At 42.6% G+C, this 71,331-nt stretch overlaps 3 protein-coding genes across 5 annotated transcripts in view; 1 reads left to right on the top strand and 2 right to left on the bottom strand.

Moving 5' to 3' along the window:
* The first annotated feature begins 425 nt into the window (after positions 1-425).
* Positions 426-23,237, top strand: KIF3A (kinesin family member 3A). Its single transcript, XM_025204073.1, has 19 exons — positions 426-476; positions 2,048-2,330; positions 3,725-3,869; positions 4,117-4,207; positions 4,665-4,770; positions 5,776-5,915; positions 6,501-6,698; positions 7,152-7,326; positions 8,396-8,497; positions 10,832-10,903; positions 12,755-12,763; positions 13,463-13,619; positions 15,033-15,213; positions 15,541-15,651; positions 15,745-15,870; positions 16,258-16,311; positions 17,024-17,092; positions 18,195-18,319; positions 19,425-23,237. The coding sequence occupies exons 1-19, from the start codon at positions 426-428 to the stop codon at positions 19,471-19,473; spliced, it is 2,244 nt and encodes a 747-aa protein (XP_025059858.1). The 3' UTR covers positions 19,474-23,237.
* Positions 23,238-26,298: 3,061 nt separating this feature from the next.
* Positions 26,299-30,711, bottom strand: IL4 (interleukin 4). The gene is made up of 4 exons (XM_006023567.1): positions 30,568-30,711; positions 30,243-30,290; positions 26,929-27,051; positions 26,299-26,403 (listed from the first exon to the last, which is right to left on the bottom strand). Exons 1-4 carry the CDS (start codon positions 30,709-30,711, stop codon positions 26,299-26,301), a joined length of 420 nt encoding a protein of 139 aa, XP_006023629.1.
* Positions 30,712-60,188: 29,477 nt separating this feature from the next.
* RAD50 (RAD50 double strand break repair protein) overlaps positions 60,189-71,331 on the bottom strand; it is a 35,669-nt gene continuing 24,526 nt past the window's right edge. For 2 of the 3 annotated variants that reach the window (XM_025204069.1, XM_006023560.3), the window contains exons 21-26: positions 71,132-71,259; positions 69,481-69,705; positions 65,256-65,341; positions 64,706-64,848; positions 63,009-63,142; positions 60,189-60,579 (exon numbers count right to left, since the gene is read on the bottom strand). In XM_025204069.1, coding sequence (XP_025059854.1) covers positions 60,393-60,579; positions 63,009-63,142; positions 64,706-64,848; positions 65,256-65,341; positions 69,481-69,705; positions 71,132-71,259 — 903 coding nt within the window. In that variant the 3' untranslated portion in view covers positions 60,189-60,392. Of the gene's footprint in view, positions 60,580-63,008; positions 63,143-64,705; positions 64,849-65,255; positions 65,342-68,958; positions 69,055-69,480; positions 69,706-71,131; positions 71,260-71,331 lie in introns of those variants that run through there. The other variant, XM_025204070.1, reaches the window with a different exon arrangement.

Here is a 71,331-nt window from a genome sequence, read left to right on the forward strand (position 1 = left end):
GGTCGCGACCCAAACGAGGGGCGCGGGGCAATGCCGCACACACAAGACGAGCCGCACCATGTGCGCCTCCACCCTGGCCGCCCCGCCGCCGCCCTCTGCTCCCGGGGCAGGTTGCGGGGGAAAAATGTTGGGAACCACTGGTCTTGGTTCCCAAACTCTTGACAGATTGCGCGCCGCCCATTTAAAATGGTACGACCTTAGGTAACACCGGCAAATGTTTTCAGTTCAGTCTTAAGTACCACCGGCAAATTTTTGTCTTATAAAGTAATTATAATAAATCTGTGAAGGCGTACCATTGACAGGTTGTCTGTGGCCCGCTGGTGGTAACCGTACCACAGATTTGGACCTGTTGGTCTAGGCCTTCCTGGACCTAAGCAGTACAGTTGTACAGAGTGCCTTGTAAGGCAGTGGAAAAAGTGAGCGCTATGACGGGTATGGTGGGCGAACCAGGTGCATCCTTTTCCCTGAAAGGAAAAGTAACCAAAACTGAGTAGGATTGGAGAACCTTATCTAAAATGATGAGGTAAGAGACCTGACGGCTGGGCGGTTTGGGAGGAGAACGTTACAGAAGCAATGGACAAGCAAAGAAACAGCGTTTTGTCGTGCTGTTACTCTGGGGAGACGGACGGCAGTCGTGGACTTCTGCCCGAACGGCTGGGAAGCCAGAAATGAACATCCCACACACCCAGCGGAGGACCCGAGGCCGGTACCACTGAAGGTCACTGCTGTAATATCTAAAGGAGCCACGTGCCAGGTCATATTACAGGGAGGAAACTTGTAATAGTGCTTAGGGGTTACTATTAAAGTTTACTTGATACCAAATTGGACAAGGGGCCGTGTCAATCCTTGGGGGTCTCCGCTAAAAGGAATCCTGTTGGTAACGGTGACTCTTTTGCTCTCAGTATAGACCAGCCCCCAGGTGGCTCCACAAAAATGTTGGGGAAAGGGGTTAAGCCTTGTAGAGGTGTGCAGCAGAGGGTAGCTGAAACAGAGGAAATGTTGGCCATAGTGACTCACTGGGTTTGGACCCGTTTCAGTCACGTTCTCTTCTGCAGAGGCGCGCCAAGAATAGTGCACCCGCCCTCCAACAGGATGAGCACAGATGTATGTTTCGTATCTGTGGGCAGTGGGAGCTCATCTACCAAAGCAAAACATTGTGTTTCTGTGCTGTACCATGGCCTAAGGTCTGATAGAGGAAATCAGGCTACTGACAGCTGATAGGTGGTATTAGGAGACTGTCCTTTGCCAATCTCCTGGTGTACTTGCTTAGAAAAAGTCAGCAGCTAAGTAGCCACTAACATGAAGCAGTGACTCTTTAAGTCCTGACTGGTTTGTTGTTTGTTTTAAGAGGGGTGGTAGATCACTGTGCTTGGAAATTTGGCCATCGAATTGAGTAAATGTTGACAGAGGATTCATATTCATAGTTCCTGTAAGAAAAGAAGCATGTGTCATGTCTATATAGGACATAGTACCCCCAAGGTGTTCTTCAGCTTACCCTTGAAATAGAGCTGAATAAAGACCCTGTGTGGACTCTTGTGAATACTCAAACTCAGAAGCAGCTGTCTTTTTTTATGACTGATTTGATTTTAGTGAACATTTATTTAAATGCGCAAGCGTTACTGAGAGACATAGCTGCAACACATAGTTTTGATCAGAGAGAAAAAAAGGTTTAACAGACTATCTAGTTGTAAGGTTTTCAGGTTATGGTGATGATTTACTTATGCCATCCAACAGCAGACCGAAACTACCAACAATACCAGGGTAACTTAGTGATACAATACAAATATCTCCAAGTGTGAAGGTATTTTCAACAAACAGTTTGGCAACAGTCTGCAAACAAAGAATCATATGAAGGCATTTTAAAGAGGATTTGGTGTGGCTGCAAAATTCTCAACTATAGCAGTCTGATTTTGAACAGTTACTGAACAGAACAAGTTCCTGCTCCTGTAAAGACTTATATGAAATGGGACCGGTCAATGTGTGTGTTCATATGCTTCTGGAAGTCTTGTACTGTAACACATACAATGCATGTTCTTTATGTACACAGATCAACAAACCTGAGAAGCTGGACAAGCCTGAGAGCTGTGATAATGTCAAGGTTGTTGTCCGATGCAGACCTTTAAATGAACGTGAGAAAGCAATGGGCTACAAGATGGCAGTTAACGTGGATGAGATGAGGGGAACGATCACTGTTCATAAAACGGACTCTTCCAATGAACCTCCAAAGACGTTTACATTTGATACAGTTTTTGGACCAGAGAGTAAACAGCTTGATGTCTATAATTTAACTGCAAGGCCAATTATTGACTCTGTTCTGGAAGGATATAATGGTAAGTCCCTCATGTTATAAATGTAAGGATCTTACCATCAAAATCCTGCTCATCTTGATTGGAGTTCATTTGCCAAAGACTCTGGGCACTAAGTCCATGTTATTCAAAGCATTATCCATAGTCACTTTTTACTTGAAACGGAATGCTTGTGAAGGGTATTCGCAGTTTCAGTTTTGAGTGGTTACACTTACTTGTAACTGGTAATGGATAACAATTTATTATTTTTAAGCCCCAGGTGTTGCCAAAGTTAGTGGGCCATTTTTTTCCAACTTGCAAAGCATGTGAATTTTTATCTACTGTTACCAACATTCTTGAGTCCTCCTCTTTTCATGTGCAGCCCTACAAAAATAGTTTGCCATCCAGAGGTAATAGGGGAAAATGTGTTGGTAAGCAAGTAAGTTCCTGCTTTCGGAGGGACTGTTACAAGCAGTAATTAGTTGCAAGGCAATTTAAAGGAGGTGCAAAATATACCCTAACAGAATATAACTTGCTCTTGATGTGAACCTTGAGCTCCCTAAACAATAAGTGTGGATTAATGAGAGAGACCTACTTAAACCGAAATTAAGAGCTGGTTTAAGCCATAGGGTTTTGATTGCTGCAGCAGAGCCTTAGCACTGAGGTAGAAGCCAAGTATATTCTGTGGTGCTTGAGTCCCTGATTGAGTCTGCAGGTGGCACTTTGAAGTGATGATGTAGACCAGTCTGAGACTGGCTTGGAAAATTTGCCTCCTGCTTGGAGAAGAGGTTGATATTCGTAGCAAACTGATTCAGTTATGGCAGGCAGCGTGCTCTTGCTACTCATGGAGTAATGGCCCTGAGGGAGTTTGAGACCACCCCATAGCCATTTTAAAAGATACTTGTGTTTCTCCATATGCTTATTTTTACCAGATAGTTTATATTTCAGACTACATATAGATCTTTGTGTAGGATACACATCTCAAGGGACAAAGGCCAAAATAGCAATTAGCCATCTCAGTTGTTGTTTTGAACAATCTGGTGCCTAAGCATGAGCAAATTCAAAAAAACGACAAATTGGTCATTTTTCAGTTGCCTCATGACTTGCTAATGGAAGGCATTATTGATCAGGCTGTTTGCATGAGATGTTCTAAGTGTTCTTGCACTTAATAGACATGACACACCAGTTGCGAGTAACCTTTGCGTACAATTTTATTCTTGGGTGGTGCTGTTGTTTCTCAAGCACCTTGCAAATTGGACAAGCAACAGTTCAACCCTGTTTGCAAAGACTGCACAACATTTGCACTTCCTCTAGGCCTGTGAAAAAAGCTGGAGAATTTCTAGCTACTCATTGATAATGGTTTTGGTGGAACCAAAGAATGGTTAAGAACTGCCCCGTTTGGCATTTGATTCATCATGAATATTCCTTTTGCACTGCAGGCACCATTTTTGCATATGGGCAGACTGGAACAGGCAAAACTTTTACCATGGAGGGTGTCCGAGCAGTTCCTGAACTTAGAGGAATCATTCCCAATTCATTTGCCCATATATTTGGTCACATTGCAAAGGCAGAGGGGGACACAAGGTAAACAAACTCTCTTCTTTTGTCTCACCCCATCCGTGTCTTTTTTATGGATATCTTCAGTGGAATCCTACCTTATTAAAGTTTGTAAAAATTTAGCTATTGACTTCATTTGGGGCTGGATTTTAGTTGGTGCTTAAGTAATCCTTGTCTGTAAAGCAGTAAGGTTCTGCTGGCACCCTGCAAGTTTCTTTGCACTCTGAGATCAAATCTGTGACAAGTAACGAATACTTGACCTTTTTACTCTTAGATTTTTGGTCCGAGTGTCTTACTTGGAAATTTACAACGAGGAGGTGCGTGACCTGCGAATGGGCAGGCTTGCATCCTTAAGAACAACTGGTGTCTGATAACAGGCCTTGGATGGGAAGGAGTGCAAAATTTCTGGTTTTCTTAGCGTGTTTCACTAGACCAGGTGCCTCCCCTTTAAAGAGGCTAATCCTTGACTTTGACATTTCCCTAATATTTCTCCATCTGGCAAACTGCCTTGTAAGAGCTTTTGGCTCCCATTAAGGTGGTGCTCACTTAGTTTCCTCTCTGAAGGTCCCTTGACAGTCCCCCTGAGGATTTGAGGATTTCACTTAAGGCCCTCCACTTGACTTGCCTTGACAATGCTGGCAGTGAGAAGCTGCCCTAGGCAGGACTTTTGATCTGTTATTATGTGTGGGTCAGACAAAGCATGTGCTTCACATGAGTTCTGTTCTACACTGCTAGACCAGAAGTGCACTATTGTGCTCTGCCCTGATGACTAAACAATATGCAGTTTCTGGAAATGCCCTGTCTAATCTGTCTGCCTTATAGGTTAAAGAGAGACCTGATGTGGGAGTTTACATCAAAGACCTTTCAGCTTATGTTGTCAATAATGCAGATGATATGGACAGAATCATGACGCTAGGCCACAAAAACCGTAAGTAGCACTATGGCTCTGAGGGTTTTGCTCATTGGGCTAAAGCAGTCTGGTGTAGCCTGGTAGATTGCTACCTACACAACTGCTTTTTAGACCTTAGTACAGTCTTTCATTTCTAGTGTTGCAGAACTTTAGGACTGGCCATGTCATCTCAGTAGTCAGGAAGGGTTGTCTCTTCAGTAACTCCTTTCATACAGGAGCAATCAAAGGGGACTGGATATACCCTTGTTCATCTTTCTCAGCTGAAAAGATTGTCTCCCTGTGGGGGCTGGAGAGTGTGTACAGCAAGATGGGCTCCTCACAGATCTTGAGTTCATCTCTTCTTTCTCTTCACCCTATTTAGTGTATGGGCTTTGTAATGTTACATGCTGGTTCTCTAAGCAATCAGACTTCCATTTTTTACATGGAGAATATGAATGCTTTTGAAAGAAAATGGAGATTAAAGCAGCCTGTTCCTACTGTAGGGAGAAAATATAAGTACTTCCAAAACTGACTGCAAATCCGTCAGCAAAGATGAATGGTCTTAACATAAGGAGGGCTGAGCATTGTCCAGCTTAGACTCTTCATCTTTGATGTAATTGAATCTTCTAAAGTAAATGAAGGAGAATTGGGACTTTCTGGCACTTTTCAGGGTTAATCCTTGGAAGGTGTGTGGAGGGCTACAGCAAGAAGTTGGACATTTGCTAGTCTGTTACGTGCCAGCCATCTAGGCTAAACAGGAGTGCTGCTATTGCAAACCACAAGAAAAAAAAAACCCTTGGCTATATGATATGAGCGTTGTTTAAAAATCAGTGAGGGGTGGAGACTATTATCATGGTAATGAGTGTTGAAACTGGGTGTTAATTCCTACTCAGAAATGATTATTCCATTCTAAATACATCTAGTTTACAGAATCTCTGAAATTGCTAAATTATAACAACTGCTTTGTAACTGCTTTTTCTCAGGTTAAGGATTATGTTAAGCTGTGTATCATTGTTAGTTCTGACTTGTTTGGTCCCTTAAAAGGTTCTGTTGGTGCCACTAACATGAACGAGCACAGCTCCCGCTCCCATGCTATCTTCACTATTACCATTGAGTGCAGCGAGAAAGGGGTCGATGGAAATATGCACGTTCGCATGGGCAAGTTGCACCTGGTAGATCTTGCTGTAAGTAGCTATGTACAGAGCTAACAAAATGCTAGTTGGGGGATGGCTGTTGCTTTAGTACTCAAGGTCTGTGCGTAGACATTGAACAATATGGGCCAAAGGCCCTCTGTCTTACAGTAAAAAACTGGAGTGAGTAAGTGACTTGTATAGAATCCTCCCTGCTTTAAACTTGCTCTCCTGACCACATCACCATTCTGGCAAAACTTTTCAGTTAAAACCAAGCCTTGGGCAGGAGAAACTTTCCCAGTAGATGGGAGGGGGAAGGGATGCAATAATCTAATGTGCTGCTGCTGCTACTAGTGCCTTTAGATGGTTCCATTAAATTCACTTTAACACCATCATGTTGCTTTTCCCTCTCAGCCACCAATAGGCAACACAAATTTATTATTTTTAGAAACGTACCTTGGATGGACTTTAACTACATCTTGTCTGTCTGAGTTAATATCTTTGTATGTGGAAAGGATGTGTTGTCTTCCAGTTACAGTGCTTTGCTGGGTACTGGATATTGCTACCTAAAAGTCTAACAATTCCATTATTATTAGCTTGCCTTCATTCCCTATGTATTTCTGGGTTTGCTTTTTTTAGGGGTCAGAAAGACAAGCAAAAACTGGAGCTACAGGGCAACGACTGAAGGAAGCTACAAAAATTAACCTGTCGCTTTCTACTCTGGGAAATGTCATTTCTGCACTGGTGGATGGCAAGAGTACTCATGTTCCCTACCGTAACTCTAAACTGACTCGACTTCTGCAGGACTCCCTGGGGGGGAACTCAAAGACCATGATGGTAAGGATGATGCCTCCCAAAAGCCAGTGTCCTAGGCGTCTAGTTTGTATTTTTAAGGGCAAATAGAAGTAAAATTCTCACTGGACTAGTCTTACATTGGTATTTTCTTCCTTATATCAGGACTGTTCTCTTTCATAGAAATGCCTTGTGCAAGCCGTAGCCACCTGTACAGTTGTAAATAAAATTGTCATCGCTTTATGGATGAAGCTAGAGGTGCAGTCCAGGAGTACACATGGACATGGTGTTTAAATGTTTGTACATCCAAAGTCAGGATTTAGCTTGGGCTGTGAAGGCAGGAGCCTTCCTGGTGAGGAAAAATGCAGTGAGGGTTTTGCAGAACTGGACACAAGTTCATGTTTCAAATTCCATGTTCTCTTCCTAGTTTGTAGTTCAGGCTTTTTGCATGTTGTTTAACACCAGACACCAAATAACTCCTGTTTTTTTGCATATCAGTGTGCAAACATTGGTCCAGCAGACTACAATTACGATGAGACTATCAGTACGCTCCGATATGCCAATCGTGCCAAGAACATCAAAAATAAGGCCAGAATTAATGAAGATCCCAAGGATGCCCTGCTCCGTCAGTTCCAAAAGGAAATAGAAGAGCTCAAAAAAAAACTGGAGGAAGGTAAGCACTTCCTTGTGTGTGATGCTGCACTTTGTATTCCTGGGTAATTACAGTTCTGTGTAAAGCGGGCATTGTTGCACATGTTCCAGGTGTCCTGTAATAGCTCAAGCCCCTGTAAGACTTTTGTTGTTCATAAGTAGAAGGAAATACAGTGGGAGATCTCCCATACCCAAAGAACAATACAGTTCTACAGTACAGTGCTAAATGTTGAACTAGACCAGTGCTGCCCAATGTTCTGGCCCCAATGGCCAGATCAGTGGTGCGGGGTCAGTCCACAGGCACTGTCAGGCCAGTATGAGATTGAATCTGTCGCATACTGTTAAATCCATTGCACACCTGCGTTCAGCTGTAGGTTGGATCTGACCCCAGTTGCAGCCTGATTCTGTGTGATGGATCCAACTGTGCACCAGCCTTACCCTGCCCACCCAGATCCAGCCATGCACCAGCATTATCTCATGCTCAGTCCCATGTTGTCCTGGTTAATATCTGTAGTGTGAAAACATAATGGTGAGCATGTTAGCCACTTTCTCTGCACCTACGTGCTTAGAGGAAATGTTTTGTGTTTGCGCTTAGCAGTCGCATTTGGAATGGATTTTGTTTGCAAAAGTTTCTCAAGTAGAAACTATGGAGAATTACAAAAATGTAGCTTGTATTTTTGGTATCCAGGGCCTTGCCTGCATGCTGATAGTTGGGAAAGTTAAGGCACATCAACTAACTTGCAAGTCAACATGTGTATATTGAACCTGTTGAACTCCTGTGTGGATGCTGTTATTTAGAAGTAAAATGGCCTAGAATGGCATTGCCTTAATCTAAATGCAATGCATGGTCATGTTACTCTTGAAAGAGGCCCCCCCACAGTAAAATGAACATGTTTAATTTATGCCTGTTGGCTTCACACCACTGAGTGATTGACTTTTAAGTTACCCAAGTCCCTCGGAGATCCCTAGTAACTTCCACATCTGAATCACTGCTCTATTGTCAACATCCTGCTAGCTTCCAGTAAAACTGAAGACAGTGGTGTGGTGTGCCATGGAAGTGTACGCATTCAAAGCATAATCTTGCATTTCAGGGGAAGAAATCTCTGGCTCTGATATCAGTGATTCTGAAGAGGAGGATGAAGACGATGAGGGGGAGATTGGAGAGGATGGGGAAAAACGAAGAAAACGAAGGGGTAGGGTGTTTTAACTGTTTCTCTGCTTTTTGTTCTTTTTGGCTCATCTAGTGGTTGGATTCAGGAACCAGTATGGATTCACCTGGAATTCAGTATGGATTCAACAGGGACTGTAGTAAAGTTCTGGTGCCCGCTGCAATTATCATGCCTGTTTTAGAAACAAAGCTGTTTGAAGTAGCCGTTCCCAATGGCCTGCTCTAATTGTATAGAGTGTCTGCTTCCACTTGGGTAGTTTGCTTGTGGTATCTTTCTCTGATATGGTGGTTTTTTGGTCCCAGCGGGTGGCTGCATATGGCTTGTGCACAGGTATCTGAATTTAGACAGGACGCACACACCAGAATTTCCCTTAACTCTCAGAATTGTGAGGGAAATCTGACACAGAAGAAAACCTACCTTTTAATACAGAGATCTTGGTGGTTTTAGTCACAACTGTGCTCTGATAAAGGGTTGGTTTACCATCTGGATTTGCAGCAAGTAAAGTCTTATCATTATCTCTGTGTTACAAATGTTCATATGTTAGAACTGGACCCCCATATTTTAATTGTATATAGCTGGAAAAAAACCCTATTGAAGTCAAACATATCAAGCTGCATATATCCAGCTAAATATTCCCTTAGGAAGGCTTACTTTGTCCTCTGCGCAATCTAAACTACTTGTGTGAAGTTTTTAAAACAGAAGGAATGCTTTTGAACCTGGAATGAGCAGTTATTATTAAAATCTAGGAAAGACTCATTGCTGGCCCTGGCAGCAAAAATCCTTTTGTGATAGGAGCCCTTTGTCCAAGTGGAAGAGCTGCAGGAACTCCTGTGACTTCTCTTCGTGAGGAGTCAGAATGGCGTGCTAGGATGCAATGCAGAGCATGATTGAATCCTCTTTGCTAAACTAGTTTTAATACTGGAGCCTTTTTCATCTAACAAGCATAGAATCTGTTTTAGCAGAATTTCAGCCTGAAAGCTAGACAGTCTGTCTTCTTTAGCTTCTTTTCCCTCAGGGTTATGAAAGAGGCTGGTTTCCTTGAAAAGGATGGCCAGCAGTCATAGTCTCTTGTTCCAGGCACAGTTAAACTTCACATTCAAATGTCATGTGTGGTACAAAGTGCATCATTGCATGGTGCATTCCCAGAACTCTGCCCTGAGCCCAAAGGCTGCAGCTTTCTCAGCAGTTTGTCACTAAAGGTGTATGAGACCTTGATTTCCTTATCCAGCCCCAATGTTGCAACGTAAGTTTGCCATACTGTCAGTTTAACACGTGGCTTGAATAAGCCACTTCCAGCTGATGTGGACTGCTGTTTGTGTTACAGCTCCCTGTGTTGTCTGATCCTACTACCGTTAGTGTGATGGGGATGTTGACTCGGTGTACACTCAACCTTCACAAGTGTCCTTTCTGTCTGAATTCATTCCCATGTTTTCAGTTAGCCAGATATTATCGTAAGGCTGAAACCTGCATTCAAGGTCGTGGTTGTAACAGGTTGTTGGCCCAGGGGATGAAAAGTAGTTTTAGTTGCCAATACCATTCATAAAAACACCTGAAGGGAAAGTTCTCCTCCTGTGAAGCAGTGCAAATCTAGAAGCTTAGCTGAGAGCAGAAATTATCTTAACACAAAGAAAATTAGCCTTCGTTGCTAATTATTGTATGTCTTGGTATGTGCCATTGATGGGAGATTTGATAGTCCTGAAAAATCCTGTTTATTGCAATAGCTTAGAATTAAGATATAGAAATTCATGGCAGATACAGTCATCTAATATATTTATAGTGTTTCCCCCAGGGTTACTACTTATAGCAGGACCCACCTACCTAATTGCTGTTGCTTAAAAAGGTTAGGTTATGCACAGCACTTTGGGTCACTCAATGTCTTCCGAAAGGATTTTCTGGTTTCGGTCCTTCACGAAGTTAACTGATCAGCAGGCTTCTGCCTTTGTCGACGGGTATTAACCTGTTGAAAGACAAATGGGCATCTTGCTTGGACTACTATGCCCAGTAGCAAATGGTCCCATCCTAGTCTTCATATTTAGTATATTTAACAAGCAAATAGATGCATGGGTCATTTTCCATTTAATTAGTCACAACATAGTCTTTGGCATGTTGCATTCAGTACTGGTTGAGGTCAGGATGGGTTTTTACCAAAATAGTCACTCTCAACTATCTGTTTTTGTGCTGTAAAATGATGGCTGTGTATGACTAAGGGATCCAAATTTCCAGATGAAAACCACTGACCGCATCTTCCTGCTGGCTCTTTTGGGTTTCTTTCCTGTGGAACTATTTTCATCTGTGTGTGTCTTCCTCTTGTTTCTCCTTTTCTGGGTTTTCCGTGGGGTTCATTTCTTTGTTTTCCAGGCAGTAGCAGCAGCAGTAGTTCAGACTCCACATGCTCTGTCATAGAGAAACCTCTGGATAAGTCCTTCACTAGTGAGTGGGAGCTCTTAAGTCATTTAACAAAGCTTTGGTCTTTCCATAACCTGTGCACTTCTTCATGTGAATCCTGTACTGCGCTCTGCCACTTCCCCCGCCCCCCCCCAGAAAGAAATGTGGCTTTAAGTTGGCTAAAGCATGCTTTCCTTTTTGCTGCTTTCAAGCTTTTAACAGTGGCTCCACATGCATATTTTAGCTTTATGCTTAAGAGGAAAGAAAAGAAGTTAGTACTTTGCTTGCGCTAATTATAAAGTGAATTAAGGAACAATGTCAAATTTTTGGCTTCAGTGTTTTGTAAACTCCCTCCATTAAAATGACAATTGGTGGAAAATCAAAATCCTATTTTAGGTTTATAATCTGGAAAGGACTAAGTAGAACCCACTTGGTTCATTTTTTCTTAAAAATACCTGAGCTCAAATCCTGGAAGTGGCTATTAAAAATGACTTTGGATTTAAGACTTGTCTGTTGTAGGATTGTCATTAATGCATCGTGTACTTGGCCCCCAGCATCTAGTTGTGAGGAAGATTGTGCGGTTCAGTTCTGAAGAAGCTGTTACTTACTGCAGACAGGGACTTCTGGTCTCCATATAAACCCTGAAATCAATTAGTGATAGCTAATTTATTCAAAATAGTATTAAGAATCCCTAATCTGTGGATTGTGGGGACTTTGGAACACTAATTGTATCTTATTTGAGTTAGCATAGTCCATGCTAATTCTCTTTCCTAGGCAGAGAGAGGCTGGAAGGTCTTAAGATGTAAAGATTTAGTTATAATCGAAGAGAGTTTCTTGGCTTTGAAATTTGCTTGCTCGTTATTGATGGTTAAATACAACATGCTTATATCCCTACAAACTTTTTAAGTCAAGAAGCCAAAGAGATGCTAAATGCACTTGCTCCAGATTTCCTGTTTCAAAACTAGTTTTAATCTCAACCCTCGGATGAGGACAGCAAACTAAATAGTCAATTGCCTGCTGAAATGTCTCTGTGGGGACGGATCTGCATTCCAGCAGTGAGTGGAGAGAGACCCATGTCTGGAGTGGGAGTTGGGTCTGGCTCAGTGAATAGGATAAATACTACATGCTCTGCAGACAGAATATTAATTGTCCTCGCACACTGTGGTTTTTTGTTGTGTTGGTTTTTTGCATGATGTGCATCTCCATTTTGTGTTTATGCTTTTACTTTTTCCTGTTTCATTTTGATCCAGACTGCTTGAATAATCCAAACTAGCCATATACCTCTATGGAAGCATCAGAATTACTGCAAATTAACATACTAATATCCTGTTTTTATTAAACATAAAATTTCTGTGCTGCAGTCCCATCTGTGCAATTGGTCATGTAACATGCAATGAATTGGCTTGGAAATTTTGGCTAAAACGTACAGCAAGCTTTCTGTGTACTGTGGTTTTACAGGGCATGTAAAATAATTGGCTACCTTGAAAATGTCCATTTCTTCTTCTAGCGTGGTAGATTCCTTCTTGGATGTTTCTCAGGGCATGATCTTTGCGGCAGGCTTATAGTGTCACATGTAGGATCTACGTAATCTTGAAAATAGTGCAGGAGCAGGCTACGGATGAGTCTGAATAAGCAAAAGATTATTCTTTTGTACAGAACACTTATTCTTTCGAGGCATAAAATCATAATGCATTAATGTTTGCCTTGATGGAATCTTACTTAATAAATATTATCCCACTGATTTGTTTCTGTCGATAAATGCACATAAAGATTAATGCTTTTATTGATGCAGATTTTTGTTTGAAATAGTCCCACAGTAATATGTTTTCTTTTTCCTCCCTTTTTATGCACCTGCTGCCTTTCTACGATTTGCTTACTTCTTCCTCTTAATGCAAGATCAAGCAGGTTGGTGTGATTGATTTGCACTCAATCGAGAACAGTCCTAGAGCTTGTTATGTTAAGGGACAGCTGCTCCATTTGCCTCTGTTTTCTGTCTTTAAAGCTGAGAACGTGCTTTAAGTAAGGAGTCTCCCTCCACTTGTCCTGGACTGCTTCATGTCTTTTCAGGGGGATTTCTGTAGAACTTCTTAGAACACCAGGGACAACAGAGCAGAGCCTGTGAATGTCACAAGGGCTCTGATCTGGAGCTAAACTCTTGCATGGAGAATTATTTGCATACCAGTCAGTAAGCAAGAATTTTTCTTTTATAATTTTCTTTTCTTGACTTCTGATCTTTTTCCCCTCCACGTCCATGAGTAAACCAAAGCACTGTTGGAAGTTAGACTTGATAACAAAAATACCCCAGAAATTTGGTGAAAATGGTTGTTCATGTTGGACAGCAGCATGATAGATAGTGGTTTGCTGCCCAAACTGGGAAGCACAGCTGTTATCTCTAGATGTGGTCATTACTGCACAATGACACTGTCAACTCCAGTATCAAGAGATGCAGTATAATGATATATGAGCCATCACAACTTTCTTCTTTTAATTTTGCTGAAAATCTCATTTAACTGATGCCAAGGAAAGATTCACTGTAATAAAGAAGAATAGCCTCTCCTGTTTTTCCTCTTAAATAATTCACATTTGCCCTGACTTTCTCCAAAGGCAAGAAGAAAGTTTCTCCTGATAAGATGGTAGAGATGCAAGCAAAGATTGACGAAGAGAGAAAAGCACTTGAAACCAAGCTCGACATGGAAGAGGAAGAGAGAAACAAAGCCAGGGCAGAACTGGAGAAGAGAGAAAAGGATCTGCTGAAAGCTCAGTGAGTGTCAGGCCATGGTCAGGACAACTTGTTATGAATTCAGCTAATTAGGAGTGTGCAGCTGGTGGAAGCGGGCAGTGAACTGACTGATTAAAGCAGCAGTTCACAAAATAAACCCCGTCCTATCTTGCTGTTCTCAAAGTAAATGGGCAAATGAGGGATATTAGCCAGGATTGGGTATATCAGAGCAGGGCGACAGCAATGCTTTACCTCTTTTTTTCACTTGTAATTTTAATGAGCAATAAAAAGAAGTGACCAAAAAACTGAAGGTACTCCTTTAGAATTTTAGACGAGGTACAATGTAGATTCAGTTGCTTCCTTAGAATTCACAAGTAACATCACAGTAACAGCTACACTACAATGATGCTATGTTTCATTGAGGTGAAGGAGCTGGTTTCTGGGGGACAGCCAAGGGGACAGCCAAGCTGAAAGGTGGCCTGTCAGTTCTCACAGGGGTCTATAGCAGAGCCCTATGCATGTGCCAGATTGCTTGGAGCAGGTTTTAGCAGGGTCTAAGAGGTCTTCTGCTGAAAGATGGAGCCTCTCAACCGCAGCCCTGAAGATATGTCTACACAGTAATCTTACTAGACCAGGTTATGGTCTCCTCAGGCATGCAGTGCTGTTCTGCCTGGAGATCAGTGTAGCTGAATCCTCACAACCCTGCAGGTGGACTATTGCATGGGGCAAGGGAGTGGTCACTACTGGTCAGCAGTGTCATGTGGCTGCCATGCTTGATGCTGCTGCTGTTTGGGCCTGGTGAATCGATCAGGGAGACCTGCCCTAAGCTGCTTCCCTACTGCCGCTATTCTCTCACTTTCCTTCCATCAAGCCTTGGATGTAGGTAGCTGCTACTAGCCCTTATGCCAGGGTGGGTAAAATGTGGCCCGTGAGCCAGATGCGACCTGCCAAGCCATTCTATCCAGCCTGCGGGGCCGCTAAAAAATTTAGAAAATTAATATTTATCTGCCCTGGGCTGCCTGTCATGTGGCCCTCGATGGCTTGCCAAAACTCAGTAAGCAGCCCTCCACCCAAAATAATTGCCTGCCCCTGCCTTATGCCCTTTCCTCTCTGGCATTGCTATACTGGCTGGGCACCAGCAGAGGGAGCACTGAAAATGGAGGAGGAGGCGATCTCCCTCAACCTTAGCATCCCAGCAGCTGCTTGTAGAAGGGAGGAATGATGGTTGGAGAGACTGTGCAATGTCTGCTGTCCTGTTTGTCTGTATGATGGTGTCAGGCTGAAGGAGAATCTTAGAGCAAGCTTCTTGAAGTGACTTGTATTTATTTCCTTATTCATACTAGGACCTGCAAAGTAAAGTAAGTATTCCAGGCCCCACCACTGAGGCCGGGTCTTGTTTTATACCAGGGTTGGCTCAAGACGCATGTTACATTGCCTGTCTCTTTCTCTCCTCAGACAAGAGCACCAGTCCCTGCTGGAGAAACTGTCAGCCCTGGAGAAGAAAGTGATTGTGGGAGGGGTGGACTTGCTGGCAAAAGCTGAGGAGCAGGAAAAACTTCTTGAGGAATCTAATATGGAGCTTGAAGAACGAAGGAAAAGAGCAGAGCAGCTTCGCAAGGAGCTTGAGGAAAAAGAGGTTTGATCAGCTTCCTGACAGTTAATATTTTTAACTGGTAGGATTAATTACACTGGGTGTCAGCGGTCAGAAGCTCTCCACTGTCGACCCTTGAAACGGACCCTACAGTTGTTTCAGTGGGTTGATAATATTTGTATGTGGCAAAGCGTAAAAAGAGCAATCCTTTGGCAGTGAGTAGTGATAGTGTTATGCGTGTGGGTTGCAACTTGGGCTAGGCATAGCCTTGTCCCCACTAGCCAGTATGTCATGTAGGTAATTTGCACCTCCTGTTGTAACACCTATGGGGGAGAGAATGTTAAACTGTGATTTAATTTGTTTTACAAACAGCAAGAGCGCCTGGATATTGAGGAGAAGTACACCAGCCTGCAGGAGGAAGCACAGGGCAAGACCAAGAAACTGAAGAAAGTCTGGACTATGTTAATGGCTGCCAAATCTGAGGTCAGTGTCCATAATGGTTAGTGAGTAGTCGTGCAATGTGGCTAAAGTCTAAAGTTGGTTCAGACTCTTGATGGGTTGCTTGGTTGTCCACAGATGGCAGATCTGCAGCAGGAACATCAGAGAGAGATTGAAGGGTTGTTGGAGAATATTCGACAGCTGAGCAGGGAGCTGCGCCTTCAGATGCTCATCATAGATAACTTCATACCTCAGGACTACCAGGTAGAGGGAAGGAGGCCTGGCCCTTAGCCTTAGGATTCAGTAATATTAAACCACACACTCTGGTTCCTCTGGCTTTTCTTCTGTTGTCATCAACAAAACACTTCATTCTCCATAGTCAGTGTGTTAGGACTGGCAGATGTTGAAAAGCACCACACACAAGGCGCTGCTCAAGGTTCTCTTGGGTTTGTAAATGAATAGTTCAGACATGCAGCTAACTTCTCAGGGAATTTCAGTAGAGGATTCGTAATTATCAGAACTGCATGGCTGTTCTGAAATACCATTTGCCCACGGTATCTTGTGGGGCATGCTTACAGGAGCTATGTTTAGAATGTATTAGGAGTTAAAGTCCACAAATCAAATTGAGCCATTTTTCTGATTTCTTCTAAGGAAATGATTGAAAACTATGTTCACTGGAATGAAGATATTGGAGAATGGCAGCTGGTAAGCTGAGCTGATACAAAATGGTGCTAACTGCTTCAATGCAAGGTTGAGATTGTTAAATGAAAGTGGAGATCTCTGGGGAAAAATTTGCCAACATTACTCATGTCACTTTGCTTGATCAGACTATTGTCTGTGGAGCGTGTGTTCTTAGTGTCAAAGGACTGCAGTAGTGATCCCTGTAATGAAGCACACCACCCCCTGACATGAGTCTATGTTGTTTCTGTTGCCTAGTTGGTGCAGGATGCATGGTAGTAGGCTTGACTGCTTAGAACCAGACCAACTATCAAGGATTTTGCTGCTTTTCGTTAGTTCTGCCATCAACAAAACTTAACAAAAACCATTGCATTTGTCACCAAAAACACGGTCAGGCAATGTTGCTGGAACAAAAAGAATGGTAGAGAAGTTTATATAAATAGACGTATCTTGGCTTGTGCCCCAAAAGTCATTGGAGTATAGCAAGCAGAAGGTGGTACTAAATTCCTGGGGTGGTGATCTTCAACCACTAGTCCTAGGATGTTCACTTTCAGCGACAGCATTAAAGAGCAGCCACCTGATCTTCATTGTAGAGACAGCCTAGAGAAGAAAGATCTCTCGTGTAGCTCCTAGACCCATTGAATTGGGACTGGCAGCAAATGTGAACTGACACAACTGTGCAATCAGTTTTATAGTGCAAAAAGTTGATTCAGCTAACAGATCTTTCTTTTTCATTAAGAAATGTGTCGCATATACAGGAAACAACATGAGAAAACAGACTCCAGTCCCAGATAAAAAGGAAAAAGATGTAAGTGGGTTTTCATAAACCTGTATCAAACTGGGTTAGACCTGTATCCTGTCATCTAGCAATGGTTATCTGCAGGGATCCTGGCTTTCTCTTTTTTATTGATATATTTAAAATTTTAAAGCAAATTGGAAGCCTACCAGTGCCTCAGTCACTATAATAAAACAAAATTGTAAATACCTATACAATTTGGCATTAGATTTTGTGTTATTTTTATCACATAAAATAAGAGCTTCCCCTGCCCCTTCCACTTACCACCTTTGCCTTGTGGTGCTGAGCACCCCTGTTGGAGGGAGCCCTCAGCTGCCAGAACTACAGGGCCAGGAACCTAGGTCCACAGCCCGCTGCCACCTGTGGGAGGCAACAACTGCTGTGGCTGGAGTGAAACACAAAGCCCAGCTCCCCCTCCCCTGCAGGCAGCATGGCTGGAGCGGAGCCCATGGGAGAGGGTGTATGCAGAATGCCTGCTATCGGCTCAGGGCTCCCTGCTCTGCTGCTGTCCCCTGTGGGGCCTCTGTGTCCCAGTGGGTGGGACATGGCAGGGCAGAGCGGGGTGGGGTAGGGTGGGGAGACTCAGTGCCACCTCCAGGAGCCCTGCATTGCAATGGCGAGATGTCCTCTGCCCACCCGGCACCAGTGGGGGCCACAACTCTGCGCTGCCACCTTGCCTGCTGATGGGTGGGCAGGGTGCACCTTGCCATGTCAGTGCAGGGCTTCCAACGGCAGCACCAAGCCACATGCATGGGTACACACGCTTATGCATGTGGCGCCCCTGCCTGATTGCCCTCCTCCCACTCGCCTCAGCCCCTTGCAGGCTAGAACTGCCAGCCTGCAAGGGAAGATGTGCCATTCCATGCATTTTTCCTTTAACAGAGGAAACCTGCATTTTTCTCCCTAAAATGAGAAGATCTGTGTTTTTTCCATGTTTTTTTTGTGGCAAATGGAAAACCCAGATCCCTGGTTATCTGTATTGTATCTCCTTAAGTAAACCTCTGTCTTGGATTTTTGTATTGCTTTTATGGAGTAAATTTTATCTTACTCTCATGGAAGGGGAATTGTGCAGTTTGTAAAATGGATCCTGTGTTATGTTTTGTTGTTTTCTCAGCCTTTTGAGGTGGACCTTTCCCATGTTTATCTAGCTTACACTGAAGAAAGCCTCAGACAGTCTTTAATGAAACTAGAAAGACCAAGAACTTCAAAAGGAAGATCAAGGCCTAAAACTGGGAGAAGGTAAAAAATATTGTCGATCATTATAGATGTAGAAAGGAATTAATATTGAGGACACTTTAATTCCTAATGGTTTACTTTGGGGCTGTAGTCCAGGGGTGGGCTTTTACTGTAGTCCAGGGGTGGGCAAAATGTGGCCCACAGGCCAGACGCGGCCCGCCAGGACATTCCATCCGGCCCACGGGACCCCTAAAATATTTAGAAAATTAATTAGAAATTTGCCCCTGGCTGCCTGTCATGTGACCCTCGAAGGCTTGACAAAACTCAGTAAGCAGCCCTCCGCCCAAAATAATTGCCTGCCCCTGCTGTAGTCTGAACTTGTGCATCTTCTTAATTTGAATGGCAGTTTTGAGTGAATAACAACTGGATCCAGGTGTTTTGGAGAGCCCTCATGCATTAAATTTAGAAGGTAATTGTACTAATAAGGTAGAATGTTTCTTGAAAGCCATATTACCTGAAGAAAACAGTACTGGATTAATGATGATCACTTTCTGTTACCGATATATAATATGAATAAAGCTTGCTGCAGCACTTCTCTTAAATTCATTTTTCCTTTTTTTTTTTCTTTCCTTCTAATTAGAATTTTAAAATTTGAAAAATGAAAATTTGGTCTTTTTTCCTTCCACATCTGTAAAGTTAGTTGAGGACTAAAAATGAGTAAAGGTTTGTCATGGCATAGAGGACATAGTTAACTACTCTCTTTGCTTATAAAATTAAATATAAATCTTGTCCAGAGAGAGAACCCTACTTTGATTAGCAGCTTCTCAAACTCTTGCTGTTTTGGCTATATTCCTCTCACTTAGGTGCTTGATGTGTTTTATTCTAGTTTAGTCTAAATTAACAAGTGACATGTCAGGGTGAGGATGGTGGTGATAGGAGACTAGATGAAAACCTAGATTTCTACCCATGGCATTAAGCAGGCAGTTGTGATTTTTAGTATTGTATTTTTAGATTTTAAATGAGACAGGCTGGTACCAAAATTAATACTATGTGTTGTGGGTTTGGAAGATTCTGGCTTCTCCTTTTCTTGGGCATACTAGTAATGTGAGGTTTTTTTTTCCTTCTTTTTAATTCCCATCCCCACTTCTTCCCACACTCCTCCAACCAGAAAACGTTCTGCAAAGCCAGGAGCTGTAATTGATTCTCTGCTTCAGTAGGCAGCACAGATTCAGGATGGAAGTAAAGATCAATGCATGTTGTATGTCTTGGCCCAAAACCACAGCTCATTGGAAATATTGAGGAATTTGCGCAGCATGATACAAAGGTGGCTGTGACACTGTCTTATGGGTATGGAGCTCTTTTTCAAAACAAATGAATTTTTTTCCCCTTAACTACCATTATACTGTATGTTATATTAACATAATGTTAAACCAATATCTACGGTGGTTGTGAAATTGTCAATGTATTATACAGTTTGTTGTGCAGGGAAACTCTTGGCAGTAACCCTTGTTGAAATGTATAGAAGGCACGCACATTAGGTATGTGTTTCAGTGTTACAATATATTAGCTCAGTATGTTTGATAGGGTCCTGACCTTTTAAATCCTGGTGAATCTGTTTAAAGTCCTGCTTTGCACATAGAAACTGGCAGCTTACACTGTTGTCCTGTGTTGCACTGTTACGTATATTTGAATGTGGTGGCTGCAAATTCATAATATAACTAAAGCAGAACACTGAATCCCTCCCTTAGCTTTGTAAATACTCTGTGATTGTAGCTGTTACATGTGTGTCATACACAAAACAACAGGTTTTCTTTCTGTTACATTAGCAACTAAGACATATGTAGTCGTACTATATATCGTCGCAGATAGGGCAGCTTTTTAAAAAACCTGAACTGTGCAAATCCAGGACCTTCTGGCGGGGGACCATGTTTTGCTGATGTGCAAATGAGAACCAACCTGTTTCAGTTCCGTTTTATATTACGTACTGTTACACTTTTATTTTTCCTGTGTGATCTCACACAGTCGATTGGCATCTTGGAGGATGGTCACAACTGAGGTCAGTGCAAGAGAACAAATCCTTCTCATAAAAAAAAGTTTCTTTGCATTGTGGCCTTGGCCACACTACAGTTGCAGCGGGGGAACGTGTTTAATTGGTCCCTTGCATTATTTTGCTACTTGCTCTGCTGTCAGTTTGGATGGAAAAGGTGGATGCCCCGGGGGGTGAAATGGAACACGGCAAACATGTAATGCTGCTTGAGTCTAGGCATGGCTGGAGCTCAGCTGACCACAGTTGATCCAAAACATGTAGAGCCTGTGCTCCTACATTTGTCCATGTGCCTGTGTAGACTAAGCAATCTTTTCTCCGTTATGCTAAGAGGAATGGAGGCTGCTGTCTTTCAGATAAGTCTTTTGCAGTGGCTGCTGTTGCCTTGCAAGTCCAGTTGTTCCTTTTGAAAGTTGTGCTGCTGCTAAATCTGAACATTTTAATATACTGCTCTTGTCATGTGCAAATAACTAGTGCTGGGATGCAGTGGTTGCAGCAGTCTTAAAGCTTCCTAAGCCAGGATTGTCTTAAATGTCTGTAACTTCAGTGTGACTTTATAAAGTTGCCTAGAGAGTGAAAGCTGCAATTGCTGCCATGAAACATAAAAGCCCCTAAAAGTAACTGAACAACAGCTAGCACAATCAAAGCTCAGGTGTAACAAACTTGTTCTAGTAACAAGCTTTGCAGTTGCTTTGTTCTTGATGTGGAAAACTGTCAGAAGCCTCAAATCACCAATGTGTCCATGGCGCCATCTTAGTACTTGGTGGCCTTGCTAGATGCATCATGGAGCACTTTTATGTGAGTGTATATGAGAGCTGTTAGTAGCAACTAAAATTTGATCTTACAAGGACATATTTAACTTGAGCTAAATTCAGTGGCCTTCTAGGTAAGCTCAGTTAGCCTGGACTTGTTGTCTTGTTAAATAATAAATTAAAACTCATTGGTCAAAGGAGGATCAAAACACTTTGGAGCTTAATATCTTCACAAAACCATAAACCAAATGAGCACTTCCACTGAATCAAGTAGCCTCAAATACTACCAAAAATTGTGATATTTGTAACGCTGCTCGGCCAACCTACCAAAACTATAAACTAAACCTAGATAATGGAACTGGGAAAGGATCAGTACATTTAAAAAAAAAATCCTTTTTCCCCTTAAATATAACTTTGTGTGATAATATGAAATTAAATTAAAAATATTTCATTATTGCACAAATTGCATTTACAGAGCCAAAATTTGAAATGTAAACGAGGGCAGCAAAATTGTTTCATCATTGCAAGGCCTGTCTTTCTTTAAAAACAAGAACAAAAAAACCCACACTACTTTTAAGCTAAGCTCGTTATGCTGTGTCAATTTGAATCCGCTACTTAACTTTATAGAAGAGTTGAGCGAAACTTCGGCACTGCTTTTTATTTATTTATTTATTTATTATAACACCGTTTTTAAAAAGAGGGAGCATCTCAAGTGCTTGCTCTGTTTTAAGGTGCCCCTGCATCTTGTTTTTTTTTTTCTTCACCAAAAAAAAAAAAAGCTTTGGGATTTTTAAACCAATCTTATTGCTGTAAGCCGATGCAAACTTCTGGAAACAACTGAGTTGTCTGACAGTCTTACAAGCTAAAGGACTGAAAAGGGACCATAACAGCCCAAAAGCTGCAGCAGTGATCCCACTCACTCCTGCCAAGGGAGAGGACTTTGCAGCTCCGCAAGGCCCAAGCTCCAGGCGAGCTCCTGGTTCTAGCTGCACCACGTAGCGCTGTGGCTTGGGCCAGTTCTGTAGGAGCTGAAGTTACTTGGTGATTTGTAATAGAAGAGATCCTGTTGTGGCTACAGGAAGCAGCAATGAAGGAAAGCTTTGAGGTATTTTCCCCCTGTGTGGTACTCTTTGAAAATGACCTTAATGGTTAGATAGACACACACTTTTCGGGCTTAAAGACATCCAGACTACCCCTACCAAAATGACAGTTGACTCCAAATATATGTGCATTAACAGTTTGATACGAGGTGTGAATTCCCATCTCTCCAAGAAAGAGATACCAGCTATAGTTAAGAGGCAGTTAGCTTTTTTAAAGCAAATGATGCAAGCTTCCTCTCCTCCCAGTCCGTAAATAAAATCAGTACTCTCTGGGACAGGCTCGCTGCCTGGGATTTTGTCACAACTTTAGTTTTGAAGGAAAAACATACCTGCTATTAAAAAAACAAAACAAACAACAAAAAAAAACCATGAAGAAGAAATTAAATCCCTCAAGCAGGTTCAAGTTTTAGTACCTTGGAGACTTAATTGTTCTTTTAAAGTTTGAGTGTTCGGCTTGGTTTATAGGCCTTGTTCTAAAAATATACAGATCTGGTCTGTGGGTTTACCACATAACCCTACCCTGTAGCCCTACACAAAGACTTGTCCATAATTAATTGTAAAATGTGTTTTTTAAATTAATTTTAGGTGATAATGCTGTTCTGATCTCAGTTCAGTCCTTGCTTCTATAGTGGTTACTTAACTCTTGCTCTTTGTGTGTGCAACTCCTTTTTCTCCCTACCAAAGGGCCACATCAGTTCAGAAATGTTGACTTGAACACTACATTTTCCTGAGTCTGTCAGTTTGTCACATTCTTAACATTACAATAGAACATATTTTAATTTTTCCTGGTTCTGGGGTTGCTAGATGAAGGGGGGGGGGGGGAATCTTCCTTAGTGCCTTTCACTAACTTACACTATAGTCTGTATGCTAAATTTATAGCTATTTCTGTTTTGCCAATTCTGTACATAGACAAAAATGCTAGTTGTACAATTTGCTCTCTATTTATTGGTTTGCTAACTTTGTTGGAAGTAAGGTTTTAATTATTAATTGTACTTTTATGTATAAATTGTATTCACTCATATATAACAGTATTGTGTGTCTATGTGGAGCATGTTCATGCCAGGAAATAAACATCTCAAATCCTGTTTATTACAGCATTTTTTTTTTTTTCCTTCTGAACATACAGCCCCTTATAACATTTGCACTGACAGTTGAGGGACTCCTTCTGGAGAATGGCCGCTAACTTTACTACAGCTCTCAGCACTTAGTATCCGTAATCCAAAGACGTCAGTATTTGACAGATGTTAACAGAGTCTGTCCTCTCTGGATAGGAAGTAAAGATGGTTTGTAGCTGCATTGGCTTCAAGTCAGATGGGACCATTATTAAACGTCTAATCTGATGTAACTGTGTTATGCAAAGCACTTGACAGTACTTCTCACCAGGCTGAGCTAGAACTTTGAGCAAGCCGTTGGCTGAACCGATGCACAACGTGAACGCTCATCGGAGGTATTCTGTTCAGTCTCTGGCCTGGATTAATGTTGGTGCTCAGTTCGTGAGATCTCAAGTCCTTCATGTTTGCAATAGACCACCAACGTTGGCTGCAGAAAGAGTGGTTGACTTGATAGTTTAGAAACTGAAGCTGGTACAAGTGGTTCTACTTCTTAAGTAATGGGTTCTGCTAAGAGTATATTACCTATCTGCTGTGTCAGTTGTACTACTCGCCTGTTCACTTCTCAATGATAGATTAACAGCAAGACTTTTATGAGAGCTAGATAATCCATATCCAGCAGTTCCCAATAAGTTGCTCAGCAAAACCATTGGGGAGTTAGGCACTGGACACTGCTGAAAATTTATCCCTAGACCTCTAAATGGGATGGGACACCTATGGTTTTTTTTTTTAAGTCATCTCTCTGATTAGTTAGTTAATCACCAGGTGCCAGCGACAGCCCCAGTTTTTACAACAGAAGGCACTGGTTGTATGGGGAATTTTAATTCCAGACATTTGTTCTTTTTTCCCTTCATCCCGTCCTGCTCTGCCTTGCCTTTGATCCTCTCTTCTGTTGCAATGCCTCTCTGCTCTCAAGAATGGTGAGCGTGCTAGAGGTAAAAGTGTGGAGGGTTTTCTGTTAAGAAGTGCCATACTGGCTCAGACCCAGTATTCTGTCTGACTGTTGGAGGGAGAGCGTGTCTAGAGCAATCCTGTCATCCCTTGCCTGCCCTGCCTTCAACCTTCATTGGTCTAGGGTTGTCAGAGGGCACATCCCTGACCATGCTATTTAATAGTTCCCAATAGATCTTATCTGTTTAATCCCTTTTTAACTCCTGGTTATACTACCTGCCTCTACAACTCCTTGTAGCAATGAGTTCCACAAGCTAACTATGTTCTGTTTAAAAGAAAAAAAAAAAAAGGACTTCCTCTTGTTAACAATGTCTGAAAGTGTCCTGTAGATGCACCTATATATGATGTTCACACATACCATGAAGGCTGGTCCTTGACCCAGGAGCTTCCAATGCACGTAGACAATAGCTATAAACATTGCAAGGAATATTTTGAAACTGGTTTCACTATTAAATAAGCAATCATTTTGTATCGATGAGAACACTAAGAATCCATATTAATAAATTCCATTTCCTTTACAACTCTCTGCTCTGCATGACACAGTTTTCCTTTGGTGGAAGAAATCTTCTTCGGAATAAGTAAAGGCATTAGATAACAACAGGTTCTGATTTTAGAGTTTGGCTAGGTAACTGAAGAATTTCCTTGGCTGACTGACTCAACTTGTACAATTGAACCGTACATCAGGTCAGGGACTTTCCAAAGACTGTATGTTGGGTTTCATCAGCAATCCCCCACATTTTAGCTGAAATCAATTGCAAACTGATAGGCATCTCCATACCTCTCTGGATCTGAATCTTTCTTTTTCTGGAGAGATGCTCAGCCCAAACCCCAGATCTCACCACTCTCAGAGCTCCTTGACTCAAACTCCTCTCTGATTATTGCTGCTCGTAGCTCTATTCTTTCACTCCCGTTGTTCCTGATGCTACAAACCCCTCTGACCTGAGCCCAAATCATGGAGCTGTAAAAAGCCATGGAAAATCATAAAGGAAATTGGTCATGATACATGTTCCACTGAAACCTATAAAAATACAAGGCAGGCCTGTTGCACTAAAGGATTTTGAAAACCACTCTTTGATCATCTTGGGGTAATAGAACTCATATCTTCTTTTCCAAGATGTGGGCAACTAACTTCTATATGTCCTGCGCCACTGCTAATGCTCTCAGTAATCTTAGGACATTCTGGTACTTTGCTTTTCAAATGAAGGGTTCACAAACAAGGCTCTGTGGATAATAAATTAATGGCTTTTAATAGCTGTTCCCCATCATCTTTCAACCTCTCTGCTGGCTCCTTAGTTGTCCTCTGCCAGCTTAAGTTAACCGTGGTCCTTTCTTCTTCCAAGCCAATTCCTCCTTTCTCCATTACTTGTACTAATACCAGTACGTTGCCAATGAAGGCCATAATGCTTTTTCTTCGTGTGCCTGGATAATCACTATTAATCTCTTTGACTCTCCATTGATATCTGGCATTTCCTTTTTGTTTTGACAACAAAACATGTCCACACTTCAGTCCTTTCTCTTTCACTGAAACCACTGATGACCATCATGGTATGCACCATTTCCTCTGTCTTAACAAACCAGATGCTAACCTGCTTCACTTCATTTCTTCTTTTCATACACCCCATCCCAGACTTGCCATTATTCACTGAATCAAATGTAAAATGCTCCTAATGACCCCCTTTTTGCAGTTGCCTTGTCCCAGTCCCACATCATACCTGCCTTCACTGTGGGTAGAGTAACCAACTTCCCACTTCTGGTGTGCCAGAACCATGTCATTTCCTCATTCAGATCCCTCAGAAACCCTCAGGTCTTGCCTGTGTCTGCCTTTTCTGATCAACCTTTATGCATTTGATGGGAGAAAAGATGAAGGGTGCTGCATTGTGTGCCAGCGTATGTTTTGTACGACTTTTTGATTTTAGTGTCTGATTCATCCATGAGGCAGAGATTGACTTCCATTGTATCTTCTAGATCACCGAGCATACTGTCATTGCTTTTACAAATGATTACAAATTTCTCCCTCAGAATTTATCCAAAACAGCTTTATTTTAAAGTTATAAATACTTTTTTAATAATACAATGCCATTACATGCTAATGAACAAGATTTTGCTTCATTATCATCTGGGATAAATCCGTTAGCCTCTCTAGAAATCCGTGTAATGTAGTATTGCTCGTTGTGTTCACTGGACATCGGACCTGGAATAAGAAAAGTTGCATCAGGGACTTCAGTGCATTTGCTGAGGGCATCACTACCTGCTGATGATTCTGGCTGCTCAATGGGGCAGAAGGGCATACCCTTACTGGTAATACCCTTACTGGGCCTCAGACCAGTTTCAAAAGGGATCAATATTTCTCATGAATTCTGTTCTGAAATGAGGACCGAATAGTGCAATTCATGAAACACTCTTCCTCCTCTGAATTACTCAGCACAGCTTGCCTTGGGTGTGATGTACCAAAAAAATGACACAAGGATGCGTGTGAGTCCAAACCAATAGCAGCAGCACCCCTGCCTGTGCTTGGCACACTCAGCTTGGACAAGGTTCTCCTGAAAGTGAAATGGGAATGAATGGGCCCCTTGCAAAGGCATTGCTTCTTTACATGGTTGGCTGGTTGTTGGCAGCAATGGCAGAGCTCCTGTCCGGAGCTAGAAACCTTTTGCAATATAAGCTGTATATACCCAGGGCCCAAAAGGGGCATCACTGCCTCTCGGGTCAGACTCACCGTACGAGTAAGTTCCAATAAGTTAACGCGAATAACTTTCAAATGACGGCACTCCTGACAGAAGCACTGGGCTTTTGTAAGAACAGCTGCAGCTTTACATAACATTTCCGACTGGTTGTTCTCCTGAAAGGAAGCAAGCATAGGATTATAGGAAAGTAGGTATAGCTTTTTTTTTTTTTTTTTTTAATTTTATATCTTGGGCCAAATTAACCAAATTGGTTCCCAATTCTATTGACTGAGCAGAGCTCAACCGTTCAAATCTGTGGTGCTACCACCATCAAGTATCCTCCCTCCCAGACTCTCCAGCCTGGGGCTTTAGATGCTCCCAAATCCATAGCAGGCATCTGCCATTCAAGGTGATCTTTGCCTGGCTTGATCTGAGCCCAAAGCATAGCTTTTATAGACATCCTCACTGGCCAATACATAGAGCTGCCTAGGCATAGCTGGCAAATTAATGGCGGGCCTGTGCAAACCATCTCAGATTTTGTAGGGTAGAGACGAAAACTCTTCCTTGAAAGCCTGAACTAAAATATTCCCTTTTTCTTGCAGGTCTGGCTGTTCTTTCGCCCTTGTCTTTCTCCCTCACTCAGCATTTGGTTCATTTACCTGCACTTCCTGGTTTCAGTGCAGAGCATAGAATGAAATGCCAGTCAGGAAAAAAAGTTATTGGTAATAATTTGGGCAGATTGAAATGACTCGGGCAAGAGTTTGGATATTTAGAGATCTTCCCCTTTCTAGTGCAACAGTATTGCAGCATAGCTTGCATTTCAGGGGGTCTTTTGCAATCAGCAGCTGGGGAACTCTGGACCCAGGAAGGAATAAGCACTTCCCAGTGTCAAACCAGGGGTTGGAGTGATTCTGAGAACAGAGAACTCCCTTTGGGGCCTTAGTCGCCCAAGATCAATGCCTGTGTGTATACATCAGCTTCAAGCTGAGGCTGTGTATGCAAATAGCTAGATAGCTAGGCTTGATTGTGTGCGTGCAAATCCCCAGTAAGGTTCACATTATCTGGTAAGTGGGTGGGTAAAAAAAAATGTATCCTGGCAGGTGGGCGTGTACTTTTAAAATTTCACTCCCTCAATTTTTCCCTTGTATAAAATGGGAGCGATCATTCCTACCTTGGAGAAGGAAGAGAAGAGGATTTGGGGTAAATAATCAGTTAATGTTCCTTAATGCGTTGCATAGGAAAGGTCCCAATCAGGTGATGCCAAAGATATGGGGAAAGGGATGATCTAAAAGTAAACAAGTACCTACAGCTATTAACAATCAATTTTTTGTTTGATTTTTCAAATAACAGATTTTAGGCTCTGTCTTTCCTCAGAGCTGAGAACTGACAGACGATAGTTCTGGGTGAACAGATTTCATTTGGTTGAAGTCGTAAGCACCCCAAAAGCAGCAGATCTTGCCGACTAGGCTTGCCAGTTGGTGTGTCGGGCCCATGCACAGGACCACAGACGGGTTTTCTCATTCCATGTCCCAGAGTCAACCTAGCCTTCAGCACCAAAGGTTAGACATTGAAAGGTGTTGCTTTTTGGATGCTACTTACCAGGATGGGGGGCGAACAGGGTGAGACCGTACTTTTGGTTGCAGAACTTGCAGAGGTCATAGACTAGATTTGAAACAAAGGAAGTTTTATTTGTTAGATTAGACCAGATAATTATGAGTGTGATAGAAGTACACTGACAGCCTAAACTCCATTGCAATAGACTGAGAAGCAAGGATTTTTGCTGGTGATCTCTTACTGGACCAAAGGCATAGTTGGGAGAGGTTCGAATAAGTATGTAATCGATCCAATATAATGTCACTCTCAACAATCCTTGCCTCTCACACCATGGCTACAACATCACTCCAACACCACCACAGCGATACAATGACTATTTGCTTTTCTCTGAACATTCATTTCACCATCCTCATTTTCTAGTGACTTTCCCAGAGAAAGCAGTAGTTAATTTGTTCTGCTGAATGATTATGCAGACGTTGCAGGATACGTGACAGAACCGAGAGTTTGTAGAAAGTGAACCTCCGCACCCGGCAGGCTTTGAGTGAAATTTTCCCCTTTCCGTGTCGCACCTGCTTGTTTACCAAGCAAGGGCTGTGAGGACAGGATCTACATCAGCTCTCTCCTCCTACATGCAGCTCCAGCTTGTCAGGGCTGCCTCTACCTTCTCCAGAGTGATGATCCCAGCTGCTGGAATCGCATCAATGCCTGCCAGTGACACTGCCTTGGATTTGTTCCCCTATGTGTGCCAGTCTCCTGGAGGCAGCTCTGAGCTGAGCCGGGTGTCACGTAGGGTGTGGAGAATCTCCCTTGTTCAGTGCCCTCCTTGGGCAACCTTTCCTTAGGGGTCCAGGAGAGGCAGCATGGTTATGGAGTTTATCACCCACTGCATGCAGATAATGCCATTTAGACCCATCAGTTTGTCTTGCAGTAGAGGTATATGACATTCGCTTTCCGTGAAAACAGGAACTGAGGAGCTTGGCTTAGGCAGCAATTTTCAGAGCAAAGAAAAGTCATCTGAAGCTTTATTATCTGCTATTAAATCTTCATGTGCTAACTAAACAGCCTTCCCCCAGATAAGTACGGCTAGAGGGATAGCATGCCTTACCAGCAGTAGAGATGTAGAAGATACAGTGAGTGTGTGTGGGTGTGACAATGACATGCATACACCATCTCCAAGACAAAAGACATGTTAAAAACCATATAAAATACTTCCCTATGAAACGGCTGTTACCCGACAGGATTCAGAGGCCTTTCCTGCAAAACCCTGGTGATCTTTACTATCTTACATTTGAACAGGCCAACAGAGTTGTTATTTCAAAAGTCTCTTGAGCAGATGATAGCTCTCTGAGAGGAATACAGTCCCCAGGTGCAACAGGTTTGCTTGGACAAAGAAAGTAAAAGAGTCTGCGTATCCAGCGTCCTCAGCACCACTGCTGTGGGTTCTTCCTGGCAGAGAGGAGACGAGAACATCTGCGAGCTGAATGCTGCTGTTCTGACTCAGGCAGGCGGCTCGGTGCAGGAGTGTCACTAGATGAGGCTTGCAGGATTATGTGACTACTGGGTCCCTGAGTCTAACTCTGAGGTTCTCTTCAGTTTCATCTCCAGCAAAATAAGAAACAAAATTCTGCAAAATCCGTCAGCTTTATTGTCTCTGTTTAGTTCCCCGGATAAAGAGAAAGGAAATGAAAAGACTCTGTTTTGTGCCTGCAGTGCAGCTGCCTCGCACTTTACCTAGCATCCCCTGCGTTTCTAGCTGCTCCCCTGAATAGTCATTTCCATGCCTGACTTAGGATGAGCTCATTTGCTGTCTTACCTTTGGGTCTTCAAAAATATCTGACACGTTCATCTGCTTACAGGAAACCTTTATCAAGGCAAAAAGAGAGAAGGAGAGAGAGAGAAGAAATCAAGACTTAAACAAGTTGATCACCCAGCAACCACCCTAACTTATGTGGAGGTTATCTGCTCTCCACAATGAGCCACTGAAAGATTCAATCTAATATGCTTATGCTGAGCTTCCAAGTGGCAATCTCAATTTAGCTCTATTCTTTGCCCCAAGATGGCTGTGGCAAAACCCTAAGAGCTGCTGAAGTCCTCTCCCTTCCATCAGCCAGCAGAAAGAGGGTTGTGAGAATACATACCTTCTGCTCTTTGAGGAAATTCAGGCTCCTGATGATCTCTTGTAAAACTTTGTACCAGCAGATACGGGACTGATGTCTGGCTTCAAGAGGGTTGCAAGCTAGCAAACAGAAGCAAGTTACTATAACAGGGAACCGAACACCCATGCCTGACTGCATATCATTCAAGTATTCAGCAAGTGCAAGCAGAAATGGTATTAACAAATACCTGTTTGTGCTATTCTAGAGGGAGCACCGCTTCTTATACATCTGAAGTTGCTGAAACCACTGGAAAAACAGATTGGAAACTTTAAATTTTTCTGTGCACAAGTGGCTGTCATTACTGTCCAACAGCCTGTATCCCCTTCCAGAACAATAGAACTTTACAGATAAAAGGAAAAATGAGATTTCTGTTTCTAATCTTGCATTGTACCGCATCATAGGAAATTTCCGACCTGAAGATAGCAGTTTGTAGGAGTCACTTCATGATATCTTTATGCTGCAGTTGATCTCTATATCATGGGTGCTTCATTTCTTTACATGAGAAGGTAAAAAAATTCTAGCTGCGCCCATAGCAGCAGGCCAGATCTGAGCATCCTGGAACCGAGGGGCTTTGCCTAATAATGCAGCATGTGTTCATCCCCTCCGTTATCTTGTAAACACTTCCATTTCTCTCAGGTTTTGTTTCATCTTCGTATGATGGTGCAAAGCATGGATTCTTCATTTTAAAAGGCTTGTCTATATAGAGCTGTCTAGCTACAGTGTCTTAAACTGTGTGGAAAGACAGAATGAGAGACCTTGTAACTCAGTGATTAGGGCACTCACCTGAGATGTGCTATCTAACCAATGGACCCATCAGTTAAAAAAAGGGGTAGCACCAACTCTAGTGTTTTGTGATCAGGGCCTGCCTGAGGTCTCTCAGGAGGGATGGAGAGAGGAGCACTTGGCTTGCGACACCTGCTGAGGCTCGGGCTGATCGCTGAGCAGCTCTTGTCAAGTCTGTACATGTGCAGTGGCAGAAGCTCCAATGCATAGGGAGTATCTTACAGAGTTAGGCAGGGGTTTGCAGGTCTAAATGCAGGATTTAGGTGCACAAAGAGGCAGCTGAATGCCTAGCTGCTCTTGGGACTCTAACCCTAGAGCTTGGTTGTGAAGAAGCCAAGTTAAGAAAGCCATTAAACCATTGAAAAAGGCTGTTGGGAATTCAAACAGTGACCTTCTCTCAGCATCATAAGCTGGTGCTGCATCAGGAGATCATGCTGAGAACTTAGCTGAGCTAGGAAACTTTGGAGTTTTGTAATAACTAATAGGTGTTTTTCTAACTCAAATAGCAACTTACTGTGAGATATGGTTGATAAGACTTTATTAATTCAGGAGCAGCCAGACTCAGAGTAATTTTGTTTGTTCGGGTCATGAGATGCCTCTGAATAAATGAGTGCCGCTGACTCAAAAAAAGCCCCATTTTCGTCAGGGGATTCTGCCCTCAGCAAGCTATGGGGGGTCTTATCTGCTTATCCCTTAGCGGACTGTAGTCAAGAACAGACCTGAAATAAAGTTTACAGGGTACTTCTATGGTATCAGCATCTCTAGTGATCACAGGGGCAGAGACAGACCTTGGGGGGTTTCTTTAATAGTTATTAATATGGTCTCTAATATCCGTACCAGGAAATAGCCGTGCCATAGATACTGCATCCTAGGAGTCTGGTAGCAGTCTACCAGTGTGGAAAGAGGGAGGAGGCACTTCTAGTAGCTTCCTTAGGGCAACCAGGTTACATCTATACTGCTGGGATGCTTCGGTTTCCTCATCAACCCTGTCCTTCCTCACCTTGCAGTTTGCCTCTCTGTGTGCAGCCTGAAGACTTTTGCCAGTACACCACATCCTGCTTGAGCATTCGTGTGCTGAGAGACAGCTGGGCTCTATTAAAGAGATTTTCTTAGGAGAGCTGTGCAGGGATAGCCCTACTGACAAAGCTGTCAGCGTAGGCAGGGTGTCTATAGAAATGTGATCTGGCTGTCATTTAAAAAAAAAAAATCCCTTTTCCTCTGATGCTAAATACCAGTTCTTTAGGAATCAGGATTGCTGAGCAAAGGCGCCCAAAGGGAGGAAACGTCAGTGACTCAGACCTAGTCAGACCACTACGGTGGTAAGTGGGCGGTATGCCTGGAGTGCTGGCCCAAGAGTATAAACGTCATGGGACTTGGAGACTTAAAACGTAGACATGCCCACCTGCCAGGTGTATTTTCTGTCCCTGACAGTATGCCTGGAGTGCTGGTCCAAGAGCATAAAAGTCCCGTGACTCCAGCCCCATGACTTTTGTACTCTTGGACCAGCACTCCAGGTGTACCGCCAGGGACAGACAGTGGCAGGAGGCTGCGTACCTGAGGTTGGGGCAATTAGGGAAGTAGCTAATCAATACTTGGTAGCTTGTGAGTGCTGCCTGTAGTACTTTCCCACTGATCAGAGTGGAAAGCTATGAAACTGCAACTGAGGAACTACTCTGCTAAATTGACAGAAAATTGTAACCTTTAAACTATTCAGATTGAATCATAATGGAAAACTGCATCACGTAGTGCTAAAGTAATTGGTTTAGAATACAAAATAATTCCCATGTGCTTTCCTCAGGGTCGGATGCAGTGTAGATACTACTAATTGTGATGACTGACTTAAAGACTTACCTCTGCTTTATCATACATTTATTATATGGATAGTCTACAGCTGCATGAAGGGGTAGAGTCTGAATAGCCATAAGTTTTGGATCTGTTATCAGACATATAATCCAACAGGTTTTATGTGTTAAATTATTTTTATGTCTCATCTTGCACACTGGCAATCATCATAGGACATAATTACCTTTAGATAAATAAGATTTGTGAAGAGGTAAGGAAGTATCTTTTCATTGGATTTCATTCTTGTATAGCTGAGAGAGAGGAGAGACAAGCTTTTGCGCTTCACGTGCCCCTCTGCTGGTCTGGGAAAGAAGCAGTCAGTCTAGACCAAGTATTAGTTAGAACAGTTGTATTAGTTAAACCTAATTATGGTAATGATTTTGGCCACATGAAAGGGAAGAGAGCAGTTATTGCCTGCTGAGCAAAGAGAAATTAGCAGAGGAAGAGGTCAGAGGTAAATTATAATAATCCATAAAATCAATGACTCTTTCAAGTCCATGGTTTTTGGTGGCCAGTAAAACCATGCCTGTCTGTTCTCTGACCTGTCTTCTGGATATACTCTGTAGGTTTCCTTTGAGGCTAAAGAGCATCAAGTGAGAGATAAAGTGGTGGTTTTATGAAAAAAACGTTCTTTCGCTGGTGATAAGAGTGTTTCTGTCCCTTATCATTTTTCTGTAGGAGTTCGTTCTGGAGAAAAATAGTGGTCTTGGTTCACCCGCGTAATTTCCGTGAGGGCATCTGGTGCAGTGGATGAGATATATGACATATTGTGGTAGGCTCATTTCGGATCCATGGATTCTGATCGTTTTGATGGGCAGTGTTTCCTTCTGGTGGCGGTGGTAATGTTTAGGCAGATCTGGCAGTCGCTGCTCTGGCAAGGTTTGGTTTCAGTTGGCGATTGTTGGCCAGGAGAGAGCCCAGTCGCCTGCTGTCTCAAGTGACTACATGCTTGTTCCCAGTTTTATCCAACTGCGTCTTAAACCCAGTTAGGTTTCTTTTTTGGAGCTCAAATCTCATGTTTGGTTTAGAAACTTTTTTTATCTCCCAGTTAAAGCTGTTCGCAGCCAGTTCAGCCTCATCTGTATTTGTGCTGTCTTTGGCTTTCAGCCTGAACAGCTCTTCTCCCTCCCTTAGCAATTACTTTCCCCGATAGATTTATGGACAAAATCAAATCCTTGTCAGCCTTTGTTTCAGTGGGGCTCTTTTAGTCTCCCCCCATAAGAGAGGCTCCCCTTTCCTTAATCTTTGTAAGTTTACTGGACACTTGTTCCATACTGAAGTAATCTGTCTTGGATACGGGAGACCAGATCTGTATACTTTATCCCAAGTGATGGCCTTGTAAAAGTGTTTTACAACTTCCTTGCCACTATTGGAAATACCTTGCCTGATCTAGCCTAGGCAAGGTATTGTCACCAACTGTTTGTCATCTGCTGATCCACAGCCACCTGGTTGGCCGAGTCTTCCTGTGATAGACTGAGAAAGTGAGGTCCGTTTACCACTCTGTTGTCTCCAACTGATGGGCTTTTTCTTTATAACGGAGTTATAGTGTAACTTGGTACTATTACAGTAGGTTAAGTGCTTATTTATTAGATGCATATACCACCTTACTTCCAAAAGACTTAGGGCAGTTTTCAGTAAAAGAAAAACAACAAAAAAACCAAGATAAATTACAAAAACAGATAGACTATTCAAATAAAATAGTAAAAAAATAAACCAAACCTCCCAAACAGTGGTCCAGGACTTAAGCCTCCCTGCCAAAAGCCTGTCCAAATTAAAAGTGCTTACAACAAATGTCATCCAGTCCTCCATCATTCAGCTCTTTCCCATGCCATTTTTTCTCCTTCTACATAGTGGCAATGTCATTTCCCAACTTCATGCCGTATCTTCATTTCATTAGTACTTGTTATGACAATGTTGGTGACAATATATAGCAAAGTCAGTCCCAAGACCAATCTTTGAGAAATTCTACTAACTTTCTCAAGCATCATAGCTCCTTTTTCAGCACAATTTATCATCTATTAGCCACTCCCATATTGGGCAGTCCCTGGATTCTAGCTCTGGGGTAGACCCAGAGAAAACTGGGTTGATGCTGACAGTATCAGATATACTCTGTTTCCTTCGGTTGCAATAGAAAATTAGTAAATTGCTTGAGTGCTTCAGACCAAGGTGAATTTTGTTCCCAACTTCTCTTTCCTCACCACACAATATGTAACCAGCGGCGTGTGGTGCCATTTAGGCAACAGCCGCTTCTTGGACTGGTTGTTGGGGTTTTTTGTTTCACAAAATACCTTGATTTGTGCTAATTAGGCTACCTCATTTGTGCATAGCCAAAAACCTCAGCTCAGCTTGATTGGCAGCTGCTGCTAAAGAAGACTCAGCTGTGTGCTAGCAGGAGTGGACTGAGGGGATTTGTGGTTTGGCAGAGCTATATGGGTAGAGCCACAAAGGGAACACAAGCGCAGCGGTGAAGTGTGGTTAGGCATCACGTAGCAAAAAGAAAAAGGAGCATCCTCTAGCAGACACCTCAGTATTTTCCATGCTAACCTAACATGGGAGACACCCAGTTGTTATGCTGTTCCTCCCGGGCTGAGTCAGAAGATGCAGCTAAACCCAGAATGCTTGCGGTTAACTTTTAGCTTTAGTTCGCTTTAACCGCTGGGCTACGGCACGCTCTGAGGTGCTGGTGTCACCATCCCACCTGCTGACGCTCTTCCACTTTGCATAAGCTACTTCATTCATTCGGATAGAGCCCAGTCTCACAAGTATGTCCTGTGCCGGGGAGCATGGGACACACGTAGATCTGTGGCTCTCGACATGGGCACTGATCTAGAGGACCTGGGCTTTAGCCTAGTCTCTGTCCCCATGGCTGGCTATTGATTAACTAGTGGCTAATGCAGAAACAACACAGAGCACAGCAGTAGGGGGCAGAACCCAGGTTTCCTCCTTCAAGAAAATGCTCATCTCACTGAACCACTGGATGCCAGCATCTCTGCTCCTGGCAACCTGGTGGCCAACTTTGTCAGGTGGATAGGGAGTGCCTCTGACCCTATCTAGCCCATAGCCTGTCACTTTGCTGGGGCTAAGAGATGCAGGTCAGAGCTCCTTTTTGGAGAAGTTGGAGGCTAGAGTCAGGGTCTCTTGCACCCTAAGGATGCATGCTAACCACTAGACTATTCAATAAAAAAGCAGTTTTCTCTTCTCACTCCCCCAACACAGTCTGAGCACGTCCCTCCAGCCCGAGAGTGCCTGATTCCTTTGCCAAGTCTTCCTCCCAGAGCAACCTGCAAGATCCTGGCTTTTTAGCTGGCCACTCAGGTTAAAAGTGTGTGTGAGAGCCTGAGCTCCAGGACCGCTCACGCAGGTAGAACCAGGATCTAAAGTTTGCAAAAGTAAGTGGCAGGAGGTGCCAGGATGCATAAGTAGCACTTCAAGTCCTTTATTGGAAATAGGCTTTGGGCTACAGAGTTGATTCCCTTCATGCACCTCTGGGGATTCAAGCCCTTATCTCTGCCCCAAGGCATGTGGTAAGTGGCAGGTTTTAAAGGCTGCGCTCTCAGTCCCTCTTGATGAGGCTATTCTGCTTTGCCTGGAATAATCTGTGATTAATTAGTCAGGTGGATGTGTTGTGGGGTGGGGAAAGGAGAGAGAGGCAGAGACGGACTCTCGCCTAGCTGTAGGGCACTCACCTCACTGAAGTCCCAGGGCTGGAAGCCCTGTCCCTTGTGTACCTGCTTTTTCTGGCATGTATACACTATACCAGCAGCCAAGAAACCTCCCTTCTTTCCCTCAAGCAAGCTGTTGAACAGAGTCTTGAGAGCAGCTGCAGACGGATGCCCTGAAATGGCCTCACCCACGTCCTTCTGGATTCAGCGTGTCTATAGGAGTGGGTGGATGTGTCTGGCACGTACTGCCTCTGTGCAACTGAGGCAGAACCTCAAGTCTTTGTGCTGCGGACTTGGCCGCAGGGCAGTGGATTCATTTAGTGTGGACAGGTGCCCCAGTCTCTTTCCTGATCTAGTCTTGGTGTGATGAGCAATGAAAGGGTGTCTCCTGCTTTAATCCCACCTCTGCTCTGGGAAACAAGACTTCGAACCCTGTTTGTGGACAAGAAAAGCAGTGCCTGACCCACTGCCAATTCTTCCTCCCAGAACAACCTGTAAGACCCTCGATTGTTAGGTGGCTACTCAGGTCAAAAGAGGAACAAATGAGTCGCTTTCAGCATGTATTTTTCAGGATTTTATTTTTTGTTATAAAACATTTCAGTTTCAGTGATCAGAATTCAAGTATCAAGATGTTCAATATTAATATTATATTAGCCATACTAACTTGAGATAAAAATCATCACAAATACATAATCATTTGAATATATTATTAACTCTGTTGTAATACAAATAGTTTAAATATGTATAAAAGAAGAATAAATTATGACTCAGCACACTATCACTTGCTGACTTGCAAAGGCAATATCTTAAGAACTGACACACTGTCTTCATAATGAGGTAGCAGGATATTAAATATGGATGACCTGTCACAGAATTACAATGATATAAGTTAAAATATAAAATACAAATCTCAAGCACTAAAGACTTCGTTTAGGTCCTAATTAAAATTAAGCACATTTATAATCTTTAGAAGTCCACACTGAGGAAGGCAGTTAATATAAAATAGAAAAATATATAAAAAATAATTTATCTTTAAATAAAACACAATAATAAATAAACTCAAGCAATATAATGCCATTGAACAGCAAGATTCAATGTTTTACACAATCCTGAATATTTGTTATTAATGATTTAAAAGGATGCTATGGATATCAAAGCAAAAGAGGAAAGGTTATTTGCTGGTATTCCCTAAAAGCACTGAGATCTCACCAGTGGTTTGATATTTTGCTCAGCTTTTGCATGTCGCTCAGTTTGGAGAGCAAAACTAAAACGGTGTGATGATAATCGATTTCATTTGCTATTTTTGCCTGTCCAATTTGTGTAAATGGCGTAGTACCAATGTCCTTGTCACTTTGGTACTATACAATTCACAAATTCCAACTCAATACTATGATACAGAGAAGAACTGCTATGGCCAAGGCAACAATTGAACATACTGTAGGATCCCAGGAAAGTTAGGGCTAGGAGGGACCTCAAGAGGTCATCTAATCCAGTGGTTCTCAACCTTTTTTGTACCAGGACCCATTTGTAAACATTGGTGCCAACACAGTGCCCTTCACTGCCAACGCACTGCCCCCTCCACCGCAGGCCTCAGCTCTCCGGTGTGTGGGGCAGGGGGTGGGTGTGTGGGGCATGGCAGGCCTCAAGCAGCCCCTTGGAGGCTGGAACTCTGCCAATCTGCAAGGGAAAAGCCATGGTTTCCCATGTTTGTCTCCTTTAAAGGATAATCCATGTTTAAAGTTTTGTTCGTGACCCTATATTCTTGTGACCCACTTTTGGGTCCTGACGTGCAGGTTGAGAAACACTAATCTAGTCCATCTACCTGCTCAAGGCAGGATCATCCTTGACTATTCTTAGTGGCTTTTCTAATTTGTTTAAACCTAGGCACAGATAGACTCCATTAAAGGTCTGGGCTTCTGCAGACCCCCCTACTGTGCTGCTTTGCCCCTTTTGGCATGGCCATGAGAATATAAAGAGCTTTGGGGCTCATAGACAGTACTGGATTTAATGGCATAAAAATCCCAAAGACAAGGAGGGACAGATGTGCCACCTGCCAGTGGATGCATAGATCAGTATTTTTGTAGGAATATCTCAAATTTTTTGGAAAAAAATGTAAACAAAAACCAAAAACTTCAGCCTTTGGGAAAACATTCAATATAACTCCACTTTCGTCACCCAATTCAATTTAAACACATGCCTAAGTTTAAGCATACAAGCAGTTCCCTGGAAGTCAGTGAGATCTTTTGCATGCTTAAATTTAGGCACACACCAAGTACCTTGTTGAAGTCTGCAAGGAGGGGGAAATTTCACATTAGACAAGATCACACAAAAGTTCTTCAGTGCAAATAGTTGACACCCTCCCCCCGACCCTTACAGGTAAACTAAGCAATTGCAACATTCACAATAATTTCTGCAAGGCTGCCCCAAACTGAGGCAGTCCACATTACACCTATCAACCATACAGTATCATTTTAAGAGTGACTAGAACAGAAATCAATGGGTCTTTGGTTTTAAAACAGGTCCATAGGATCTTTACGCTGAGGGAGCCTTAGTTTGGTTTTGATGATATGTTCCTGGCAGCCCCCTGAGTCAGATTTGTGAGTTCTCGCACAAAGGCTTTCAAGTAGATCTCAGTTTCAGTGGGCAAGGAGCAGTTCTAAAATTAAAAAAAAAAAAAATCAGATATTGTTAAACAGAGCCTGTGACAATTTTTTATCCCTTTAAAAACACAAACAGCCACTGTGTCCCTTATTTTTCCATCCATCAGAATGAACACAAGAGTCACTCTAGGAGTGGTGAAATCTTCTGAACACTGTGAGCAACAATTTTTCCTATGGCAGTGGCAACCCCGTCTTATAAATAAGGTCACATGTGTGTCCAAGCCCAGCAGGCCCTCAAGCTCACATGGTTAAGGCAGGCTAGTTCTGTACCCAGTGGTACACAAGTGAGGTGGCTTCCCAGTCTGCAGGACCAGGTACCCATTTAGAGCTGGTTGACTAGGGGCAGCCTCTGGCATGAGTCTGGGGTAAGACTCACTCTCCTGTCTCTGGAGCCTTAACCATTTCTGCCATCATGTCACAACTTTAAAGAGTATCACCCTCCCCCACAGACCTTGATCTTTCATAATACCCGCATACATGTGAAAGTACATGCTGGCAAACATGCCCTTATCAGAATATGGACATTCAACATATACTTACTCTATAGCCATACACTTCAAATAAATTTGTTATGACTGCTTGATAGTCGGTTTTGCATTTAGTGACGGTTTCCAGAGCCTTTGCTGCTTGACACAACTTTTCAGGGTAGTTCACCTATTAAAACCCAAAAACATGAAAAAAGATTAGAAACCCAGCAACTGACTTCTACAGGAAACACTGAGCTATTTTTTATATTTTCAATGGGAAACTGATAATATTTTAGAGATTTACCTCAATTTACTTCTAGAGATAAGTATCAGAGATTGACTTCTAACTTTGAAAGCATTGTCCTTTTAGTTGGCCTTCATAGAGTGGTCTTAAATAATAAATGACTGTGGCTATGCACAAGTCTTTACTAGTACCTTACTGTACACTGGGCACATGCAGTCACTGGCCAGTTATCCCATGATAACAAGATGCAGTTAAAGAAATAATCAGTCCTGCAGTTTGAGAGCTCAGCAAAAAGTGCATACAGTATTCCATTGCTGTCACTCAACAGTGCTAATTATTGAAGACTCCACACTGGCTCCCCCCAAAAAGTAATAAAAATGTCATAAGTCATAAAATAAGTTTGGAAACTGATTTAACTAAAGCAGTACAAGTTTATGGGTAGACAAAGCAATGGGATTTACTTTGATTTCTGCTTTCTGAAAAATAGCATTGCATATAAACACACACACATATATTGGCACAATATACATGCATGTATGCATACACACACCATATGGCTATACTATTCTTATTAATGAAAACTTTAGTTAATTAACTTTAACCTTTTTCTATATATCTGCACATTAGCTCTTACCGTTCCATCTTTCATGCTGATCTGTGCCACTCTGGACTCACCACAGGGTATCTGAAAGAGTAACACAAAGTACAGGTGTTATTCTGAGAACTTGCCCAGGTGGAGAAATTCAAAGCAAAATTGTAACTGGTGACTTGCAGCAGCCTTGGGCTGCGCTTAAGTCCTGACAGGACCAAGCTAAACTTTGGCAACAAGTTACATGTAAAATATTTCCTACTCATTGCCCTCCTAGTCTCCTATGGATATAGCTTCTATTGGTGCCAGTTAATTTAAAACCAATCCCTGTTACACTCTCCCCCTGCTGGAGCAAAATGACAGCTATTTTTTTTTGTCAGCATGCAGTTTTTTTTATCAGATCTCACTGTGCTTTGACAACCTGAAGCAACCAGATTATAATTTCCATCTTTCCCATTTTCAGCAGAGACTACACAGGAATACATAGGTGCATATGCAAGCTTTAGAACGGTTGTTCCTGCTAACACTGATTGCTAGACAGAAACTGTTTTTCTAACTCACAAAAATAGCAACCACAATTACAGAATCCTCCTAGAGAGAGAGAGATTCTGCTGCTTTTTAGTCACACTGAGTGATGAAGGCTCCAGCTACAAATCTTTAGTGCATGAATTATCTAGCTGAACTCCATGGCATTCATCTTGGGCTTATAGTAAAACATTTATTTAGTTTGCAAGGATGAGGCCTTATATTCATCCCAGTAGGAAAAAAATAGATGGCAAAATTTGGTCCATATTTGCATTAGGCAGTAGATACTAATAATTACAAAATGTTAGGTATAAACAATGAAAAACATAATTGATAGTTATAGGTATAGGTGCAGATGTATATACCTGATCTTTATGTGGGTTCAGGATTTTAGAGATCTCCGACAGGAATTGACGCTGATGAGTTGTTTTGGGAAAGGTAGTCATTATTGGTCCAGAAGAAATATAGTCTACCAGAAAGAGGAGAGAAACAATAGTTTTTGACAGACGGAGCATCCTATATTATCTCTTGAGAGCCTCTTGAATAGTCTGGCAAGACTGTTTGTAGAGTCGTCCCTGTTAACGCATCTTGTGAAGCAATTGTTTTTATAGTGTCCAAGAAGGGGAAAAGGTGTGACGTTACATTTTTTTTTGTGTTTCTTACGATCTGATAACAGAGAAAAAAAAGCATACGTAACGGCAGATCACAATCTTTTCCCCTTTTTTTAGCATTTTAACCTTTTTCTTACATAAAACTGAGAAGGAATTGGTAATGCTTCTTCCGTTCCTGTCCTGTTATCAATTCTGATCTTTGTGAGTAAATTATTCTTCTGCCTGCAAGTATTGACTCCATTAATAATCTATATTTTCTATAATGTGCCTATAGTATAAACCTATCTATATAGTCTGCTATATGACAAATCATGAATATTGTATATGTACTTATTGTATGAAATATGTGCTCTATTAATATACACAGACTCTTTACTTTATGTATATTGTAATCCCCACTAAAGTGCTCAGTAACTAAATAAAAATAAAATTTATCAAAAACATAACAAAACATCATCCACTTCTGGAACATGGACGCAGAACATTCTCACCGACTTCATTATGCTTTGGATCAAAGTCATTTTACTAGTAATATGCAGATAATGCTATCTGCATGTTACACATCTTATCAACTATTATTATACATTAATATTGTGGCGGGCCAGTAGGGGGTGTTCCTGTGCTGAGCCACCCATCTCACTTTGCCTGGCCTGAAACCGTGCTTCAGGTGTCTCCCATGGGGGGCCAAACCCCTTCTTGGAGCACACCCACAAGCCTGGGGTAACTGCTGCCACCACCCAGGGTCTGGTCTTTGTTAGGGCTCTGTGCCACCTGGGGTACACAGACCCTGTAGACCAGGGGCAGGCAATTATTTTGGGGAGAGGGCCACTTACTGAGTTTTGGCAAGCCATCGAGGCCCACATGACAGGCAGCCCAGGGCAGATTAATATTAATTTTCTAAATTTTTTAGGGGTCCCACGGGCCGGATAGGATGTCCTGGCGGGCCGCATTCGGCCCCTGGGCCGCATTTTGCCCGCCCCTGCTGTAGACCTTGGGGGTGCTTTGCCCACTTTGGGATTTTGAGATGCTTCTATTAGTGTGAAGCATTCACAAGCAGCCTCCAGTACAGGAGGAAAGTAAAAAGCCACACCCGCCTTAGGTAGCCGAGCCAAGGGAGCTATAATGGCTGTCTGACCCTTCTCCCCACGGGAATCCACAGCCAGCTCGCTGGTAGTCTTTATTGTTCAGGGAGAGAGGGAATGGGGTAGGGATAGAGCAAAGAGATTTTAGAGAAAAACTCCTTGAGCAAAACAGAAGGGGTTCGAGGATCGTTTGAATATAGAACTAAAATAGATATCCTGAAAATACTAGCTGAATTTCAGGTAAATTACTTCTATATCCAGAGGGTAGGAGAGCTCAGGAGGCACGTGTTTCTGTTTGAGTGAGTTCCAGGATGACTGCCTGTCCTCTTCCCAACATGCCTCTCACAGGACAAAGGAAGAGTGAGCTCCCTGCCCCATCAGGAATTTCTCCAGATTACACCTCATTGCCCAGGTGACCATGTCAGGCCCCTTTGCCCATGTGATAAGTGGAGGGGGGTGGGGCTGAGGCTGTTTTAGGCCAGGAGATAGAGAAATATATTCTATTCTACTTTATTATTTATAATAGTGTCATAGGCGATGTGTGTGGGGGGGTGCAGGAGGTACATGCCCCCACCCCCTGTGAGATTGGCCACCGCTGGCTTCTGTGGGTGGTCGCTGCTCACCACCTGCCCCTCCCGCCACCAACACCACCGCCAGCGTCAGGCAGTCCCCGATCACCACTTGCCGCTGCTGACACTGCCGCCAGCATCTGCGGGTGGTCTCTGCTCGCCACTCACCACCCTTACTCCCTGCTGCTGCCGCCACCGCTACCGGTATCTGTGGGTGGTCCTCGCTCACTGCCGACGCTGCCACCTACAAATGGTGCCCGCCCCAGTCTTGGGAGGCACCAGTCATTCATGAATAGTGTTATGTACAAAGAGATATAACATTCAAGGTCTGAGCAGTAAAATAAAAGCTATATGATTAGGGACCTAGGGAGTTAAGACTTTTGAGAAAAGGTTGAGAAAATTAGATTTATTTTGTTAATAATATTGTTTGTTATTTAATTGTTGTTAATTATGTTGTTTGTTAACAGTCTTCAATTACCTGAAGGGTGATTAGAGAGAGGCTCTGTGTGGCTATAAGAGACAAGAAAAGGGGCAATGACCTCATGTTGCAGGAGGAGAAATTGGAATTGGCCTTAAGCTGCAGCATTGGAACAGGCTACCTCAAGGAAGTGTGGAATCACCATCCTTGGAAGTTTTAAGGAGGAATTTGGACACTTGCCTTGAGATAGTTTAGTCAGGGATGATCCTGACTTGAAAAGGGGGCTGGACTAGCTGACCTTATGAGGTCCTGTCTAGCCCTACTTTCCTATGATCCTATGATGTAATGAAGATGTTACATGAACATGAAACAAATCAGCATCAATATTTCTCCATCTTCTGTGAAAGAACCTTTTATGAGGTTGGCACAGTTATCAGAATGACGCTTGGAATACTGTTGTAGCCATGATAGCATAGGGCGTGTGCAAGAAGCAAGGGCTTTTTTTTGATGCTAACTTTTATTGGACCAGTGAAATAGTTGGAAGACATTTTGGATAAGTATCCTTCCTCAGGTGGGGCACTTTGTGCCCGAAAACTTGTCTAACAATGCTCCCAAGTGTGCAGTTCCAATAAAAGACAGAACCAAAAGACTCTTACTTTTTCATTTTTACACTTTTTTTAAACCAGTGCTGAATAATTATTAGAAAACCTCCATAGTATAGACGAGGACCGAAAGGTCATAAGGTTGCAGAGCTGTAGTGGCTAGTGCTGACGATAAAATCATAGAAAAGTAGGGCTGGAAGAAACCTCAGAGGTCATCTAGTCCCCCTGTTCCAACCATCCCATATAAGTGCTTGTCTAACATATTCCTAAAAACTTCACAAACAACCCTGTCACACAACTACAAAGCACATAGCCCAATGACACCAAGAACACCCTAATAGGCTGTATGTAAAAGCAGGGGGAAGAGGGTTGTCAGTGTCCCACCACTGCAAGGTTATTAAATGTATTGAAATAGCCAAGAAAAAGACCCATGCCCTTCCCTACTTCTCACTATGGAGGCAAGCAAAACTCCCATAGTCTGTACAAATCTGATAATGGGGTTAAAATTCTTTCCTGACCCCAAGTGCATTTATCAGCCTGACTTGAGTAGTGGAGCAAACCAGGAACCCTGAAGCCGGATCCAGAAAGAAGCCAGCTTCATATTGAGACCATTAGCGGTGCTGCCAGTTGCGACCAACCTCCCTTTTACCAGTAGGCTGGAAAGGTGACAGTATGCTTAAGAAACCCAACATCCCCTTCCAAGTAGCACTGCGACTAGTACTCCTTCTCTCACTGTTGGATGCTGCCATGATATTCCTCTGCAATACAATATTATGGCTTGTCCTACTACATTTCTAGCACATAAATTCATTTGAGGAGGGAGCAGAGTGGTTCTTTAATATGACGTAGACTGGAATGACACCAAGTAAAAGGGGTTGATTTTTGCAAACCTAGGCCCCCTGGTGAGTGGAACAGCCTGTGTAGAGGCCCTGCGAGGATAGAAGTGCTGTCTTCATGCAGAGGAGATACCCACCCTCTTATTGGCAAGTGGGGAGGGTATCTTGCCATGCCTACTTTAGACTAGAATGCTTTTGGTACCCACATTTATTTGGAGCTAGCCCAGCTCAGCTCTCTCGACACAACACTGCAGTCTTCAATACGGAGTAAATTGATTTATGTGGCATTCCTTATTGCTGTGGCTATACTGGTTCCATCACCCAAGGTAACTAATGCTATCTTGGGTACCTCTACCATGCAGCATAAGCCCACCCTCATTCTCTGCGGTGGGCATAGAGGTGGTAATGCACATGAACCCAGAGATTGCCAGATCTCTTCTGGAGATTCAAAGTTCACAAACTGGTTTTAAATCACCCTCCGCATTACAAATTAGTTAGTTTAATCCTGCTTGAATATAAAACAGCACTTCATGCACTTTGAATCTGGCAGCTGCAAGCTCATGCTAGGATGACATTTTTCCCCCCTTAGGTTTAATCAGATTTGAAAGAAACCCTCAACATTTATCAAGAGTTAAACATCTGCCCCAAAATAGAAATTGCTCTTGCAAGTAGACAAAGATATAACTAAGAGGTTTTTTTTTATTGGAAGTTATGCACTGCTCTCTCTCCGGTATTCTGTGAATTGGGCACGTAACAAGTACATCATGTTAGCCCCCAGAGCATCCAACCCAGAGCTGAGAATTGCAACTCCTATGTTATGTCAGATTGTGACATGTCAGTAGTAGCAGTGGTATTAGTCGTTGACAGTAACATTACTGCTACGTGATGAAAGAACATACCTCCCGCCCAAAAAAATCTAAGTAAAGTTTTTGAAATGATGGAATTAAATGTTCCTAACCAAACATTGCAAAAATGAGAGGTTATTTTTTTTTCACTTGAAAGATTTTGTTTTTCAGTAGCAGAAGGAATTTTTGTTCACTTATTTTGTGACAAACTTTAGTCAGGTCAAGACAGATTTTTCACACACAAAAATGGTTTTTGACAAAAATGAATTATGCCTAGGTCTTTGTCTCCTGCACTTTTAGAACAACAAAGTCTATAAAGTACCTGTGTGCCATGTTAGTTGGCAAAGATTATTTTAGCTTAAGCATTATGGCATTGACCCTCTGTGTAGTAGCTTGCACTAGACCAGAAGAAAATAATTAGTTGTTAAGGAGCAGTTTTTTTTCTACCTATTCTTTGCCTAGCCTCAAACCCTAAACCAAGGTTGGACTCTGGAACCTCTGACTTCAAGGATCCTGCTAGAGACCAACACATACATTTCCCAAAACCTTTTAGTGGCAGAAAAAGTGACTTTGCCAAATACAAAATATGTTGGAGGATGCTGTCAAGTTCACCAACATTTTGGTTTTGGAAAAAAAAATATACTAACCTCCCCCGCCCCCCCCACACACACACACACTCCAAATGGGTCAAGATATTTCATTTCAAAGCTCTTCAGAACAGAGTTTAAAGTTTTGGCTTCAAAGTACCCCATTGTTTAAATGTCATGTAATTTAAAACAAAAAATGGTCACCGTTAGACTGAGTGGACTTATGATGTAGAAGTGGTGAGAGGTCTTTTGTGATATCTTTTATTGGACCAACTGTATAGCTGGGGGAGAAGTTAGAGAAGCGTTTGGGCATAAATTGCCCTTCCTCAGATCTCAGGAAGAAGCCAAGACAACACAAAAGACTCCTCATCACCAGTATTATTGAAGTATTTCTATTTAGGCTGAAACTTTTTTTTTTTCAAATCATTTTTAAAGGAATTAAAAAAAATGGAATGGAAACAAATTGAAGATGTTTGAATTTCCTGCAAAACAGAAATTCTGGTTCCCTTTGAGCTGCAAATCATTCCTTCCTGGGGATCAGGACACTCCCGAGTGACTCATTATATCCTCCCGGGCCCAAATTCACTGGGAGGGAGGGCGAAGTGTTGTCTGCACATGGCCTCCAAAGCCAATGGGTACTCACTAGTGACCTCCCAGGTGGTATCCATGTACAGTGGCTGCCTCTCTACATTTCTGGCTTGCCCCCAGTTACAAGAAGTTTCTAATCTACCATTCTGTCCTATATACTCCAGGACACAGATCCCAAGGGAACTACATGACTAGGAAGTTTCTTGATGCTGGCTCGCGTGTTTCAGTGAAATGAAAGATGCGCTTGGCCTGATGTACTTAATATGAGTACATACTCATATGTATGAAGTAGAGTTGAGTAGAGTAGAGTTGGAAAGGTGCTTGTTGTATGTGTCTAATGGGGGAGGAAGTAAGGGATGATCAGGAGAACTTCTCTAAACACTTTGGAGCTAGAGCTCAAACTTGATCACAGTGTAGAGCAGTGCAAGCAACCGAGGCCTTGTGTGAATGCACCTAGGCAGGAGATAGAATCTTTGACCACAAGAGTGATGACACGGGTGAAGGGAAAAGAGAGGCTTGTGTCAGTTCAGACAGTGTGGGTGGAATCCGATTAGAAGGAGCCTGGGGAGAGATTCTCAGAAAGAGCAGTAATCTCTGGGTTTAGTTACTTAAGCAAAGGCGGAGGGAAAAAAGGATTGATCAGTTCAACCATTATGAAGGTGCAATGATGGGAAAAGAGACAGCGTTTCTTTCCGCCGAGTGCCTTTGGCTACAGAAAGCACTAAGACACGGCGTAAGGAAAGAATCAAACATCATTTCATCCTCTATCCGATTTTGAATTTGTCCCATAACTTACAGTCTGATTTTTGTTTGAGGGAGTGAAAAGCATCTATTTGGGGCTTATAAAGTTGATTGGCTTAATGTTTGCCTGGAAGGTCACGAGAGTGAGTTTCACTGGGTCAGAGCTAAAACACCTTGTTTCTTTTCATGAAAACAGGCATATTTAAATATTACAAACCAGTCTGCATGTGTGCCTACAAGTACCAAAAAAAGCGCACATAAAAAGACTTTTTTCTATGAATCATGTTCTGCATGTCTGACCTGGGATTTTGCCGCAGGAGGGTCCTTCAGTAATGAAACTAACTTTGCTTGAAATGAACCCCAGCTACCTAAATAATCATTAAGCACAACTTATCACCTTGCTGATATTATTTATACTGTTGTATTGTGGCACTGGGGGAGGGCGGGAGGAGTTGGATGTGGAAAGCAGCTAACAATAATCCTCCTTCTCCTCCCAAGTGGTTGCTGAGAATTTGCTTCTTCCAGCTACTTCTTTCTTCTACCCGGCTTTTATCTGGGCTTGTCTACCCAGAAGAGCTCTACTGCTACCAGTGCAGAAATACTGGTGTAATTCCCCATGCACACACACTGAACAAAGGCTTTTTTCTGAACTTTTTTGTGAGCTTCTTCCCAAGCTGAGCTCCTATTTGGGAAATTCATGACATGGCATCAGTGAATCCAATGTAAATACAAAGCAAATCCTGGGATCCCTCATATGGTTTCAGATGGAAACAATGGCAAATTCAGGAATCCGAGTATCTGGATGCAGGGGGCATTTTGCTGTGAGACCTAGAGCTGTTTACATTCATGCCTGACTTGATCATAGCTGGGCCCGGTATCGCTGCGTCTTATTAATGTTGTGCAACACAGCTTATAATAAAACCTTTGTTTTCACATGCTTCTAACATTGCAAAATTTTAACGATTTGGGCTGAAATTTCCCAGGTCCAGAGTCCGCTTTGAGCTTTTTCTTCTTTTTCTTTTTTTTCCAACCAAAACAATACAGCCAATAATGAGAATAAGGCAGGGGAAAGATTTTTTTAGTTTTTTGTTATTTAACATGTGAGAAATTATGGATTTGCCTCTCGGCCTATTCTTGCAAACAGCTTTAGTTGGTCTTAAAATAATCAGCCTAAGGCAGGTGTCCAACCTAGCCCACATGTTTGAGATGTATTTGATAATGAAAACAAAATTCCTCAGACCTTGCAATGCTTTAAGTGCCCCCATGCTGTGAAACAGGGACTTACATTTCAGTAGAGGTTGGTCTTGGTGCCTTTCACCCATATCTGACCAAGGTAAAAATGTTTGAAAAGAGACTCAGTTCAGTTTAGCTTGACAGTCACATCATAAAGCTCCATAGCTAAAGTCTTTTCTTAGGCCACCCCCAGGAAGCAAGCTTGGAGCCCTCAGTTATTCATCTGGACCAACCTGTTACCTCTGCAATCCCCACTGAACAACCAAGCATGGCCCAGCTCAGGCATACAGAAGCTCTTAAAAGGATTTCCCTGTAATAGTTTCTCTGAGCCATGATTGTGCCATGTACCACCTGTGTGTTCACCCAAGCAGTGTGAAGGAGGTGGCCAACTGATCTGGGTGTAAAATTCAGAGGCTAAACCAGACTGAGGAGAAAAAAGGTGTAGACCAGGATGAGATGGGTGAGAAGAATAGGTGCATGGGGAGGAGGTAGGGGAGAGGGCTGGAATTAGAGGCTGGGGCTAGAAATGGGAGATAAACTTAAAAGCCAGATGACTGAGGGCATGGAGGGCACTGCGGCTGGAAAAGGTGCTAGACTAGAGGAATGGAAAGGAGACTAGGAGAAGGACCTATCCAGTGGAACAGGACATCAGGGAAGGGAGGGATTGAGATCTATCAAGGAGCTTAGACACTTGATGGAGAAGTGGGAAAGAGCCATGTTCAGATGGGGAAGGAACCAGAATTCAGTTGCCCTTCCAGGTACGAATTTTGAGATATTCTTTAATCACACATAATTTTTTCCCCAGATAATGCCTCTCCCACTTCCATTCCTATGATAGAAGATACTCAGATAACAAGTAGCTATGTGGCATTTTTGTTTTATCCTTATGGCCTAAGCCTGGGGTAGGCAATTATTTTGGCTGGAGGGCTGCTTAGTGAGTTTTGACAAGCTGTCGAGGGCCGCAAGGGTAGCCCTAGCCCCTGGTCATCATCTTGGGACCAGAAGTCCCATCCCTAACCCCTGACCTTTGCCACCTGAAGTCACTCCCCCTGACCCAGAAGTACACCGGGGGAGGGAAGAGGGGCGGTTTCCATCTTGGAACCAAAAAGAAAAACAAATCGTATACTAAAAAATCAAACATCTTTAACATATTTTAATTTAATTTAAAATTCTATTTTTGTCCTGATTTACATGTGTTGCATAGTGTATACAGAGGCACTTGCATAATAGCTCAAAATACAGCCTTACTCTTGTACATTGTGTATGTGGGGTAAGGGGGTGTATGGGGGGGGTGTAGGTTGTGTGGTTGGGGGAGTACAGTATGTGGTTGGAGAGTGGATGAGTGTGTGGTGGGGTGTGGGGAGTGTGCAGGGTGTGTGGGGAAGGGTAGGGGGTGTGGGTCTAAGGTGTGTGGTTGGGGTGGAGGGGTGTGGGTATGTGTACGGGTATAGTGATGGTGGGGGACAGTGGGAGTGTGGGTGGGGGCTGTGGGACAGTGCGGGGGGGATGGTGGGGGGGAGGGTGTGGGAGAGCTCTGGGAGGGTGTGGGGGTGTGTGGGGTATGGTGGAGGGTGGGGTGTGTGTGTATGGGGTGTATGGTGGGGGATCCGCAGAATCTCCGGAGTGTGTGAGTACCTGGAGCCATGTGGTGGCAGTGAGCGGGGCCAGCCCTGCTGGCCCCGTAGGGTGCAACTCCCACGCTCCTACCTGAGTTCTTGGCCACACGTGATGACATTGAAGGGGGACAGCCCGAGCCAGCCCCATAGTGCATGGCTCCCGCGCTCCTGCAGCGTGCAGGGCCAGCCCGGCTGGGCCATGTCCGGCCCTTTTTATCCCAATGGGAGTTCCTGGCCCCTGGGACCCTTAGCTGAATTCCCACTCTGGCATGGAGGGAGGCTGGGAACAGCCACAGGGTCTCCAGGCAAAAGCCTCTGCCATGCAGAAGCTTCCTGTCTGCAGTGCCCCTGCCTTGGGACTGGGGCTGGGCTGGGGCAGGCCAGGCTGGGGTGGAGTTGATTGCTTAGCATGGAGGCACCAGCTTGCAGAGGGGCAGCGAGAGCTAGGGCCTCTGACCAGTCTTTCAGTTTTCTGTGGGGCCCCATGGGCTGGATCTGGCTCGTGGGCCGTATTTTGCTCACCCCGGTCTCAGGCCTCCTGCAGAGATAGCACTATTATCCACCTCGTGGGATGTTCTGATCACAGCACCTAAGCGCTTTGCAAGCATTCATTGTCCTTTTCAAAACCTTCCCATGCTGAGAAGCGGTGTCACACCTTCTGCAGATGGGAAACAGACAGAGATTACATTGAAAAGGAGCCCAGTTTAAGACTTAGCATTGTATAACATTTCATAGTACTGAAGACGAGTACCCCCGACTTCATTCCCAGCTCCAAGTACTCGGCACTTTAGTTAATCAACTGCTCTTCTCGCCATTCTGACCCTGCCAGCCCCTGCCCCATTCATTACCCCCCTTCCAACATCTGGGGTAAACGAGGCAGTGGTTCTGCAGACAACAGTCTCCTTTAGCCTGTGAGCTTGACTCATCCTCAGAGCGGGTCTATCCTAAGTACTGAAAAAGGTGAGAAGCTGCATGGAGAGAACAGTATGGGATCTTGCAATTAAAGAAATTGTATCTCATCTATACGCAGGATGGGGCTGAATTACAGGGCAGAGGCAATCTTAATCCTAGCCTGGCATAATTCTGAGCGCCTGAAATTACAAACTTAATAATGATCTTCTAATAATCATAATATGAATGGGCCTGGTGTATAGAAGAGCAATGTAACCTTCCTGTGTTAACAAGCCTTCAACGATATATATTTTTCTATATCTGTATAGATATAGGTATCTTTGATGGCTTGTTAACACAGGAAAGTTTTAACTTTGGGTATATGAACATAAAATATGGTGTGTGTGTGTGTGTGTATACATACATATACATATACATACATACATATATATATATATATATACACACACACACACACACACACACATATATACATACACGCACACATTTACACACACACACCATATTTTTAGAGGGTCAGGAGGGTCCTTCAGTAATGAAACTAACTTTGGTTTAAATGAACCCCAAATACCTAAATAATCATTAAGCACAACTTGTCACCTTGCTGATATTATTTATACTGTTGTATTGTGACACTAGGGGAGGAAGGGGAAGGAGGGAGGCAGGAGTTGGATGTGGAAAGCAGCTAACAATAATCCTCCTCCTCCTCCCAAGTGGTTGCTGAGAATTTGCTTCTTCCTTCTATCTGGCTTTTATCTGGGCTTGTCTACCCAGAAGAGCTCTACTGCTACCAGTGCAGAAATACTGGTGTAATTCCCCATGCACACACACTGAACAAAGGCTTTTTTCTGAACTTTTTGTGAACTGCTTCCCAAGCTGAGCTCCTATTTGGAAAATTCATGACATGGCATCAGTGAATCCAATGCAAATGCAAAGCAAATCCTGGGATCCATCATATGGTTTCAGATGGAAACAATGGCAAATTCAGGCATCAGAGTATCTAGAGGTCGGCGGCATTTTGCTGCGAGACCTAGAGCTGTTTACATTCATGTCTGACTTGATCATAGCTGGGCCTGGTATCGCTGCATCTTATTAATGTTGTGCAACACAGCTTATAATAAAACCTTTGTTTTCACATGCTTCTAACATATATATGTGTGTGTGTGTGTGTATAAATATCTATATATATATATTTATATATATATATATATGTCCTCATAGAAGGATTTTTCCAGTTTGCACTGTGCTTTTTTTTAGAAGATGCTGTAGGAGACAAATAATTTTTTTTTGTAACATGAAAAGCAACAAATGTGGGTCACTGAATAAAGTCTCATGTCAGCATGTGCAGTATCTTCTAATCAGTGGTTTATTTTAGAACTCATTTTTGTTTCGATATGCATATTGGAAATCCACCGGTGCCCCAGTTTAGTAAACAAAACGCTGGGCAATTTAAGCAAATTCCCCCCTACAGGCTTTAGTTTCATCAAGGAGAAACGCAGCAGCTATTTATATCTTTTGAGATAGGCCAATTCTGATGAGGTGAGGGAAGGCATGATGTTCAGGAGTATTTCTAAAGTGCATCAAGTTTACCAAAATTAAAGCTTTACTGTTGTTATTTAAAAAGATTATGAAGTGTTGGTCATACACATCTTGCCCAAGCAAGCAGCCCAGATCTGTCATACTGAGACAGATTAACAATGAGATTGAAGTAAAGAGTGCTATTCAAAAAACCCATCTAATTAGACGGTGACATGACGGTTGTGCTTTAGCAGCATCACCAATATTATCCATCCAACTTCTGGGTTGCGGCTAAGTGTCTTTAGAGTGACGCTTGCTCGCACACAGATAGAAGAGCCATTGAATTACCTTATATGGCTATATGATACTTTGCTTTAAGACCTTTACAAATTCGGTTAGCTAAAATTCTGCACGCCAAAATGTTCAAGAGTAGGATTATATTGCAGATTGCTCCTAAAAGAAACACACATGCCCCTGCCCTTAAAGTGTCAATTCTATTTCTAAAGAGACAATGAATTTAGCTGTGAGAGCAAGAGGAGACTTTCTAAGGTCCATAACTCCTGAATAGAGAGCACTTCTGGAAGTGGACCTTGTATTACTACACCACATAATTCACAATGAAATTAGTTGTTATAACTTTTGTCTATTGATTTCCTTTAACACAAAAACTGGTTAGAAATAACATTAGTTGTGTTACCATTTAGAATTAGCATGAAAGTATTCATTAGCCTTTCCATCGTATTTATTGTAGCAGTATTAACATCAGTGCCTTGCCCCATAACTTTATAACATTTCTAGATTTGGCAGGCCTTGAAGTAGAAGTTAAGCTTCTACTTAGAAAAAATTATCCCAGTGCCTTTTATGCGGTGGCCGTCCTGCAAGAGCAGACAGGGGACTACACCCAGAGCCTTTAGCTGACCTGTTATAAACTGATTCTCTCCATAAGAATCCTCCCAGCCCCGATTCAGATTGGGAAGAGGAGTTGACCAGTCCTGCTGCTTTCCCAAGGGAGCTGCAGACCCGCTGCAGAAGCAAGAGGAGAGAAAGGAACCTTAATGGATCCCCGTTATCATTTTCTTTTTTTAAAACTTCTGGCCCAAGTCTCCAACTCGACTGGATCATGTTCTTAGACTTGCTCCCAGAAACACTCAGAAGCTCCGAGAAGACGTGTGTGTTGAAATCATAGCTCTGTGGGGCAAAGGGTCTCCAAATGTGCTGTTCCAGCTCTGAAGCCATCTCTATTTGTCAATTCAAATTTAGCAAGGAGGGGTTTCAGGTGGCTGGGAAAGGAACATGCGGAGGAAGAGGAAAGGTCCTGCACTTTACAGAAGCCCGCAACTCCTGGCCCAAGAGAAATGCTGTTTCTTGCCCATCTGACAGCCACGTGCCAAGGCTGGGAAACAGAAATAAGTTTGACCCTAAAACAGAGAATAGCACAAAAATAGCATGCCTGAGGGGGGCTGGCTGTGCTGTTTTAATAGCGCTCAGATGCAGCAGACCCAACACACGATGCGTTCTGTGGTCGGTGACAATTTTTTCCTGCTTCAAGTTATGCTGGGGGGCATTTTTCAGGTTCAGGATGGGGAGAAAGGAGAAGTGGTCCTCTCCACTCTACATCCAGTACCACGCACAGATCATCTAGGTCTAGTGAGAAGCACTGTGCCCCTCACCCTGCCCTGGCAGCTCATTCTTTAAAGGAATTTTTAAATTGGTCTCTATTATGAATTGGTTCTCTTTTAAATCATTATGTTAATAATATGGTAAAATGCCTTTAGACAGAACCCAGACTTCCTTTGCAGAAGTCACACTAGCTTATCCCTATGGTTATGGCTGGGAAAACACTTTGGGGAAAAGTGCAGATCCAGAGACAGTGACAGCATTGCCAGACTGTGGGCTTTAAACTAAAATGCCCCTCAAACATAATTTCCAAAAATGTCACTTCATGTTTTTTTATTTAAAAACCATTGAGTCTGAGTCAAAATGGCTCATTTAAAAAAGTTACCTTAATTATATTTGAAATTTAAAACATCCCTTTAAACAGTGTTACATTTGAGCCGAAACAATTTTTTTAGAATTTTTAATGGCTGAACATTTCAAAAAAATTGTTTCTTGTGAAACAAAAAGTTATTTGAACAGCTCAATTTATACCCTTTCATCCTCTCCCTAAGATAAAAGTATACAGGGATTTTTTTTTTTAGTTAAGGCACTACTGGCCATCTTGAATTCCTAGACATCACAAACTAGCAAAACGAATAAAAGTTAAAACCACATTTATACCAAAAAAATAGCAGACGGCTATGCATGTCTCTGTATCTATAACCTAACTTTTCTAAGATCAGTGTTCAAACTCCAGCGCTTTTCACAGTGAAGCAGTTTCCTCTTGTAGCCTCGTTCTAATGATGTGGGAGGTCTAGGATGAAACAAAAAAAAAATCCCTAAAGGTACCAGTATGGAGCAGGAGAATTTAAATTGAAAAAAAATGTGTGGATTTGTGGGAAAGGAAAATGGTTTCCTAGCTTGCTCTACCTACATTGCTAACATTTTGTCAAAAAGCTAAGCCTTGAAAAAGTAAGATCTTGGCTACCAGGGATCCCCGTGCCCAGGACAGCTTCCCCTGAAGTGGGGTTGGGGGGCGCTATGGTCAGCCTACTCCAACACCCCACCGCCCCCACCATCACCACACAGTGGCTGTTGAAAAATACATGGAGTCCAAAAAATCATGACGATCAATTAAGCTCCCAGAGATTTGCTTATGAAAATAAAATAACTCCCCATGGGTTAGAGTCAACACACTTCGAATTCACACCAGGATAAGAACGTTGCAGGCCAGTAGACATGAGTCCAAACCTATTTTCCTCTTGACTGTGTCTATTGGAAAACTTCCCTTCAGAAGAGATCATCATCATCTCCAGTATTGGTGCTGTTATTCAGACTTAATATTAGACTTTAGGCAGGGGCACTGAATTCATAAATGCCTGAACAAGAATAGCCCGGTCTGTGAAGACCGTGTTTATTAACATTGCGAATTGCAGTGCTCAAAGCATGCAACAGAGACCACCAGAAAAACTCTGCCCAGTCAGACAGTGACAGCACACACAATTTAACCCAACTTAAAATGCAACTTAGTAAGCCAAAATGACAACAGGAATCCTTGCATAGATAGTTTCATAGCTGGTAGGGTCGGAAGAGACCTGAGCAGATCATCAAGTCCGCCCCCCTGCCATGGCAGGCAAGAGCACTGGGGTCAAACAACCCCGGCAAGGTGTTCATCCAGCCTCCTTTTAAAGACCCCCGGGGTAGGCGCCAGCACCACTTCCCTTGGAAGTTGTTTCCAGGTCCTAGCCGCCCTGACCATGAAGTAGCGCCTCCTGATGTCTAGTCTGAACCTCCCCTCTGCCAGCTTGTGACCGTTATTTCTAGTCACTCCTGGTAGTGCTCGGGGAACAGGGACGCCCCCAATGCCTGCTGGTCCCCTCTGATTAGTTTGTAACAGGCCACTAGATCCCCTCTCAGCCTTCTCTTGTGGAGGCTGACCAGGTTCAGGTCCCGTAGCCTCTCCTCGTAGGGCCTGCCCTGCTGCCCCCTGATCATGCGGGTGGCCCTCCTCTGGCCCCTCTCCATGCTGTCCACATCCCTCCTGAGGTGCGGCGCCCAGAACTGGACGCAGTGCTCCAACTGCAGCCTGACCAGTGTCACGTAGAGGGGGAGGATCACCTCCTTGGACCTGCTTGAGATGCATCTGTGGATCTGTGGACAAGGTGTGGTTGGCTTTCCTGACCGCGTCCCCACACTGTCGGCCCACGTTCATTTTAGCATCAATAATGACTCCAAGATCCTTTTCTGCCTCTGCACTGAGGAGAAGGGAGTTCCCCAGCCTGTAGGTCTGCTGCTGGCTCTTCCCCCCCAGGTGCAGCACCTTGCACTTGTCAGTGTTGAAACCCAACCTGTTCTCATCTGCCCACACCTGTAACCTGTCCAGATCCGATTGCAGCCTATTCCTCCCTTCTAGCATGCCCACTTCTCCCCACATTTTAGTGTCATCTGCAAATTTGAACACGGTGCTTTTTACCCCCTTGTCCAAGTCGCTGATGAAGATGTTGAACAGTGTGGGCCCGAGGACCGAGCCCTGGGGGACCCCACTACCCACATCCCTCCAGGTTGAAAAAGACCCATCCACCACCACTCTCTGGGTGCGGCCCTCCAGCCAATTAGTGACCCATCTGACTGTGTACACATTGATGCCACAGTCCCCTAGTTTTTTATGAGAATGGGGTGAGAGACGGTGTCAAAGTCTTTCTGGACTTTAGGAAGGCCTATGTCCACTGTGACACCTGCGTCCAAGGATTTTGTGACCTGGTCATAGAAGGCCACCAGGTTGGTCTGACAGGTCCTGCCTCAAATGAACCCATGTTGGTTGCCCCTAATCTCCCCTGCTGGCCACTCGTGGGCATGCGCCAGATCTTTCCTAATCCCGAGGGCAGAGCGTCTCTTTGTAGCCAGGTATTCAAAGCGTCTCTGAGGAATTTGCAGATCTTCTTAGGTAATTGAGATTCTGCAGGCCTCATCTTTGCCTGGGTTTTTATAGGGATCTGCACCTCCATCAGTCCCCCACGTATCCCATGTCTCTCATGACTCACTCATGTGTTTAACAGCTGTCTTGTGTGGAGAAATCTCCACAAGTCTGTCTGCTGGAAGGCAGCAGCCCAAACCCCCCATTCCTGCGTCTCCGCTGTGCTGTGTAACTTGCAGTGGGAGGGGGAACCTGCTCTTCCTTTGTCGCAGGTTCCTGCCCTTGCAGGCCAGGTAACTAGTCAGCTCACCTGGTCAGACTGGTGTCATTTGGGGGCACCGGTCAGCAGGCAATGAGGCTGCTTCTGGTGGGAACTTAGTGATGAGGTCACAACAGGTGTACAAGAGGGTCCTTCAATGAGAAATGGGGCAGACATGTTTTGGGACATAGCTTGGTCAGACTCTGGCTGTAAATATGAGTAACGTACTTGGATTTCAGCTACTAATTTAGGATGAAGTGATCTAGAAGAGTATCAAAAGGCTACCAAGCCGCTTCTGTTTGCTCAAGGTGTTGCTTTTGATACTTCTCTAACCCGTACCCCTCCCCATGCCTACCCTCTCCAATCAATAAAGCTATCTGTTATAGCAAGCCTTACTCTACCTGCTTGAGAGGCATTAGGTAAGCCTTTTAGCTCCCTTGCTCAGCTGCCTAAGGGAGTCTACTGTTAATGCTTCAGGCTATAAGAAGCACCCAAATACATGCTGCTGGGGGTGAAGCACCCCCAAGGTCTACAGGGTCTGTGTACTCCAGGCAGCAGCAGTTACCCCCAGCTTGTGGGTGTGCTCCAGGAAGGGGGGCAGCTGTACATAGGCACTCCAGGGGAGACACCTGAAGCATGGTTTTGGTCCAGCAGTGAGGCAAGTGGCTCAGCGCAGGAGCACCCTCTACTGGCTCGCCATATCTTGCCTCTTTTTAGGTATTCCAGTCTTTTGCCCCTTACAGGTTTTACTTTGAAATGTAACGGTAGCCCCCCCCCGAGATTAGCAATTCACCCGATTAAAGCATTTAAAGACCACCTTCAGGGTAAAATGAAAAGTAGTCTGAAAAAGGCTCAAAGAGAGGCCCTTTTGAGTCTCAAGAAGACAATGCTGAAGTCTCAGACAGGACTAAGTTCTCTGGCCAATGATTAGATATAGAACAAACTCTTCTGATGGACATCATCTTGCTCTCTATCATGATTTCCTGGGCTTAAAATCTTCCAGGACAGATAGGAACATCATATACACTACCCTGTTGGCTTAAGTCCAGCTCAGCTAAAACGCCAACCAAGTTCATACCATGCTGTTGAGTTTGAAGGCATCTCACCTTGCAAAAAATAGACAAAGCTGCCCTCAAGCACAAGTGATCTCCCTGACTATGAGTCGAGCAAAGTTCCTGTGGATGCTGTTGTCTGAGACAGAGCAAAAGAGTCTCTCTCACAGTTCACACAGAGGCCAAATGGGGCACAGACAGCATACAGTTGACTTGTCCCTCCATCCTGCTAGGATCTGCTTCTGATCAGTCCCATTGGGGGTAGTACTGACCTGGTACTTGCCCCCACTGGCTAGGTCTACATTAGAGCACCAGGGCATTCAATCTCACTACCAGGAAGGCAATGTCCTCTCATTTTCTCCTGCTCCTTAAGTGTTAACCCCAGAAGTGAAGTGGTGAGCATACGTTGAGCACAATGCTAGGCTTCCTCCTAAGGGTGTCCTCACCATCTTATCTCCAGATTGATGTGGAGTGTAAGCAGGTAGGTGAAGCTTATTTTCTTGATGACATGAGACTAAGCCTCCTGCTGCTGCTGCAGTATAGACACTCACTGTGAACAGAGGTATCTCCTGTGACTGAAGCAGATACATATGGGAAAGTGTATCCTGTAACGTGGGAGATGAACACCAATTCTTGAACAGCTGGACTGGAATGAGGAGGCAGATTATCTTGATTACACATTACCATTTCAATGAACCTGCTGTGGCACATGAAGGTATGTACAGAAAGATCCATCCTGACACCTACTTGAAGATGAACATGGCTTGTTTATATTTTTAAAGCCCCAGCTACATTTATAGTGTGTTTTACAATCATTCAAGATTGTCCGTATTCAGTATTTATATTTAAAACAAGCAAGGAAATTTGTGCATCTTTTAGATATTTTTAATTGACAGTTTTAACAGCGGACTAGTTGTTATTATTTAACACGAATTAAACATTCAGCTATGATTTTTCTCTTAGTGTAAGAAAATAGAGTTCTTTTCTTCATATCAGCGGTCTTAAAGCTTTGCTCTGTTACTAAGTCAGGCTATAATATAAAAGTATCTGGAATCCTTAATGAACATATGAACCTAAGGAACTGACACTGCACTTTACAATCTCAGAACACTGGTCAATGTTCTTCTTTATCCTGTAGAATGTCTCCACATATTCAGAGCGGCCCAGAAGCTCCACAAAATCTTCGTCGTGTGTTATCACAAGCAGCTGAAAGTTGCGCTGTTGCGAGCGGCTTTTTATTATCCTATGGAAGATTCAATGGTTAGGATACGTTCAGGGAAATCACATCTTAACTTGGCAAACTTACTTGGCAAATTCTCTAAAACAACCTTAGTACAACATTTTAAGCCATAAAAAGTGGTCATGCTATTAACCGTATTTACTTGATTCCAAGACGAGTGTTTCCCCCATTCATCATGGGGAAACCGAATATCACACTGCTCCAACTGGGAATGACGAGTGGCTGTGCAGGGAGCCCAGCTGGGGCACAGGCAGCAGCAGCAGCATGCAGATTCCTGTTTCCAGCTCTTCCCCTGCCAGGCTCCTCTCTCTCCTCTCTCGCTGGCAGGGAGCCGGGCAAGGAAGGAGGAGTCTGCAGGCTGCTACTGTGGTCTCCAGCCAGCTGGGCTTCCTGCACAGTAACTCCTCACAGCCCCCAGTTGGAGCATCTCACTCTCAGCTGTGGCAGGCATCCCTGCCTTGCCTCCACTGCTGACTGGGAGAAGGGTCAGCCAGGAGGAGAGACACGGAAGGGGGACGGGAGCAGGACAGGGAAGAAGGAATTTGTGCATTGCAGAGCCAGGCTCCCAGAACAGCTGCTCCCTACAGCAAAGGTCAGGAGCATCCTGGGCTCCACTTGTACCTGGATCAGCACAGAAAGCAGCAGCAGGAGGCAAGTAGTAGGGGGTAGTTACAGGCTGGGGGATGATCCTTGCTTTTCCCCTGCCTGTCCCCTGTCTGTCTTTGCTTTCTCCCCTCCTGCTCCTCAGCCCTGCTTCCCCCCTGCTTTGTCACAGCCTACTCCCACCCCTGCTTCCCCCCACCCGCCCCTTCTCATCTGCTTTCACCATGCTGCTGTTTTCCTGCCCCCTGCAGCAATAGGAGGGACAAATTTAGGGTGACCCCCCAATAATTAGATTTGAGACTTGGAAAATTATAACAAATTTATTATTTTCCATATCTAGAATATTGAGGGGGCTGTCTTAAATTTGAAGTCATCTTGGATTTGGGTAAGTTTGGTAGTTCTCTTTTTCTAAGATTTAAATTATGCTGTATTAAAAATGTTATTAACTGCTTAGAATGTACTGGAAAGAAGTGCAGGCTCTTCCTCAGTTATTTCATGTGATCATTAGTAAAGTACTTGACTATTAACATCTCTGGCTCCCAACTAGCTGCAGTAAACTCTTAGGCAGAATAAAGAGAACTAACTAACCAAATAACAATAAAGGCCTTTGTTGTTCTTGTATCACCATTAAGATGAAAACCCAAGATACAGAGATAAAGGTCATGAACTGTTAAGCAATCTGACAGTCGGCATTAATTTTACTTCTTGGATGCACATAATATGAAACAGAATACTTAAATAATGCTGCCTCCTTTTTTCAAATAACGGAGTATCTGGAATATATGGTATTGTATACAGAATCACACTATATGTTTGTGTGTCTATATATGTATGTATATGTATACATGACTGTCCAGCTATACAGATATATGCATCTAATATAATAAAAGGCTTAATCTGTCCCAGACCCGAATGGGGGAGAACGGGGTCAAACCTGGACCAGAGGGGTTGGGGTGGGGTCAGACTCAACGGTGGGGAGGGGTCAGATCCAAAGGGGAGAGGAGAAGGGGGCATGGGCAATGTTCCCTCTAAGGTTTAGCGATCTGTGAGCAATCCTGGCTGCGAGCGCGTGGGTATTTCAGTGTGCCGGATGCAAAGCCAGCAGTGGCAGGAGCATTGGCACCCCCTTTTTACAGCACTGGGCATCCCCCACAGGCCAGTGCTTGAGGGGCCATGCTCCCCCACCCCCCATCGGTACGCCACAGTGTGATTGGCATTAAAAAGTTATTTCATGGCAAGATTTTTTATTGTGCACAGTCGCGCATGCACGCAGCTTGGAGGGAGCTGCGGGTGTGGGACCGGATGTGTGGGGCCATTGTTCTTGACAGGCAATTTGCTAGTATATATAGATATAGATTTAGATCTCTCTATAGCCATCTATCTAGATAGCTATAGAGAGATCTATCTTTTCTAGATAGATATAGAGAGCTATCTATATAGATATATAGCTATATGTATAGCAATAGATTATACACACACAGATCCATCATACATGCACATAAATATAACCACACTATATAGACACACTATACATAGTATATACTACACACACACATACACACTATAGTATATAGAATTGTATGCACGTACGTGTGTGTGTACATACATATCTATCTATCTGAAATAGATGCTATTGTGTACAGAAATGGCAAGCTACTGGGCAATTAAAAAAGAAATAATTTCCAAAACATGGTAAAACTACTGCTGCTGTTTTAATATACTAGAGAGTAGAATGGTAAGGGAGAGAATTCACCCTCCCCAATTCCAACTACACAGAGAAGATATCCACATCATAAGACTGCCAGTTAAAACTAAAACCAGTCACTTACTCCACCAGTGCATGTGCAAGAGACTCGATATTTTCTCGATCAAGATTAGTGGTAGGTTCATCCAGCGCAAGAATACCACAATTGAGACAAAATGTTTCTGCCAGAGCAAGACGAATAATAAGGGAAGCAAGTACCTGAAAGAAAATAACCCCCATCTCTTCAGTGTATTCTTAGAAAGAAATTATGTATGTAACTTTTTGTAACAACACTACAAACAGCAACAGCAGGCTTAAAAGACAACAGGCTGAGTGTTTATAAAAGGCAATTCACAGAGTTGCTGTTCTCTAAGGATAGTTGCATACAAAATTCAAACTTGAAATAAAAGATTAATTAAAAAATCCAAAAAAACCCAACATTAATTTTGGAGTGAATTAGTCAGAATTCAGGAAATGCTTGAATTAAGGATGTCCCAGAAATCTTAATTCTGTTTCTGCATAAGAAAGCATTGCAATGCAGTCTTGAATTGAATGATTATGTTATTTTGCTCTACTTATCCCTAATCCTCTTCTACATGGGATGGTTGGGATTCGTAAGAACATCTAGGCTCCCTTGTGGGCTATTATGTGAACTCTAGGTCCCTTCTGCACTCTCAAGCCACCACCAGTTTGTCACCATTTGTGTTGCCATGATGGGCGCTGATATAAGTGATATTTTTGTCATGAGATCAGCCCCTTGAAAAGCGCTCTGCTGTGCCCTGACAGAAGTGCAGAGCTGTAGTGCTTTAAAAGTGATCGAGCGCGCAACAAATTAATCCTCATTTAACGAGGGTTTGGATGATGGGGCTCCAAAGCAGAGTATGCTCATTAATTTCTGTTTGTCCCTGTGCCTGAACAGGTGGTGTCTACAGGATGGGAGGGAGCTCTGGTCTGGGGGCATGTGAATTGGAGCTCCCCTAGTGTGGGGCTCCAATCCACATGCAGCCTCTCTCTCCCTTGGATCCACTCCAAAGTGGAGCTCAATCCCTAGCCCCAGACCTAACAGAGATATGTCTGTTGGGTTAGGGGGGAGGTCACTGCATCTCTTGGCACTTTCTGTGAAGCACTGTGAATTATAACAGGGGACCTGCGTGTTTGTTAGTGCCCAAAGTGACTAAGTCTTGCAAATCACCTTTTGACTACATGAAGATTCAAACACATTGAAGAAATTTTAGCAGGAGTACATTTTACCAAAGAATAATTTCCTGTAATTGTTTGTTGGCATCATATTTTCTGATCAAATAATTCTCGGAAAATGGCTACGAAAGTTTCAGTCTTATTTACATGGGGCTTCCGCATGACATTCTAAGCTTCTCCTGTTTTGTAAAATTTTTAAGCTTTCTTCTCAAAATGCATTTGTGGTTTGTTTGTTTTTTTAATAAAATCTATGCAACTGTTAGTATCATTTCAGTAAATGAAGCAACTAGAAACTCTTTGCATCATTTGTTTGGGGCATTTTGAGCCTGTGTTTGTCTTCACTTCTAACAATCCAGAAAGTATCTTATCCTTCCAACCACAGAAGTCTTGTTCCATGTAAAATGACCTGAAGAGGAATGTCTTGCCTTCAAAGCTTTGTCCATCTCTTCTAATTATTCAGCTGGTCCAATAAAATATATCACCCTAAGAAATCCTTGCCTATCACATGATTCCTGGACCACTATACAGAAAAATTCCTACAGCATCACGCTAACACTTCCATATAAATGAAATTATATTACATACCTTTTGCCCAGCACTACATCTTCCTCGCATATCCAATGCAATATCTCCTTTTATCATTACTACTCTATAATTGTAACTTCTCCTTTTATCAGATGCTGAAACATTCTCATCTGCATCAGAACGAATCTCTATATATTCAATATCTAATGGGAAGAAAAGGTTTCCATTATAAAAAAGCATGTTTTAATTATACAAATACTGCTCAGAACACTCTTACCAACAGATGAACCTTCAACAGTGGTAGGTTAATTTATGGAAATGGATTAAACTAGTATGCTGCTTAACTGCAGTATTGTTTCACCTCCTGCTCCCAAAGACGCATGTACTTTGGAAAGTGCAGGAAGATGAATTACATCAGATTGTGCCATGGCTCAACTACGTAAATTTTTATTATTCCAACAATTTGATTCAAGTTTAGAGTACCATGGATGCAGAGTTTTAAAAAAAAATGTAGTTGTGAAGTATTCAATGTTTATTACGAAGCAAGCTATACATAACAAGATGCTTTCAGGAGATTGTATACTGAAATGTCAAAAACCAATTCGGGTACCTTGCCCTCTGTAGGTGCTTCGCCAGAGATCACGAATTATTTTGTTGATTTCTTCCATTTTCATGCTGTGAAATGTCATTATTGCTCTAAGAAAGAAGAACAATAGACAAAATAGCTGACTTGACTAAAAGTGTTTTCAGGAAGACAGTGCTTTTCTTCCATTTTCCAAGTAGAGTCCATATTAAAAATATTATTATTTATGATAGTGAGTACAGCAGAAATGTATATACAATAAAAATATTTTACATTGGTAAATATTCCCCTTCGCATACAATTTAGTTTCATAATGTCAACAATTATCTCTCAAAAGATATTAGAGCAATGGAAGCAAAACTCTTTGGTTACTCTTAGATTTCTAGTCAATTATTGACTGAAGAATATTATTACCTAAACTTTAAGTGTAACTGTCATTCACAAATAAAGTCTAGATTTCAAGCCATCACCCAAATAGGGATTTTCCCCACTTTAAAATGAATATTAGAGAATTGTAATTGAGTTACATTATGGTAATGTAGGTGCTTTGCTAAAGATTGCGCACTATTTTTTGTCAATTCCTTCCATTTTTGAACCCATGGTTGAACTAGATAATCTTTTAAGGTCTCTTTCAGCCTTACTTCTCTATGATTTCATGATGTGAAATGTCATTAGTACTCTAAGAAAGAACAACAGTGAAAAAAGCTCATTTACTACAGGAGGAGTGAATGGAAGTTTCTTAGGAAGCTACATTTAACGTTAGGCTGACAGAAACGATACAATTCCAAGTCATAAGTGAACCACACTTTTCATAATCTGAAAATCTGTGTACTTTCACAAATCAATTCATCCTTAAGATCTAGAGCTGCTGACTTCAGTCCTGACCCTACAAACATTTAAACTTGTGACTATCTTTATACACACAGACTGAGTTCACTGTATAAACTAATTCATATTTCTCCTATTTGCAGGATGGGGTCTCTCTCTCTCTCTCTCTGAGAAAGTGATATCAGAATGGTCATAAACAGATTTAAAATAACCTATTCTAAACTTCCAGCTTCATACACTTTTGTTCACAGTACGTGGCATTTCATTCTGGTGCAAAGACCAAATCCACAGCTCAGATTCTTCTGAGGTTTACAGAGCTAATTTTTTAAAATATTGTGCTAATTACATTTTTATAAAAGCTGGAATGTTTTTGTTCCTTTGAAATCTTACTAAATTTTAACTTTTCTTTTTAATTGAAAAGGAGTGCTGACAGTACAGAAAAAAATCCTTATCCTGTATATCTTAGTCCAAATAATGGTGCAGCTTTTCAAAGCAATCCAGTAATCTAGTGAGTTGTGTACAATCAATGGAAAAGGAAGGGCCACCTCCCCTGGCTCTACTTTGCAAACCTAGCAATACTTGGATTCAACAAGATGAGAAAGAAGGATGTCAAGAATGTGGGTTTAGAAACCATCCATTAGCCATGTCTTCCTTTACAAACATGTACAAATCTTGAACGTAAGTGGCATTCTTGCTACCTGCCTCTACCATTGATTTGAGATGCTATCTTTTACAAGAATCCAGAACCTGCATATGGTAATGAGAAATTTACTATTTCAAATGGGTTAGGCCTGAATAGACAACTCAAGCACTTTTTGCCTTGACTGACAGCTGTGTGAAGTGAGGGAGACACTGGATTTGAGCGGAGAAGGATTTCTCTTTTCCATTCTGCCTTTACCAAGAATTCTGATTCAGTCACTTGGAAGGGTTAGGCTCTAATCATTTCCACCCATCTCACCCAAAAGCAGTAATAATGACACCAGGACTTTAAGAGATTGCATCTTTTAAATGAATCTTCTATCTGATACTATCAAACATGTATATTTTTATGTTGAGTCACCTGGTGTTGAAGCAAAGACCAACAAGAAACAAGCAATGAAATAAAGTTGCACATTATGGTTGACCTTTAATTAAAGACTGATGCTCAACCTTAACTACAGAAGACCTGGAACTCTGCTGTAATATCAGATTATAACATGAAAGTCCAAGTATGTTGGGTGGCTCATGCCAATTACTTGAACACTTTTTTAAAAAAAAAAAAAAAAAAAGCTGGGGCAATAAAACATTTCTGGGATGAAAAAAAAAATCTCCACCCCCCCCCCAATCTCTTTAGAAACAAAATTCTCCATCTCATCCAGGGACGTAAAAAGTTCCCACTACCATAAATAAAAAAAAAAACCCCCCCCCCCCCCCAATCTCTTTAGAAACAAAATTCTCCATCTCATCCAGGGACGTAAAAAGTTCCCACTACCATAAATAGAAATTGCTAAGCCTGAAGAAAGGAAAAATACACCAAAAAAGCAGCACAAAGCTCAGGAATACATAATACAGCAATATTACCAGTCTTTAAATATAAAAATCAATAAAGATGAATCTTAGTGAATCTACCAGAAGCACAATGCATGCATGCAAAATGCTGATTTCCTAGACTACGTGTATGGCTTTCAATCTCTGACCATTAGAGATGATATTTTTCTCACTGATTTACGCGATTACCCATAAATGATGCCTATCTGTTTTTTCTTGAAATTACAAGACTAATTTCCTGTATTGCCTTAAACAGCAATTTAATTCTTAACTATAAAAGGGAAAACTGTAGGGGAACTCATGGAGTGCATTTCCATGGTAAGTGGCAAGGCAAAGAAATGTAGGCTGCTTATAGACATGAAAAAGAAAGAACATAGCTTTACTCTAAGCCCAGCGGACCCTGCACTGAGTGCAGTGCATCCCCAGAAGAGGCATCACATTAGTCTGACCCAACCTCTGCACAGATCAGGGGCTTCAGAGGGGCTTTTTGGCACTTTTGTCTAATACCCGATTGAATCAGCTTTAGATAAAAGCATCAAGAAGCCCTGCTGAAATGCCTGATCTACACAGATGCTGGGGAGCCAGGCTGAACTAAAGCACTTCCTCTTCCTGTAAAGTGCTTTTTTTTTTTTTTTTTGGGGGGGGGGGGGGGGGGCTTCACAGGGGGGGGGGGGGGGGCTTCACATTTGTCAGCAGCTATAATGATTATCTATCATTTCATTTTAAAAAGCAGAAATTCTTTACAAAAGCAATTTCAAAAAAAGCTTACAATGGGATATCAACATCTCTTTCAAATACTATTTCTTTATTCTTCCCTTTTATTAAATGAAGTACTCTGAATACATATACACACACACCCCCCCCCCTCAAGAAAGTAACCTTTGAGACACTGTGACTAATATACCTCTATAACCACACATTGGGAGGAGCAGAAGCCATGAACAAGGAACTTCCAGCAACATAGGAGGGACTGGAAAGCAACACTTTAATTTGCTCGAGCTACATTTTTAACCCTGAAGCATGGCTGTATTTTGCTTTGCAAGCATTATTATTTATAGAGCCTCAAGGGTGGGCTAGGTATTTTTTATATGCATGTCAAATGATTAGCACCAATTTTACTGTACAAACTCAGATCCAAGAGGCAAAAGCCAACCAACGATCAGCTTTACTTTCCCCTGTCTAATGGAGATCCTGCCCATGGAGCAGTCTATCACTCTTTGGGAAACTCCCATTTTTAAAGAATGCTCCAGGATATCATCTCAGCACTACAAGCTACTGTGAGCTCATAAAGCCCATCTTACACATTTTACACTAACCTCTCATACTGTGTCAATTCAAGTTCTTATCTTCAAGGTGCTCAAAAGGCTTGTACCCAACATACCTAAAATATCATCTAACACTCCACAATGAAAACTAAGGAACTTGGCTTCTTAGGCACAGTGGAGCCTTCCAGTATTATGGTAAATCTTGTCTGTAATTGAAAAGTTCAGAAACATTTACTGTAGTTCTCAACTGGCAAGCTGAAGCCCCTCAGTCCTCCTGCAAACAGAGGCACCCAGGACAGTCCCACCAGTGCCCCTGCTTCTGGAAGGAGCATAGGAAAGGCTGGACTGGGAAGGGCTACATTGCACAAGGCAGCTTCTGCCTGCTTTAGGCTGATCACAGCCCTAATGCAGAAGGAGCATATGTATGTGCCATGTGCCTGTTGGCTGTGATGCAGGCACAGGGCAATTTTATTTGGAGGCAGCAGGACCCAGGTGTGAAGCACTGAAGTAGCGCCAGCAGTGGTTTTCAACCAAGGATGCTGCCACATTCAACAAAATGGTTGGGGAGGGGCCAGGACTCTGAAAAGTTGATAATCACCAATTTAAGTATTTCCACCATGTAACATACTCACTTGTCAAGTGCCTTGTAGTAAATGTCTAGGTCCTTGTTCACCAACTCTGTTGTTCTCATAACAATCATCATGTCTCTGTACTTTTCCTCTGCATTTTTGAACTGTGATTCTCGAAGCTCTTTCTTAAACCTAATGATCTCTTCCTCAAATCCACGCTGCCGGCCTAGGGCTAAACTGTGATTTCTTTTCAGTTCTTCTATTTTCTCTTCTAGATGATGTTGTTCTCTGTCATGTTAGAAGAGAGTATTTTGCATTTAATGCTTCATGTCTAAAGGATAGTTCTATCTCCCTGTTTTTCCTAAGAGATAATATTTTGTACAGCAGCAGCAAGTATAGAAGAAAACTTGCAATCCAAAAAGATGTTATATTCACTGCCCTCAAACACAAAACTGCACTGAAAAAATATTTGTTACTGGTAAGAAATGAGGAAATATTTTGATGGGATTTTGCGTAAAAATATTATAAAAATCACTACTCTAATTAGTGAAGAAAAATCATCAGGTTTGAAGGCTGCAATACTATATGTAAAAATATGCAAAATAAGTAGTCCAACTGTAGAGAACTAAATCTTTAGCATAACATACAGCAACGAAATGATTGCTATGGTAATTCCTTAAATGCCATTAATATGTTTGGTACTATACAAGAATAGTTGATATAAAAGCGGTGCAACTAAATAATTCTAAAAAGCAAATGGAAACTTGCAACTTGGGTATGTGCATCAGCTGTTTTGATTTAAATTTGTCTTTCTGCTCCTAGATGGGTATAAAAAAGGAGCTAATCTGCAGTAACTTGAAAACCTAATTAAACAAATTTAGGGTACAGGGATTTAGTTTTACTTATTCTGGCAGAAGTGGACAAATGTACCAGTTATATCAAAACATCTTAAACCAGTATAATTTAACACTGATACAACCATTATGTATGTTTACCCCTTCACAGCTGGCTCCAAAGGATTATGCTAAACTCTTGAAATGAGTGAAAAATGTCCCACTGTGATCACTGCAAGCAGGACAGAGTACAAAAACAAGACACTCTTGTACTTTCCCTATTAATTTTTACAAGTAATAAAAATCATCCATGCGTATCATACACCAAAGAGGTAATGCTACGTCTCATATTTAGTTGTACTATAAATAGAACATTTTAAAAGGTAATATTGTTACTTCTGACTTCCATCTGAAATGACACTTGCAGGATTGGCCATTATGGATAATCACACTAGATGGACGATACACTGGGGTTTAAACTTGCAAACACACTCGAGTCTCACAGACATCAACAAGATTTATAAACGAGAGCAACTGCATTCATAAGAAATGTCCATAGGACTAGTCTTGTTGGTTTTGGAAAGCAGTTCTCAAGCTCTGGTTACTGGAAGACTTATTCATGAGTGATGCTGTCTCACCACATTATTTCAGCTGCTAAGCAAGATGATCAGAGACAGATCTATTTAATGCAAATTTAACTAACTTACGTTGCTGTTATCACAGGGATATTATGCAGGTATGAATGTGAAGAGGAAGTGGTCTGAAAGAGTGGAAGAGAATCAATCTCTCTATTAATAGTGTGGTGAAAATGCAACTCTTTGGGGAACTCCTGCTTATGATGGTTTGGATTTTTTTTTTTTTTAAAGATATGATAACCCTACGTTTTCATTTGTTGAGCTTTCATTTCCCCCAGCTCCTTCAATTGCTGTTTTATTTCTTCTTCAACTCCTTTTAGCTCTTCATTTCTTTTTCTTAAAGTAAGATTATCCTCTAGCCATCTTTCTTGTATCTAAATTCAAGTAAAGTCAAAAGGTTTAATAGGGCAATAAGCTTTTAAAATTCCATACTTCTATATATAAAT

This window comes from Alligator sinensis, unplaced genomic scaffold (genome assembly GCF_000455745.1).
Source record: "Alligator sinensis unplaced genomic scaffold, ASM45574v1 scaffold135_2, whole genome shotgun sequence".
Classification (NCBI taxonomy): Eukaryota; Metazoa; Chordata; order Crocodylia; family Alligatoridae; genus Alligator; species Alligator sinensis.

Coding starts and splice junctions, on each gene's coding strand:
- KIF3A (XM_025204073.1), top strand. CDS start 426: ATGACGGGTATGGTGGGCGAACCAGGTGCATCCTTTTCCCTGAAAGGA. Junction 2,331..3,724: donor TGTTCTGGAAGGATATAATG/GTAAGTCCCTCA, acceptor TTTGCACTGCAG/GCACCATTTTTGCATATGGG. Junction 4,771..5,775: donor GACGCTAGGCCACAAAAACC/GTAAGTAGCACT, acceptor GTCCCTTAAAAG/GTTCTGTTGGTGCCACTAAC.
- IL4 (XM_006023567.1), bottom strand. CDS start 30,711: ATGGGTGTTCGGTTCCCTGTTATAGTAACTTGCTTCTGTTTGCTAGCT. Junction 30,291..30,567: donor ATTTCCTCAAAGAGCAGAAG/GTATGTATTCTC, acceptor GCCTTGATAAAG/GTTTCCTGTAAGCAGATGAA. Junction 26,404..26,928: donor TATTGGAACTTACTCGTACG/GTGAGTCTGACC, acceptor TTCTTATTCCAG/GTCCGATGTCCAGTGAACAC.